This window comes from Humulus lupulus, chromosome 5 (genome assembly GCF_963169125.1).
Source record: "Humulus lupulus chromosome 5, drHumLupu1.1, whole genome shotgun sequence".
NCBI classification, from domain to species: Eukaryota; Viridiplantae; Streptophyta; class Magnoliopsida; order Rosales; family Cannabaceae; genus Humulus; species Humulus lupulus.
This window is the reverse complement of record NC_084797.1, coordinates 130,951,220-131,023,308: the sequence shown is the minus strand read 5'-3', so window position 1 is coordinate 131,023,308 and position 72,089 is coordinate 130,951,220. Positions and strand designations below refer to the sequence as shown.

Sequence of the window (72,089 nt, the reverse complement as noted above, 5' to 3'; positions counted from 1 at the left end):
TGCCACACTAATGACTACAAAGTTGTGCTTCGGTTTTTGAAAGAAAATATATTTTCCCGTTTTGGTTCACCACGCGCTATCATTAGTGATAACGGTACACACTTTTGTAATAAGCCATTTGAACATTTGATGAAACAATATGGTATTACACATAAATTCTAAACACCATATCACCGACAAACTAGTGGCAAGTTGAAGTGTTTAATAGGAAAGCTAAGCACATTTTAGAAAAAACTGTGAATCCAACTAAAAAAGATTGGTCTTTAAGACTCACTGATGCATTATGGGTGTATCGTACCGTGTACAAAATGCTCATCGGCATGGCACTTACCTATTGAGTTAGAACATAGAACCTTTTGGGCTATTAAGCTATTAAATTTTCCTTTAGACAAGACAGGTGAGAAAAGAAAGCTTTTATTGAATGAGCTAGATGAAATTAGGAATGATGCATATGACTATTCAAAATATTATAAGGATCACATGAAATTTTACCATGACAAAAACATTTTGAGAAAATATTTTTCTCCTGGTCAAAAAGTCCTTCTATACAACTCTCGTTTGCATCTAATCCCAGAAAATTTTCATTCTAAGTGGACCTGTCCTTATATTGTTCGAGTTGTTTTCCCACATGGAGCTATTGAAATTGAAAATCCTAACAATGGTGATATTTTTAAAGTTAATGGACATAAATTAAAACAATTTTTAGAATTAAAAACTGATGAAGTGGATGAGATCCTTTTTTTAGGATACTGTTTACAAAGCTCTTTGATTCCAATTGATCTTGATAACTTTTGTTTTATTTGTTTTGTTTGTTTTATGTGTGATTTAATTGTTTTTTGTTCTATCTTTTACTCTCTTGGGGATGCATCGTATTGAGGTATGACCATTCTAAATTCTAACATCTTTTACATTTCAAATTATAATTGTGTTTTAACACATTAAGGACAATGTTTAAATTAAGTTTGGGGGAATTGAGTTTATATGGCTATTATCATTAGGAGAGTATGTGTTTTATTGTGTTTATGTTTTGTGTTGTTTATGTTTAAAGTTAATTTTTGTTTTATTGTGTTTTGTGTGGTATGTTTGAAAAAGAAAATTTTATTATTTTTGTTTAGTTTAAAAAATCTTGTCTTGTTAAAAAAAAAAAATTGGTGATATTTTTAATTTTCAATGATAAAAATCTTGATTGAGTTTGATTTTAGTTCTCTTAAAAATACGAATAATTTTTAAGCTTTGTTTTTAATTATAGGATCAATTTTGCTTATAACAAAAATTACATTTTTCATAACAAGAACACTTTTACTTCCTATAAGTTTAAGTGAAAAATAAATTTTGAAAACATATTTTTTTAAGCAAAATTGACAATTTAATTAATTAGATAAGCTTAATTGTTATTCATAATAATTTTTTAGAATTATTTTCATTGTGCAATTTTTGAGAAAATCCTTTTCATATCACCAACAAAAAAATGTGTATTAATTTTCTTTTGCTTGAGGACTAGCAAAACATTAAGTTTGGGGGTGTGATAACTCTACAAAATAGAGTTATTTCACAACATTTTGTAAGCCAATTGTTGCTTAGTTCTTGAGTTTTTAATTAATTTATTAAGTTTTTTTAAGTAATTTTGAATTTATTAGTATTATTAAGATTTTATAGATTTTTGTGTGTTTTTATAGATATTTTATTATAATATATTATAATTTAATTATTTTACATTACTGTTGGTTAGATTAAAAGTTAAAAATGTGATTTTATTGAGTTTAAATGTCAAAGTAAATTAAGTTTTAATCAGTATTTTCATGGAACATATGTTTTATATTTTATTATTAATAATATTTAGTTTTAATTTAATTTATGTTTATTTTATAGGAATTATGTTGTATTTTCGGGCTTTTGAAAAGCAAGAAAAATGAAGAAAATAAAGTGGCATTTTCAAGGAAAAGAAAGAGAAAAAAAATGATATTTCTGAGAAGCCTCAGCTCAAGGAGTTGAAGCCCACGAGCCCAAGCCTGTGTCCCAGCCGACCCAGCCCGCGCCTCCTGCTGCCCCAAGCGCATTACTAGCACCCACGACCCGCCTGGACCTGAGCTGCACTCATGTACCAGCCTTCAGCCCGCCTGGGCCTGCCCAGCCTTCGGCCCGCCCTCAGCTGCTCCATTCATCCCAACCGCCTTCCAAGGACCGTTTCCTTCTCCTAGCCACACTGTGGGCCCGCTAGAAGGCCAAGCTCGAAGCCTTAACCTACCAGCAGCCACCAGCCCCACCTACCATTTTCCTCTTGAGCCCATATTGTCTCCTTATCCCCTTGTCCTTCAAATGCCATTTTTTACCCAACTTTTCTACACATTTCACTACAAAATTTATCATGAAACCCTAGAATTTACCCCTAATTGTCATATTATTGTTAATTTAATTGATCTAATTTAAATTGATTATTTTAATATTCTCATTTTGGCTATAAATATGTAATTTCAATACCATTTTTTGGGGCTTGAATCATGTGGTTATTATCATCTTTTCTACCATTCTCTCCTCCATTTTAGTGTTTTTCAAAAGCATTTTTCAAGTATGTATTCTCTTTGTTTTGTAATTTCTATTCTAGTTATGAGTTTCTAATCTTTTTAAGATTATTAAGGTGATGATGAAACAATATGTAACTAGACAATATTTATTTTTTATGTTGATTTCCCATTTGTGCAACAAAGTTTATGGATTTTTCTTCTTCAAATATCTTCTTTCATCTTAAATATCATGTAATTTTTATTGTTAGCACATATTTACACTTTGTTTATGGATTAAGGTATGCCATTAAATTGTTCACGTCAAATGCTTAGAACAAAAATATTATGTTTTGCTTTTTAAATAATATTCATTGATTTATTTGTTGTTTCTTTAGAATGATTCACACTAAATACTTTGAAATTATATCTTAAAAAGTGAAGATAAATTCCATATTTCTATAATAACTTGCATAAATGGAATATCTAATTTGAATAAGTGATGGTTTGATTAATTTCTACTATTAATAAAACTTGGGAATCAATGTACTTATAAATCTTATTGAGCTTATATTTTGTGGATTCTATTATCTTAATAATCTTTCTTTTACCATCTTGTTTAAAATAATTATATATCTTGTCTTTAATTTCTTTATTATTGCTTTTATTTGATTTTCTAGTCACAATATCCCATCATCAATCTTTGGAGCTAGGTTAGAGTTTATTAATGTAATTTGCTTAAATTGTTTTCTTTTTTATCTTAGACAACTCCTTCAGGTTTGACATCCTAGCTTACACGAACTCTATACAATATATAAGATTCGTGCGCTTGCAATTTACATATTTAAAACGTACCCATTTTGCGTCCATCAACTCAGAACCAATTATGTAAAATGTTAAGGATCTTGCGATCTGATAGGGGTGGAGAATATTTGGATATGCAGTTCCAAGATCATTTGACTGAACTTGAGATTTTATAACAACTTACTACCTCGGGTACTCCACAACAAAATGTTGTAGCAGAATGCTAGAACAGAACTTTATTGGAAATGGTTAGACACATACTTAGTTACTCAACTCTGCCAACTTCATTCTGGGGACATGCAATTGAAACTACGAACGTCATTCCAAATGTCGTACCGTCCAAATCAATCCCCAAAACACCTTTAGAATGTTGGAATGGTCGTGAACATAGTTTACATCATTATAGAATTTGGGGGTGTCCCGCCCACTTCCTGAGGAAAAAAGAAGGAAAGTTAGAACTGTGAACCAAAGTTTGCATGTTTGTTGGCTATTTTAAAGGTACTCGGGTGGACTTTTCTATAGTCATTCAGAAAAGAAGTGTTTACTTTTACAAATGCTACTTTTTTGGAAAATAACTATGTCCAAAACTTCAAATCGCGCAGCAAAGTAGTTTTAGAGAAGATGGTTGAAAAATTGACTTCAACCAATGTTCCATTGTCATCAACGCAAGTTGATGATGAGATTCCCACTCTTCATGTCCAACTGACGCATTTAAATGAAGAAAGTACCATTGTTCCTAAGCAAACAGTCACAGAGCCTCGTCGTAGTGGGAGGGTTTCTTGGAACCAATTCACTATGGTTTGGAAGGTGAAATTATTAGGAAAACTTATACATGATCTTGTTTATTTTCATTGAAATCTTATATTAAACAAATTCATATAAGGAATCCTAGAACATGTTTCTATAATTGAATTTAAACAGAGATAATAATAAGAACACTTACTTTATAAGAAGCAGAATGTATTAGTCTTTCCTTCAGTTTCTCTAACTCTTGTATTCTTTCTGTTGTAGGGTATCACACAGAAAATTGAACCGCTCTTCAAATTTCTTCACAACCTTCCAAAGTATCCTTAGAATCACCTAGACTAGTAGGCAATTCTCAACACATGAGATAGATATAAAGAAAAGAAGAAGAGAAGATAATTTAGAGGCTTAGAAAAGGACTTTTGTTGTAGAGAGAGTATAAAACCCTAAAGCATATAATAGATCTTCTGATCATCTGTTCTGCTCCAAATCTCCTCAATCATCTTATTTCAACTCTCATTTATCGTTCCTTTTATAGGCTCAATTAGGTCACTTATTTAAATTAAAAAATACATAAAATCATAGGTAATATCAGCAATTAGGTTGAAATTTCCCATTTAATTATAAGCTTTTTGGACTTAAATCAATGCCCATATCATTTTATATTGATTAATTAAGTAAATAATTATTTAAACCCTTTATCAAATTAATTATTAATAATTTGCACCTTGATTTAAACTTCTTTATTAATTTAGAGACCAATTTGTCTTAATTAATAAATCTTCCCTAAAATCTCTTTCCTTCTCCAAATTGTATAACTTTATGAAATTATCGAAAATTGACCTGGTCAACTTTGATAATTAAATCAAATAATTGAGACTATCTATATGATTTTATCCAAGATATAGTAGGGACCATGGGCCTATAAAATCAAGCTACAATAAGTTATCATAAATTTAACAAATAAATTTACTAACTTATTAATTCCTCGTAACTCCACTAAAGACTCGAAATTGCACTCTTGAATTCATAGAACGCTCTAGAACCAATATATATATGTTATTAGTTATCCATTATTAACACCATAATTATCATTCAATCCCAATATACGGAAAATATCGTTTTACCCCTCATTGTATTTTATCCTTAAAACACTTAGTTGCTTGTAAATGATATTTCAGTAAAGTAATATTAATTACTGAATTGAGATCTCTATCATTTAGCGCCTCGAACCAAACTAAAAGGAAACTATCATAATATTAATTACTTCTTCATCAGAAGCAATAGATGTTCATATCTTTGATTAATACTCCCACTTAATTATACTACCGAGTTCCCAAGATGCGAGTATGGGCTAATCCGTAGGGTAAGCTGGTAACGAACAAGTCAAAGAACTCAAATAATACAATCAATAAGAATACTAACTACTCAGAATTGAGATTGAATTGACATATGGTCAACTATATGATATGACTAGAATAGATAATAATGGTATGTTTACTTATCCTATCTACTTTCAATATCGGTCCAGTCCGACGTAACAAATACATCTGATCTTCTCCACTTTGCTAATGTTCTAGAAAGAACATAACACTGCAATATGTAAGTAAATCATATCGTAGATTAGCAAGTCAGTGTAAATCCCGTGTACTGACTAATATTAGTACTAACTTATGTTTGAACATATAATCATATTTATAATCCACTGTGATTACATCACTATAAATATGATTAGCTATATGTTCGGTATTTAATAGAAGTTTATATTAAACAAATAATCATTAAAATAAAATATGTGAGCAAAGTGATTGAGCAAGTCAAAAATTTGATTTCTATTTTTTTATTGATAATAAAATGAGATTACAAAGATAATGGGTTTTAATTAAGGCATAAAACCCCAACAAACTCCCACTTGCACTAATTGAAACTAATGCATTAATTCTACTAATCCCATTTCCTTGATATATTTATAAAATGTAGCTTCTGGTAGTGTCTTTGTAAATGGATATGCAAGATTGTCTTCAGATGTAATCTTCATAAACTTCACATCTCCCCTAGCCACATATTCTCGAATTATGTGATACTTCCTTTCTATATGCTTACTCCTCTAGTGACTTTGAGGTTCTTCTGAATTGGTTATCGCTCCTGTGTTATCACAAAAATACACAAGCAGTTTATCCATATGTGGAATAACACCAAGGTCTGAATAAAAATTTTTTAGCCAGACTATTTCCTTAGTTGCTTCAAACGCAGCTATGTACTCAGCCTCCATGGTGGAATCTGAGATTGCAGATTGCTTTATGCTTCTCCATATCACAACTCCACCCCTAAGAGTAAACACCATTCCAGAAGTAGACCTCCTATCTTCAACATCAGTTTAAAAATCTTCATCGGTGAAGCCTACAGGGCTAAGAACACCACCTTTGTACACTAATATATAATCCTTAGTCCACCTTAAATACTTCAAAATATGCTTAACAACTATCCAATGTTCCTGTCGTGGGTTTGACTAGTACCTGCTCACTACTCCCACTACATAGCAGATATCTAGTCTAGTACACAACATAGCATACATCAGACTTCCAACTGCATATGCGTAAGGAACTTTTCTCATTGCATCCTTTTATTCAGGAGTCTGGGGAGACTGCTTCTTTGAAAGATGAATTCCATGGTGGGACGATCGACGTCCTATCCTTGAATTTGTCATTGAGAAACGTTCAAGCACTTTATCAATGTAAGCTTCTTTAGATAGAGCTAAGAGTTTGTTCTTTCTATCCCTAATGATTTGGATACCTATAACATAACTTGCTTAACCAAAATCCTTCATCTGGAATTGAGTGCTCAACTAATTCTTCACATCTGATAATTTCTTAACATTGTTTCCAATGAGTAAAATATCATCTACACAAAGAACCTGGAATACCACTATTTTATTTGATTTCCCTTGGTAAACACAAGGCTCATCAATCTTTTGTTGAAACCCATAGGTTTTGATTATTTCATTAAACCGAAGGTTCCAGGAATGAAAAGCTTGCTTAAGTCTATAAATGGACCTATTCAACTTGCAAACTTTTCCTTCTTGTCCAGCTACTTTAAATCCTTCTGGCTTATCCATATAAATGACTCTGACAAGCTTCCCATTAAGAAATGTTGTGTAACGACCCAAATTCGCTAATAAGGCTTAAGGGCCTTGATTAGTGTGCCGGGAGGGCATAAATGGGATTAGAATGAATATTATTGACTTAAATGTGTGAATATGTGATTAATGATGATTATATGATAATTAATGATATTATGTGTTAATATGAAATATTTATGTGATATATGTGAGAACCACATTATTATGTGGGCAGGTTCATAGAGCGCAACTCGAGACGATCCTAGGGTCAGATAGCGGGAAAAGTAACAACGGGACTTAAAATATGACTTTGGATGAGTCAGGGGTATTTTAGGTATCGGATAGCGATTTAGACTATCGGGTCATGAAAATAAATATATGGAGATATATTTGAGGTTAGGATGTCTAGGCAGGAATATTGGAGGATTTTACCGTTTTGGCCTCAGGGACGGTTCTGGCACCTCGAGCCTTGGGATTAACTTAACGAGTAAGACAAACCTAGGAAGCCTTTAGAAAGAATTAGACCGACATTATTTTCTACTCAGTTGGTTACTCTCTCTCTCATTCTCAAGGGAAGAAATATTCAAAGGAAAATTGGGAAATTAGAGCTGAAGAATTATTGGAAATTTAGAGGAATTCAGGAGCAACATTGAGGATTAGCTCAGTGGACAATCAAGGGTTAAACCAGGGCTAAGGTAAGCATGAATTTCTTTGATTCTGTGGTTAGAACTTGAGTTTCAGCTGAGTTATTGAGGTGTGTTCAATTGATGGTTAGGCTGGATTTGAGCTTGGAAGATCCTTGGAATCAGTTGGGTTTTGGCTTGAGGAAGGGTTCTATCAAGAAGGTAAGCTTTGTTTCATGAATTGGTGATTGGAGTTTGAGTTTTGAATGATTATAATTGGGTTTCTATGTTCTTAGAGTTTCAGGGATTGAAAGTGGGATTTCTATAGGTTATTCAGCTGAATTTCTGTTGAATGGTGTAGCATAACTTGTGTAATAAGTTGTGGTAAAGTTGGGTGTTTAATTAGGGAGCTTAAGGGTGGTTTTGGCTGATCTTTTGAGCTTTAAAATGGTGGGTTTTCTGGGTTCGAAAGGAAGGGTCGCGGCTCTGTTCTAGAGTGCTGTGGCCCTAGGTTGAAAATGAGCCAAGGAGGCTCGGCCAGGGGTGAGCGCCGCGGCGCCCATGCAAGGGCCGCGGCGCGTGTTTTTGCAAGGGTGACCCTTGGTTCTGTTTCGAGGATAGGGCCATGGCTAAGCTTCAAGGGCCGCTACCCTTGGTTGCCCACTTGATCTTTTGGGGTTTTTAAGGACTTAGATCAAGTCTAGGAAGCTTGGGAACCATTCCACCACCGTGTTTGGTGGGATTTGTTTTCCCGGAAGTTAGTTTTATGACTGGAAATCCTAACTTGAGTTTTAATGAGACCCTATACTTTGGTTGTGACTAGGTGACAAAGGCTTAGGCTCAGGAACGGATCGTGCTTGAGGGGTGTTGCTCATAATTCAAAACCGTGGAGATTAAAGGTAAGAAAACTACACCTGGTTGAATATTTGAACGGGACTAAGGGCTCCCTAATATATATGATTGAAAGAATGGTATTATGCCATGTAAATTATAAACCGATGACCTAAGCGTGCCACGGTTAACTTGTGCAATTGGCACGGCTCGGACACTGGTATCCGAGGATAGCTTATTATGCACTGAGCTCAGTTTATGTGGGCCGGAGTTAGTGGGTTAAACAGAGGGTGCGACCTAAGGTGTCGGCCCTAGTATTTGTGTAAATTGAATATTGTATTTGGCTATAGATGAGATTGTTGAATAATCTAAGTGTGGATGAGACTGTTTGTACCTTGGAGTGTACTTATATGTTATGGATTGGATAATTGAACATGCTTACTATATTACCTGTTTAAGAATTGCTGTATATGTTGTGTATGTTGTTTTCTTACTGGGCCTTGGCTCACGGGTGCTGCGTGGTGCAGGTAAAGACAAAGGCAAGATCGATCAGCCCTGATTGGAGAGCTCTGCAGGGTGAATGTACATGGTAGGCCACTCAGCCGCCACGGTTGAGGAGATTACAGGGACAAGAGGACCAGAACCTTGTATTTTGCCTTAGTATGGCTAATGTTTACTTTTAACTGTTGAGTTTTGCAATTCAGCTTTTAAACTCTGATCTTTTGGGGATCCCTTCTGTAAACTGTTTATTAATTTATAAAATGTATCTTTTGAGACCAAAATTTCTTTTAACCCTAGAACACTTAAACTAATGACATGTTTTTAAATTAATGACTTGATTAACAAGTCTTGCACTTTACAAGTACATACTGTAGCGGTCTTGGCTATCCAGAACGTTACAACTTGGTATCAGAGCATCCTAGGTTTAAGGGTTCCTGAAGACAGGCTGGACATGTACATTCGCTGCTAGAGACAAGCTCATATCAGGGTTCGGTAATGTGTATATGTGTTTATGTGCTTATGTTCTTGTGATGAGCTATGAATGTGTTATTTATTAGATTATTAGGAAGCATGAGATATTGATAGGGCCTGGCCCTTGACTATTGTGTGAGAATATTGGGGCATGTTTATTAGCATGGTCGTGCATGTAAATTAATATATGGATGAATGCTTGCTTTACAGTCATTGTGTTGTGAGATTGAGGGCGTGCTTATTAGCAGCCAGTGCATGAGAATGGATGCTTATATGCTGAATGTTTGTGATTGGTTATGTTCCATTGGTGGATCTTGGAAAAAGCTTTTACTCTGTCATCATGGTTTAACTGTCGAGTCATTATTTGCAGATTGACTTGGATAGCTATGCGTCCAAGAAAATCTACACGGCTAGCCGACACTAGGTCTAGGGCCAGGAATGATGACCAGGGCCAAAACCCTCCACCGGTCCCTGAGAACTGGCAGCAGTTAATGGAAGATATGCAGGCTCGACTATAGAGTCAGGATGAGCATATCCGTATTCTTCGACAGCAGGCTCCATCATGGAGTGCTGCACCTATTGTACCATCTGCAGTGGTACCAGTTGTGCAACCTGGGGAGGTTGTTAACAGGTGGGAACCGTTATATGAGCAGTTCAGGAAGCAGCAACCCCCAATCTTCGAGGGTGGACCGGATCCGTTAAAAGCCGAGCAGTGGCTAACTATGATCACTACAATTCTGGATTTCATGAGGATTGAGGGGCATGATAGAGTGGCATGCGCCACTTATATGTTGAGGGAGGATGCCCGCATCTGGTGGGAAGTGGCATCGCAGACCAGGGATGTTACCACTTTGACTTGGGAAGGTTTCAAAGATTTGTTTAGTCAGAAGTACTACAATGTTGCTATCAGAGCAGCAAAGGTCAACGAGTTTGTGAGTTTGGTGTAGGGCAATATGACTGTTACTGAGTATGCCCTGAAATTTGATAGGCTTGAGAAGTTTGCACCAGATCTTGTGCCTACTGGTTCTGCTAGGCAAGATCGATTCATCAGGGGGCTTAATGCTATGATAGCCCGGGATGTCAGGATCACAACGGTACCTGGAGGAACAACTTATGCCCAGGCTGTTGAGAAGGCTCTTACCGTTGAGGAAGCGGAGAACAAGATATGGAGGGAGAGCGCAGTGAGGCATGAAGGCCGCAGGGCGATGCCTCCTTATTCAGGGACAGGTAGGGGCGGAGGCCCCAGTGACTTCAAGAGGAAGACTCTTGACACTTAGACCGCTACTGGTCCTGATAGGAGGGGTCGGGTTGGTCAGGGTGGTCGTCAGGGGGGCAGCGTGGCATGGCGGACCTATCCAGAGTGCCCGAGGTGTAGAAGACGCCATCTGGGTGAGTGTCGCGCCAAGGCATGCTTTGTGTGCGGGGCAATAGGGCATCTTAGAAAGGACTGCCCAATGGTGAAGAAAGGTGAAGCAAGAAAGGTGGATAGCTTAACTCCAGCACGAGTATTCATCTTGACTCAGGCAGAGGCCGAGGCTAGTCCTTCGGTAGTGACAGGTCAGCTTTCTAGCACTGGCTTTCCTTTTTCAGTGTTGATTGATTCTGGTGCTACACATTCTTTTGTTTCTAGTAGAGTGATTGATAGATTGTGTAGACCTAGTGAGTATCGGACTGCAGGGTTCGGGACTTTATTGCCTACAGGGGAACTGGTAGTCTCTAGGAGATGGATTAGGGCACTGCTAGTGATGGTTGATGGTAGGGAACTTTCGGTGGATTTGATTGAGTTAGATTTGGAGGATTTCGATATGATTCTAGGGATGGACTGGTTGGCTAGATATGGGGCTACAATTGATTGTAGGAAGAAGATGGTTACTTTTGAGCTTAAGGGGAGGGCCCTTTTGTCTTTGTGGGTGCGGTGTCTAGACCCCGCGTACCTATGATTTCAGCATTGAGAGTTAGAGACTTGTTGCAGGGGGGATGCATAGGTTTTCTAGCTAGTGTAGTGGATACTGCTAGAGTTATGCCGGCAGGGCCGGGAGAGACCAGATTGGTGAGTGAATTTTTGGATGTATTCCCTGAGGATCTGCCAAGGTTGCCGCCGCGTAGGGAGATTCAGTTTGAGATCGAGTTGGCACCAGGGACAGAACCAGTATCAAGGACACCATACAGAATGACACCGTCAAAATTGAAAGAGTTGAAGATGCAGTTGCAAGAACTTCTAGATTTGGGATTTATCAGGCCTAGTTACTCTCCATGGGGCGCTCCAATGCTGTTTGTTAAGAAGAAAGATGGGACTTTGAGGATGTGCATAGATTACATAGAATTGAACAAGTTGACTATCAAGAATAAGTACCCTCTACCAAGGATTGATGACTTGTTTGATCAGCTGCAGGGTAAGAAGATGTTCTCAAAGATTGATCTTCGATCTGGTTATCACCAGCTGAGGATCAAAGATGAGGATATACTGAAGACGACCTTCCGGACATGATATGGGCATTATGAATTCTTGGTCATGTCTTTTGGTCTGACCAACGCCCCAGCAACTTTCATGGTCTTAATGAACAGGGTGTTCAAGGACTTCTTGGATCAGATCGTCATTGTCTTCATCGACGACATTTTGGTATACTCCAGTTCAGAGGCAGAGCATGAGCAGCATCTCCGACAGGTTTTACAGAGGTTAAGGGAGCATCGGTTGTATGCCAAGTTTAAGAAGTGTGAATTCTAGCTACCAGAGGTAACCTTTCTTGGACATATTGTTGGGGCAGAAGGGATTAAGGTGGATTCGTCCAAGGTAGAAGCAGTTAGGGATTGGCCGAGGCCGAGGAATTCCTCGGAGATGCGAAGTTTCCTTGGGTTGGTTGGTTATTACAGGCGGTTTGTAGAGGGGTTCTCAAAGATTTCTTCACCGATGACAGAGTTGACAAGGAAGAATCAGAAGTTCGTCTAGTCAGAGAAGTGTGAGAACAGTTTTCAGGAATTGAAGCGACGGCTTATTTCTGCACCTGTGTTGAGTCTTCCTTCGGAGGAAGGGAAGTTTGTGGTCTACTGTGATACGTCGAGGATGGGTTTAGGCTGTGTGCTGATGCAGAATGAGAAAGTTATAGCCTATGCATCGCGACAGCTGAAGGAGTATGAACAGCAGTATCCGACTCATGATTTGGAGTTAGCAGCAGTGGTATTCGCAGTAAAGGTGTGGCGTCATTATCTGTATGGAGACAAGTGCGAGATATACACTGATCATAAGAGTTTGAAATATTTCTTTACTCAGAAGGATCTGAATACAAGGCAGAGACGTTGGTTGGAGTTGGTTAAGGATTATGACTGTGATATCCTTTACCACCCTGGGAAAGCCAACGTGGTGGCAAATGCGTTGAGCCAGAGGGGCCCAGGACAGTTGTATGGTTCCACCCAGATCTCGAGGGAATTGGCTGATGAAATGGTCAGGGCAAAGATAGAACTGGTGGTAGGCCAGTTAGCCAATATCACTTTGCAGTCGACCCTGTTAGAGCGGATCAAGGAGGGTCAGTTAGTGGATGTATAGTTGCAGGAAGTTAGGTAGCATGCCTTAGCGGAGACAGCTAGGGGTTATTCAGTTTCTGAGACAGGTTTGCTCCGATATCAGGGACGAATATGTGTTCCGGCAGATGAGGGGATTAGACGAGAGATATTGGATGAGTTTCACACTACGCCATACTCACTTCATCCGGGTACCACGAAGATGTATCAGGATCTACGGACATTATATTGGTGGCCCGGGATGAAGAAGGATGTAGTTGAGTATGTGTCTAGATGTTTGACATGTCAGCAGGTTAAGGCCGAGCATCAGCGACCAGCGGGATTGCTTCAGCCTATGGGTATTCCAGAGTGGAAATGGGAGGATATTACGATGGATTTCGTGGGAGGATTACCCAGGACAGTTGGACTTCATGACTCGGTGTGGGTGATAGTGGATAGATACACCAAGTCAGCTCATTTTCTACTAGTGAGGTCGACGTATTCAGTGGAACAATATGCAGAGCTGTATGTGAGGGAGATAGTTCGTCTCCATGGGGTTCCAAAGTCTATTGTATCTGATCGAGACCCTATCTTTACTTCCATGTTTTGGGGAGCTCTGCAGAGAGCCATGGGAACTCAGCTGAAGTTTAGCACAACTTTTCATCCTCAGACTGATGGACAGTCTAAGAGGACGATTCAGGTATTGGAGGACATGCTTATAGCATGTGTGATTGACTTCAAGGGTTCGTGGAGTAAGTATCTCCCATTGATCAAGTTTTCATATAACAACAGTTATCAGTCCACGATTGGAGTGGCTCCTTATGAGATGTTATATGGAAGGAAGTGCAGATGGCCCATTCATTGGGATGAGATGGGTGAGAGAAGGTATTTAGGGCCAGACATGGTTCAAAAGACTAATGAGGCTATTGAAAATATTCGAGCTAGAATGCTTGCCTCGCAGAGTAGACAGAAAAGCTACACTGATCCTAAGCGTAGGAACGTGGAGTTCCAGGTTGGGGACCATGTGTTTTTGCAAGTTTCACCATTGAGGGGCGTGAGGAGGTTTAGAGTGAAGGGCAAGTTGAGCCCTCAGTTTGTGGGACCTTTTGAGATCCTAGAGAGGATTGGACAGGTGGCTTATAGGCTGGCCTTGCCACTGTCACTATCAGGAGTTCATAATGTGTTCCATGTCTCCATGTTGCGGAAATATGTTTCTGATATAACACATGTGCTGAAATACGAGGATTTAGAATTGTAGACAGATTTTTCCTATGAGGAGCGACCAGTTCAGATTTTGGATCGGAAGGACAAAGTCTTACGGAATAAGATGATTTCGTTAGTGAAAGTGTTATGGAGAAATAGCAAGGTCGAGGAAGCGACTTGGGAGTTAGAGATGGCGATGCGGGATCAGTATCCCGAGTTATTCAGGTAAATTTCGAGGATGAAATTCTCATTAGGAGGGGATAGTTGTAATGACCCAAATTCGCTAAAAAGGCTTAAGGGCCTTGATTAGTGTGCCGGGAGGGCATAAATGGGATTAGAATGAATATTATTGACTTAAATGTGTGAATATGTGATTAATGATGATTATATGATAATTAATGATATTATGTGTTAATATGAAATATATATGTGATATATGTGAGAACCACATTATTATGTGGGCAGGTTCATAGAGCGCAACTCGAGATGATCCTAGGGTCAGATAGCGGGAAAAGTCACAACGGGACTTAAAATATGACTTTGGACTATCGGGTAGCGATTTAGACTATCGGGTCATGAAAATAAATATATGGAGATATATTTGAGGTTAGGATGTCTAGGCAGGAATATTGGGGGATTTTACCGTTTTGGCCTCGGGGACAGTTCCGGCACCCCGAGCCTTGGGATTAACTTAACGAGTAAGACAAACCTAGGAAGCCTTTAGAAAGAATTAGACCGACATTATTCTCTACTCAGCTAGTTACTCTCTCTCTCTCATTCTCAAGGGAAGAAACATTCAAAGGAAAATTGGGAAATTAGAGCTGAAGAATTGTTGGAAATTTAGAGGAATTCAGGAGCAACTATGAGGATTAGCTCAGTGGACAATCAAGGGTTAAACCAGGGCTAGGTAAGCATGAATTTCTTTCTTTCTGTGGTTAGAACTTGAGTTTCAGCTGAGTTATTGAGGTGTGTTCAATTGATGGTTAGGCTGGATTTGACCTTGGAAGATCCTTGGAATCAGCTGGGTTTTGAATTGAGGAAGGGTTCTATCAAGAAGGTAAGCTTTCTTTCATGAATTGGTGATTGGAGTTTGAGTTTCAACTGATTATAATTGGGTGTCTATGTTCTTAGAGTTTCAAGGATTGAAAGTGGGATTTCTATGGGTTATTGAGCTGAATTTTTGTTGAATGGTGTAGCATAAGTTGTGTAATAAGTTGTGGTAATGTTGGGTGTTGAATTAGGGAGCTTAAGGGTGGTTTTGGCTGAGGTTTTGAGCTTTAAAATGGTGGGTTTTCTGGGTTCGAATGGAAGGGTCGCGGCTCTGTTCTAGAGCGCTGTGGCCCTAGGTTAAAAATAAGCTAAGGAGGCTGGGCCAGGGGTGAGCGCCGTGGCGCCCATGCAAGGGCCACAGCATGTGTTTTTGCCAAGGTGACCCTTGGTTCTGTTTTGAGGCTAGGGCCGCGGCTAAGCTTCATGGGCCGCAGCCCTTGGTTGCCCACTTGATCTTTTTGGGGTTTTTAAGGACTTAGATCAAGTCTAGGAAGCTTGGGAACCATTCCACCACCGTGTTTGGTGGGATTTGTTTTCCCGGAAGTTAGTTTTGTGACCGGAAATCCTAACTTGAGTTTTAATGAGACCCTATACTTTGGTTGTGACTATGTGACAAAGGCTTAGGCTCAGGAATGGATCATGCTTGAGGGGTGTTGCTGGTAATTCAAAATCGTGGAGATTAAAGGTAAGAAAACTACACCCGGTTGAATATTTGAACGGGTCTAAGGGCTCCCTAATATATATGATTGAAAGAATGGTATTATGCCATGTAAATTGTAAACCGATGGCCTAAGCGTGCCATGGTTAACTTGTGCAATTGGCACGGCTCGGACCCTGGCATCCGAGGACAGCTTATTATCCACTGAGCTCGGTTTAAGCGGGCCGAAGTCAGTGGGTTAAACAGAGGGTGCGGCCTAAGGTGTCGACCCTAGTATTTGTGTAAATTAAATATCGTATTTGGCTATAGATGAGATTGTTGAATAATTTAAGTGTGGATGAGACTGTTTGTACCTTGGAGTGTACTTATATGTTATGGATTGGATAATTGAACATGCTTACTAGGTTACCTGTTTGAGAATTGCTGTATATGTTGTGTATGTTGTTTTCTTGCTGGGCCTCGGCTCACGGGTGCTACTTGGTGCAGGTAAAGGCAAAGGCAGGATCGATCAGCCCTGATTGGAGAGCTCTGCAGGGTGAATGTACATGGCAGGCCGCTCAGCCGCCACGGTTGAGGAGATTACAGGGACAAGATGACCAGAACCTTGTATTTTGCCTTAGTATGGCTAATGTTTACTTTTAACTGTTGAGTTTTGCAATTCAACTTTTAAACTATGATGTTTTGGGGATCCCTTCTGTACACTGTTTATTAATTTATAAAATGTATCTTTTGAGACCAAAATGTCTTTTAACCTTAGAACACTTAAACTAATGACACGTTTTTAAATTAATGACTTGATTAACAAGTCTTGCACTTTACAAGTACATAGTGTAGCGGTCTTGGCTATCCAGGACGTTACATGTTGTATTGAGGTCTATTTGCCAGATCTCATAGTCGAGAGCTGCTACAATGGATAGGAGGATGCAAATAGACTTGAGCATGACTACCGGACTAAAAGTTTCCTCATTGTCCACTCCATCTCGCTGGGTATAACCCTTTGCCACTAATCGAGTGTTATAAGTTTCTATATTTCCATCAACACCTCGTTTCTTCTTGTAGATCCACTTACACCCAATGGCCCTAAAGTCACTAGGTGCTTCTACAAGATCCCAGACAGAATTTAAGTACATGGACTTAGTTTCATGTTTCATGGCTTCGAGCCATAAGTTCCTTTTCAAGGCTAGCCATTGCCTATCTGAAAGACAAAGGATCATTGTCACTAGTGTCCCCAACAACCATATTGGTTTCACCATCCAAACCATAGTGAACGTGGTTCCTAGAAACCCTCCCACTACGATGAGGCTCCGTGACTATTTTCTCAAGAACAGCGGTACTTTCTTCATTTAAATCGAATTGCATCAGTTGGACATGAAGAGTGGGAATTTCATCATCAACTTGCGTTGATGATGATTGAAGATTGGTTGGAGCCAACTCTTAAACCATCTCCTCTAAAACTACTTTGCTGCGCGGTTTGAAGTTTTTGACATAGTCATTTTCCAGTAAAGTAGCATTCGTAGAAGTAAACACTTTCTTTTCTGAATGACTATAGAAAATTCCACCCCAAGTGCCTTTAGGATAGCCAACAATCATGCAAACTTCGGTTTGCGGTTCTAGCTTTCCCTCCTTTTTCCAAAGGACATGGGCGTGACACCCCTAGATTCTATAATGACGTAAACTAGGTTCAAGACCATTCCAGCGTTCTAAAGGTGTTTTGGGGGTTGATTTGGATGGTACAACATTTAGAATGTTGTTTGCAGTTTCAATTGCATGTCCTCAAAACGAAGTTGGCAGAGTTGAGTAGCTAAGCACGCTTCTAAACATTTCCAATAAAGTTCTATTCCAGCGTTTTGCTACACCATTTTGTTGCGAAGTAACCAGGGCAGTAAGTTGTGATAATATCCCAAGTTCAGTTAAATGATCTTGGAACTGCATATCCAAATATTCTCCACCTCTATCAGATCGCAAGATCTTTAACGTGTTACCTAATTTTTTCTGATCCATAGCTAGGAACTCCTGAAACTTTGAAAATGTTTCTAATTTCCTATGCAGTAGGTAAAGACATGAGTATCTAGAGTAATCGTAAATGAAAGTGATGAAATACAAAAAACTTCTCTTGGCTTGTACATTCAAAGGTCCACAAACATCTGAATGAACAAGTCCAAGTGGTTCTTTGGCCCTATCATCCATTGCAGAGAATTGACACTTGGTCGGTTTGCCCTCTAGACATGATTCATAGATCGGTAGTTCACCTATGGTGAGTTCCCTCAAAGACCTATCCTTTGTAAGTCTTTGAATTCTATTATTGACAATGTGACCTAGTCTCAAGTGCCATAAATACGTCATGTTATCGTTATCGATCTTTTGACGTTTATTTGTCCTAGGTTTAGCTACTTTGAATAAATCATTATTAAGAGTGAGGGGTTCATTAGGTCGCAGAATATAAAGCTCATTTTCCAAACATGAAATACACAATAGTGATCCATTGAAAGAAATAGATATAATAGAACTTGTGAAAGTCATAACAAATTGTTCTAATTGCAACATGGAAACTGAAATTAAATTTCTACTAAAATCCAGAATAAAAAATACATCTTTCAAAATTAAATATTTATTTCTGAACTTCAGACGACCTCTTCCTCTAGCTTGGACCGTAGTGAATGCTCTGTTCCCAACTCTAAGCTTTAAGCCGCCTTTATCCACTTCCTCCCACGATTCAATTGTCTTTCGCTGCTAGAAACTTGGGGCAATCTTGATTCCAATGCCCCTTCTCTTTGCAGTGAAAGCATTTACCTTTACCTTTCTTATTTTTCTTTTTCTTCTTCTTACATGTCTATGCACTTTGTTGTTCACTTGTCTTTCCAGCCTTTGTAGGCCCGGGGTTGTTGTTTTGTCCATCTTTCCTCTTGTTTCTAGCTTTTGAAGATGAAGCATGGTTAGCTTCAGCCTTGGTCCACCCATGATAGACTCGCAAGTCTGAAGCTCGTTCATCAGATGCATCAGAACATAGGTCCATTTATGGACTTAAGCAAGCTTCTTGTTCCTGGAACCTTAGGCTTCGAACAAAATATTGATGAGCCTTGTGTTTACCAAGTGAAGGAAAATCAAATAGTGGTATTCCTGGTTCTTTATGTAGATGATATCGTACTCATTGGAAACAATGTTAAGAAATTATTAGATGTGAAGAATTGGTTGAGCACTCAACTCCAAATGAAGGATTTAGGTGATGAGAGTTGTGTTCTAGGTATCCAGATCATTAGGGATAGAGAGACCAAACTCTTAGCTCTATCTCATGCAGCTTACATTGATAAAGTGCTTAAACGTTTTTTAATGAAAAATTCCAAGAAAGGACGTCTACCGTCCCTCCATGGAATTCATATTTCAAAGAAGTTAGACTCCTAAAGAGGAAGATGCAATGAGAAAAGCTCCTTGCACATCTGTAGTTGGAAGTCTGATGTTTGCTATGTTGTGTACGAGAACAGATAACTGCTATGCAGAGGTAGAAGTGAGCAGGTATCAGTCAAACCCAGGACTGGAACATTGGATAGCAGTTAAGCATATTCTGAAGGCAGACTAGGGATTATATGTTAGTCTACGATGGTGGTGTTCTAAACCCTGTAGCCTACACCGATTCATACTTTCAGACCAAGGTCGATGACAAGAAGTCTACTTCTGGAATAGTGTTTACTCTTGGGGGTGGAGTTGTGATATGGAGAAGCGTAAAGTAGTCTGCATTCTCAGATTTGACCATAGAGGCTGAGTACATAGTTGTGTCTGAAGTAGCTAAAGAAATAGTCAAGCTAAAGAAGTTTTATTCACATCTTGGTGTTATTCCAGGTATGGATAAACCACTTGTGTTGTTTTGTGACAACACATGAGCGATCGCCAAATCGAAAGAACCTCGAAGTCATAAGAAGAGGAAGTACATAGAAAGGAAGTATCACATAATTCGAGAATATGTGGCCATGGGAGATGTGAAGGTTATGAAGATAGCATCTAAAGACAATCTTATGGATTCGTTTACAAAGACACTGCCAGAAGCTACATTTTATAAGCATATCAAGGAAATAGAATTAGTATAATTAAGGTATTAGTTTCAATTAGTGCAAGTGGGAGTTTGTTGGGGTTTTATGCTCTAATTAAAACCCAATTTCTTTGTAATCTCATTTTAATATCAACAAAAGAATAGAAATCATTTTTGATTTGGTCAATCACTTTGCTCACATATTTTATTTTCATGATTATTTGTTTAATATAAACTTCTATTAAATACTGATCATATAGCTATTCGTATTTATAGTGATATAATCACAGTGGAATATAAATATGATAATATGTTCAAAAATAAGTTAGTCCTAAGATTAGTGAGTGCACAGGATTTACAATGACTTGCCAATCCACGATATAATCTACTTACACATTATATTGTTATGTTCTTTCCAGAACATTAGCAAAGTGGATAAGATCGGATGTATTTGTTACATCGGACTGGACCGATATTGACAGTAGATAGGATAAGTAAACATATAGTTATTATCTATTCTATTCATATCATATAGTTTACCATAGGTCAATTCAATCTCAATTCTAAGTGGTTAGTATTCTAACTGATTGTATTATTTGAGTTCTTTGACTTGTTTGTTATCAGCTTACCCTACGGACTAGCCCATACTTACATCTTGGGAACTCGGTAGTATAATTGAGTGGGAGTGTTAACTAAAGATATGAACATCTATAACATCTGATGAAGAAGTAAAATGATTGTTTCCTTTTAGTTTGGTTCGAGGTTCTAAATGATAGAAATCTCATTTCAGTAATTAATATATCTTTACTAAAATATCATTTACAAGGAACTAAGAGTTTTAAGGATAAAATACAATGAGGGAAAAATGGTATTTTAGTCCCATCTCATTGTAGACCATCTATAGAGGATTGAGTGATAATTATGGTTGTAACAATAGATAACTAATAACGTATCTATATTGGTTATAAAGCATTCTATGAATTCAAGAGTGCAATTCTGAGTCTTTAGTAGAGTCATGAGGAATTAATAAGTTAGTAAATTTATTTGTTAAATTCATGATAACTTTTTGGAGCTTGATTTCATAGGCCCATGGTCCTCACTATACCTTGAATAAAATCATCTAGATAGTCTCAATTATTTGATTTAATTATCAATTAGATTTATCAAAGTTGACGAGATCAACTTTGGATAGTTTCACAAAGTTATGCAATTTAGAGAAGAAAATAGATTTTAGGGCAGATTTATTAATTAAGAAAAATTGATCTCTAAATTAATAAATAATTAATTTGATAAACGATTCACATAATTATTTATTTAATTAATTAATCAATAGAAAATAATACGGGTCTTTATTTTATGTCCAATGAGCTTATAATTAAATGTGAAATTTCACAGGCCTAAAGCCCATGATAATTTCGACCTAATGGCTGATATTACCCATTATTTTATTGATTTTTTAATTAAATAAGTGACATAATTGAGCCTTTAAAAGGAGTTCTAAGTGAGAGTTGGAAACAGATAATTAGAAGATCTTGTTTTGATGCTTTAGGGTTTTAGACTCTCTCTACAACAAAAATCATTTTCTAAGCATCTATATTGTATTCTCTTCTCTCTCTCTGTATCTATCTCATGTGTTGAGAATTGTCTACTCTAGTCTAGGTGATTCTAAGGATATTGTGGAAGGCTGTGAAGAAATTTGAAAATCGGTTAGTTTCTTGGTGATACCCTATGACAGAAAGGATAGAATGGTTAGAGAAATTGAAGGAATGACTTTATTCATTCTGTTGCATATAATGTAAGTTTTCTTATCATTATCTCTATTTAAATTCAATTATAGAAACATGTTCTAAGTTTTCTTATATTAATTTGTTTAATATATGATTTATATGAAAATAAATAAGATCCTTTATAAGTATTCCCAATAGTTGGCACTTGGCCGCACATGTTACTTAGCTTGCGAATGTGTGGGTAAGCATCGAAGTTGGGATTTGTCTTGCAATAATGGGAGCTTATGGACAATGTTAGTATCTTGGCTAGAGAGCCTTGATTCATGAATGTGCTCATAATTTCTTGCCACCATGACTCGATATGAGTTGTTTATATGACGAAAGTATGCATGAGGCACGCAACAAACAAAAAAAGTGTCGTTGTTACTCAAATTGTTGGATTAACCTTTGCTTAGATGAGTAAAGGTGTCGCACAGGCACTCCGCTGTCTGAAAGGTGAACCCATTATACGATGCAACCGTATCAGCATTTTCTCCTAATATTTTCTTCCACAATCAGCATGCCTAAAGGACATGGAATCAATATGGTATCTTCTTCTATCAACGCTTGTTGTCGATTTCTCTCATTTGTATTGGAGTCGATGTCAATCAATGTTGGAGACTAACACAAACAAGAACTTCTCACCCCTCGACTACTCTAAGACACTAGAGAAATCTTAGCAGTCGAAACTAACAAGCAATTTCAACAAAAGAAAGATTAATCTTCAAAAAAATAGAAACTAGATACACCAAGATTCAATATATTATTTGACGCTTAGTGTCCATGATATTAAATAGAGGCACTCCACAATTATTCTCAGTCCTCGATAAGAATGCCCCCAGCAATCGACAAACCACATTGAAAATGTAGTATTAATCGATCCCATTGTCATCCATTAAGATTTACTCAACTCAACTCGACATCTCATGTTAATTGCGAGCCAACTCCTCAAACAACTCATTCAAAGTATTCAACCAAATATCGCAAAAGCTACCAATATCCAACAAGAACAAAAGCGTTAAGATAATCAAGAGGACTCTTAAGATTAAATTGCAGGGTAGGCTTAGTCATAAAGAAATGAGTAAGAATTGTAAGCTCTCTGATTTTGTTCCGATGTTGTAATTTCCTGTGAGGTTGGTTGTTTGTGAACAGGCGGTTGTAATTTGTTTGTTGCAATATAATCTTCCTTTTTCATCAAAAAAAAAAAAAAAACAAGAACATAAGCTCTAGATCGTTTCTTGGGCCAATAACTTAGTTCGAGATATGCATCACCCAGATTGACTTCATGAAACTCTGAATGTGATCCGTGTCAGTTCAGATTAGTCCTACAGCACCCAACTTGAAGATTGTGTTCAGCTCGCGAAAGATTGGTTATGACGCACAATGAAGGATCCCAAAAGGCTCAGAGATTCTTTATACGCCTCATAAAGGCCCAAATTTTATTATGCATTTATTACCCGATATAACAGATACAAACTCGATAGGCAATAATATATTTACATAAATCGGAAGTTACCATATTAATGTATAATTACCCAAAACTATCCATGAGAATCTCCAATAAATACAAGGGTAATGGACAAAAAAAAGGGGGGGACTTTGTTTATGCAAAAACTCTGCTGAAATTGTCATAAAAAATTTCACCAAGAGTCCTAAACAAATTAATAAGGTGACTGGTGGACTAGGTGGATTTCAACCACTGAACCATGTAAAATCGTGTGAGCATTTTCCAGTCTTGATTTTTGTTATTTCTCATACATTCAGTTTACCAAAAACCTAATCTCTCTATTGTCGAATATCTCAATCCTCTATTGCCAAAAAACAACAGTAACATATTGGTTCTTACATTGAGAGCAGATTAGGATTGAATTCTCACACAAGTTTCAATCCAACAATCACTATGGTGGTCACTCGTTCTATGCGCGACAACGAAACAAAGCAACTTGATGACAATGAGGGACACCATGCGGCAATCCGCATTGGAGAAGGTACATTCTCACAACGTCACCCTGGAAAACAGCATGTGGACCTAGATGATGCTGGGAGTTCGAGCTCACGCCCACCAAATCCCCATCTTGGGTACCTAACATCCATCGAGATGAAAAATGCCAAGTTAAGGAACCATATTGCCCAGGCCAACAAGCAGATTGAGGAGATTTTAGCAAAATTACCCACTCCTGCAACTGATGCTAATGTTGAAAGGAGGGAAATAATCGACCTAGTATCAGTCGCTCTATCAGAACTGCAACTCCAAGTTCTGTACCTTCTAAATGTACTCCGTGAAATACTCAACCTACCAATTCCCACATGTAAAGAACGCCCTAAGCTAATACTTATAAAACATTCGCATAACAAAGTTTGTAAAAGATTACCACTCATTATCAAAGTCTCAGTGGGGACTTGCTTAAAACCATGCAAGTTGGCGCCATTAGTTTTAAAAGAAAACATAAATTTTTATGCAAAGTTTAAAAGAAACAAAATAAAATCACTGAGTCCCACTGATAATTTAGGAAAGTCTCTTAAACAAAACATAATTTAAATGGCGTTCTACGATGATCATTTTTCCGTCCATAGGATTACCCCACGCCATACACCCCATGATGAAAGAACTCCTCACGTCACCACGCGTGCCATAAAGAAATCCTATTTGCTACCTGGAAGGAAAGTAAGGGGGTGAGCTAAAAGCCCAGTAAGGAAGTACAAACAAATAAGCAAGTAAGAATACAACAAATACAAACACTAACGTTCATCTAAAACATCATGGTATATCATAACATAATCGTAACATATCATCATATCATAACATAATCGTAACATATCACAATCATACAGCATACATGATGAGCATGGATCTCTAGTTGTCCATGTCACCCTATGAGGTAAACAGGAGATCTCTGGTCCTTGAATAACCTCGGCGCGTCCGCCCTAGGAGTTACGTCTCAATGTCCTTAGTAACTCGTTCGATGTATCTAACATCGTAATCTGCTTGATGTATCTAACATCGTAATCTGTTTGATGTATCTAACATCGTAACTGGTTTGATGTATCTAGCATCCATACACATATCACATTCAACATATCATCACATTACGACATTCATATTTCATAACAATTCATCCATACAACAGTCTTACCATTCATAGCATAAAATCATAGAATCTATCTAACTTCCTTACCTCAGGTCCAAGCTAAGAAATTTCACAATCTTTCAACGAGCCTATATCATAATCAAAACAACATTTCTTAGGTTCATAAAATTACTATTTTTCCCTTCCATACAACTCATGTGTGCATGGGCCATGCACACATAATAACGGTTACACAAAACATGCAATTATTCTTAACTACTCATAAAGCCATAAAAGAATAATGCTCGTTTTACCCATTTTACATGCATGATCGTTTTATAAAAACCACATAGTTGAATAATAAACCTAATTTTGGACGTAAAAGTGGAGTTGCATGTAACATGCATATGTGGGAACATTGCGTAATAGAGACGTTTTCAAAAACGATAATTCTACATTTCTTACTTTTATTATTTTAAAATCAATAGACATATAACATGCTTTATTTTTCTTAAAATTTCTAAGTTGATTAAATTTCTCAAAACATTATTTTATTTTATAAAATTATTTTATTTTAGCTTAAAAATAAAATATGTAGCAATTTCATTCATTAATCTCAAATTACAAGGAATTAACCAAAAAGCTTGGATTTAATTAAAATACCTATTTTTAATATGTTTCTTTAGAAAAATAAATTTTATCATTGTGTTACATAAATGATGTGAAAAATTATATTTTTAAGTGTGGAAAATATATTTTTATTTAAATTATTTAAGACTTAGTTTTATGTAACAAAAATCCATATGTGACAATTAAATAACAATTTTTAACCTTTTAAAACAAACTTTCAGCCACCATTTATTTTCTTCAAACATCACAAATAAATAGAATCTAAATATTTTTCTCAATCAAAATAAAGGAAAATCATAACTTATCAAAATATGCATTCATACCATTTTAAAATACCATTTTTCATTATTACCATAACTTAGGAAAAATAATCTGTTCCAAAAACTCATCAAATTCATCTTAGTGAAACTCACTTCATATTTTCTTACGAAAATTCCAGCAACTATTTTCATCATTAAAAATCACCATATTCAATTTAAAAACTCATATTTTCACAAAAATTCAATAAAAATTATGTAGGTAATTATTTGAGAATAATATTATTTTAATGGGACTTAAAATCCCCTTTTTAATTTCATAAAATTAACATAACATCAAGGACATTACTTATGCATGCAAATCATCTTTTTATCAAACTTTTACCCAATTATTTACAAAAATCAGCAAGCTTAACTCCTCAAGAGATTCATCTTTTATCCCAAAAATTTCACATAAAATCATACATGTCCAAAATCTCATCATACTCTTATTATATACACAATTCTAAGAATATTACTAACATATTCACATGAAATCTTATAAAACAAATTTTTCTATTCCATTGAATCTACACATGAAATCCAACAACAATAACAATGGCAATAACATACATAAATTCATGAACACCATATCTCATAAACATGCCTTATAACAATCCTAACATATTTCTTATCATATTTCTAAAATCATCATTTACCATTTTACATAAATCAAGGATTAAAAAGATAACCATAGCAATATATACATAACATATATCCTCATTATAAACCCTATCAAATCCATTCCCTCAATCATACCCATGAACCCTTTTTAAACAAATCATATTCTCAAAAATATACAAATCATAATCATCAATCCTACAATAATCAACCATTAGCATCACCATCGAAAACCTCAAAGATAAACCCATCAAAACCAATATATAGGCTAAGAAAGACCATTACCTCTCTTGATTGTAAAATCAAGAACACAATATGATCAACACCCAAACTTCACACCCCTTGTTCAAGCCTAGGGTTTTATTTGAAAACCACCATGAGAAGGAGAAAGAATCCAATCACACACAACAAATAAACAAAGTCAATAACATATAATCAAGAAAGAGGTTTGACAAACCAAAAATACAAGAAAACATACTCTAAAATGGGTTCCTCTTCACCTTCTTCTTCTTTCTTTCTTCCTTCTTCTCCCTCTCTCTCTACACGCCACTCTCTCTCTCTCTCTAGGTCACGGCAGCCACAAGGAAGAATGCCCCTCTCTTCCTTTCCTTCCCCTTTATTCAATTCTCTCAATAAAGCCTCACCAACACAAAATGGTAAGTTTCCTTTTTCTATTTTATTTTCTCATAATTCCTTTTTATTTTTCTTTTATTATAAAGGATTGGAGTCAAATGATAGTTTCCCAAAATGTCTATCCTCATCCAATTAAATTTTTATTCTCTTAAAAGAAAAATGGAAAAAAATCAAACAATCCCCTAATATCTTACACTACACGTCCACCCTCTCTCCATATCCTTTATTCTCCTTTTTTTATTTATTTAATTTCCTACTTATTAAAATAAACTACCCAAAAATATCATAAATGGCAATTATAAAATGTGTAGAAAATCCACACATGTGCACCTTATTACCATGTACTAGCACACACTAAAACACTAGAGTGCATCACTATCTACCATGCACCTTAGTGCATTCAACCATAACTCACATAATTACCTCAATTGTCACACTTATTTAAAATGTAACACTAATAGTAAAATAAACATGTTACACAATTGTTCACTTATTAAATTAATTAACCAAACAAACAATTAACAAATTTAAATTCAAAAGATTATACCAAACAATTCTAACAATTAAATAAAATAATAAACAATCAAATAAAACAAACTACAATTAAATAAAACAACAACATTTAAATAAAACAATTCATCACACTTAACATTTAAATAAAATAATTCACAAAAATTTAAATAATCTAAAAAAAAATTTTTTGGTGCACTACAATATACCCTCCTTAAAAGGAATTTCGTCCCGAAATTCTTTCTTACCAAATAACTCAAGGTATTTTGCTTTCATGTCTTCCTCCAACTCCCATGTTGCTTCTCGTTCCGTACTATTCTTCCACAGGACCTTGACTAGTGGAATCCTTTTGGATCTCAATTCCTTGATTCTCTTTTCTATAATGCGCTCAGGCTGTTCATCATAACTCAGGTCCTGCTTTAGCTATAACGGCTCGTAACTCAACACATGAGAGGGGTCTGACACATACTTACGCAGCATCGAGATGTGAAAGACGTTATGCGTTTCATCTAATGCTGGGGGCAGTGCCAAACGGTATGCAACTTACCCTATCCTGTCCAATATCTCAAATGGACCAATATATCTAGGGCTTAACTTCCTTTTCTTTCCAAAACGCATCACACCTTTCATCGGCAAGATTTTCAAGAAGACAAACTCGCCTACAGAAAACTCGATGTCCCTTCTCTTGAGGTCAGCGTAGCACTTTTGCCTACTCTGCGCAGTAAGCATCCTTTGGCGTATCTTCTCAATTGCCTCACTAGCCTCACTAACTGCTTCAGGCCCTAAAATCCGTTTCTCCCCAACTTCATCCCAGTGCAAAGGAGATCTACATTTACGCCCATAAAGCATCTCATAGGGAGCCATCCCTATGGTAGATTGGTAACTGTTATTGTACGAGAACTCCATTAGAGGTAGATATCGATTCCAAGACTCCGAAAAGTCCAAGGCACAGCACCTCAACATGTCTTCTAATATCTATATAGTCCTCTCACACTGGCCATCGGTCTGAGGATGAAAAGCAGTGCTAAACTTCAGTCTTGATCCCATAGCTCTCTGTAGCCCTTTCCAAAAGTTCGATGTGAAAACTAACCCTCGATCAGAAATTATCGACTTTAGCACCCCATGAAGTCTCACTATTTAACTAACATACAAGTCAGCATATTGATTCGCCGAGTATGTGGTCTTAACTAGCAGAAAATGAGCAGACTTAGTGAGTCTATCTACTATCACCCACACTGAGTCGTGCTGCTTGGTGGTTCTAGGCAACCCTACCACAAAATCCATCGTGATATCCTCCCATTTCCATTCAGGAATGTAGAGCGGTTGAAGCAACCCTGCTGGTCTCTGGTGTTCTGCTTTGACTTGCTGGCATGTCAAACATCTAGCAACAAACTCAGCAATGTCCCTCTTCATTCCATGCCACCAATATAGTGCCTTGAGGTCTTGGTACATTTTCGTGGACCCTGGGTGCAAGGAATAAGGCGTTGTGTGTGCTTCTTTCATGATACTTTCCTTAATTTTAGCACTGTCAGGTACACAAATCCTATCCTTGAATCTTAGCAATCCACCATTAGACACCATGAAATCGCTGCTGCCACCTTCTTGTACCAAAGCCTCTTGTTTCACCAAGGCTTCATCCAATTTCTGTCCTTCTCAGATTTGCTCTAGTAAAGAGGATTGCAATGTGAGGTTTGCCAAACTTCCTATCACAATTTCAATCTTAGCATTTATGATCTCTTTCTGAAGAGGCATCTCTGTTGCATGCAGCGCTGAGAAACTCCCATGTCCCCGCCTTCTCAAAGCATCGGCAACTACGTGTGCCTTGCCTGGGTGGTATAGAATCTCACAATCATAATCCTTTACTAATTCCAACCACCTTCGCTGCCTCATGTTCAGTTCCTTTTGTGTGAAAAAGTATTTTAGACTTTTGTGGTCGGTGTATATCTCACACCTATCTCCGTACAGGTGATGTCTCCATATCTTGAGTTCGAATACTACAGCTGCCAATTCAAGGTCATGAGTGGGATACCGCTGCTCATAATCCTTGAGTTGTCTGGAAGCATAAGCTACCACCTTCCCTTCTTGCATCAACACGCATCCCAAGTCGTTCTTTGACGCATCACAGTATACCACAAATTTTCCGCCCTCGGTGGGAACACAAAGGATAGGCGCGGAAATCAACTTATCCTTCATGGTCTGAAAACTCTCTTCACATTTTTCTGTCCATGCGAACTTCTGATGTTTCCGGGTTAAGTTGGTCAACGGGGTAGCGATCTTCGAGAAACCCTCGACAAACTTTCTATAATAACCTTCCAACCCTAAGAAACTCCAAACTTCTGAGGCATTCTTTGGCTGGGGCCAGTCTCTAATGGCCTCGATCTTTGATGGGTCTACTGCAATCCCATCCTTGGAGACTATGTGCCCTAAGAAGGTTACCTGTTCCAGCCAAAACTCGCATTTAGAGAACTTGGCATATAACCGATGTTCCAGTAATCTATTTAGAGTCAATCTCAAATGCTCTTCGTGCTCCTCCTTGGTCTTTGAGTAAATGAGGATATCATCAATGAACACTACTACGAACTTGTCCAAGAAATCCTTAAATACCCTATTCATCATATCCATAAAGGCTGATGGGGCGTTGGTGAGTCCAAAGGACATCACTAAGAATTCGTAGTGTCCATAGCGAGTTCTGAAGGCCGTTTTTGGAATGTCTCCCTCTTTCACTTTCAACTGATGGTACCCAGACCGCAGATCAATCTTCGAGAACACTGAAGCCCCTTGTAGCTGATCAAAAAGGTCGTCTATCCTAGGCAAAGGATACTTATTCTTAATGGTGACCTTATTGAGCTCTCGATAATCAATGCACATCCTCATACTCCCGTCCTTCTTCTTCACAAATAGGACTGGTGCTCCCCATGGAGAATGGCTAGGTCTTATGAACCCTTTGTCCAACAACTCCTATAGTTGGTTCTTAAGTTCCTTTAACTCTACTGGCGCCATTCGATAGGGTGCCTTAGATATTGGTGCAGTTTCACGTGCAAGCTCGATTACAAACTCGATCTCTCTGTCCGGGGGTAGTCCTGGTAACTCCTCGGGAAACACCTCCGGGAACTCACAAACAATATGAACATTTTCTGGCTTTAGTTCTAACTCCTTGGACTTATCCACTACACTGGCAAGGAACGCCGAACATCCATGTTGCATCATATTCCGTGCTTCCAGTGCAGATATTATGGGTGTTCGAAGGCCTGCTACTTCACCTTTAAAGGAGAAAACCTCTCCTTCCTTTGGCCTGAACTCTACGATCTTCTTTCGACAGTCTATCGTAGCCCCATGCTTGGATAACCAATCCATGTCGAGTATAACATCATAATCTAGTATACTCAGATCTATGAGATCTGCTGGGCACTCTCTACCTTATACTGTTACAGGTGTTGACGGTAACCACTTATTTGATGACATCATATCTCCCGATGGTAACAATGTACTAAAGTTATGTGCAAACATCTTACAAGGCATATTCAGTCTATCAATCACATTCATGGAAACATAGGAATGAGTTGCTCCAGAATCAATTAAGACTCTACACATTGTACCAGATATAGGGAGCTAACCTGTAACCACGGTGTTGCTATTGGCCGCTTCGTCCTGAGTTAAGGCGAAGACTCTTGCTGGCACCAGATTGTTATTGTTATTCTGTCCCGCCTTCCATTGTGGGCAATTCTTCCGCAAGTGTCCTGTATGGCCGCACTTGAAGCATTTGTTGGAACCGGCCTGGCACTCTCCTGGGTGTTTCCTTGTGCATTTAGGGCAGGTAGGATGCTCAACTCGGTTGACCTGTTGGTTCCCACGATTCCGGTCATTGAAGCGGTTATTGCGGTTGCTATGGTTCTGAGAGTTGTGGTTGTTGCTGTTCGTGACTGGAGGTCTAGGTCTTTTATCAACCCCACTATTCTGCCCTTCGATAGCCTTTCTTTTGTTGCTCTCATGGAAGTTCTTGTTGCGATGGTTCTCTCTTCTAGCGGCATTATCCTTCCATATTCGATCCTCCAAATATTCAGCCTCAATAGCTCTATCCAATACCTCTGCATAACTGGCCACCTCAGCGCTGGTCATCCTAACATCCCTTGCTATCATCGGTTTGAGTCCCCTTACAAACCTCTGGACTCGCATTGCATCAGTCGGCACCACTTCAGGGGAAAACTTGGCCAATCGATCGAACTTTTGTGCATAGTCGGTGACCGAAAGGCTCCCTTGAACCAGAGTTATAAATTCATCAACCTTAGTTGCTAGCACCGCTGGACTATAATACTTCTTACTGAATGCCTGGACAAACTGCGCCCAAGTCATGGTATTTGGATCATGGGTCTGTTTAGTCACGTCCCACCAAATACGTGCATCCATCTTAAGTAGATAAGCTGCGCAGGAAACCCTTTGGCGATCATCTAACTCCATATGATCAAAAATAGCCTCAACAGACCTTAGCCAATCTTCTGCCACCATTGGATCAGCTTTCCCTTCAAACGTCGGTGGGGCTTGTTTCCTGAAGCTCTCATATACTGGTTCAAGCCCATAGGCTACAGGTTGTGGTGCAGGTGGTGGGACTGGCGGCTGAGGTTGTGCCACTGGAACTTGAGGTATAGGGTGCGTTTGAGATGTCTGTGGTGCTTGTCTAGCTTACGCTAGCTCCTCATCTCTTAGTCTCAACTCTTCTCTTAACCTTGCCACCTCTGCAGCCAGGTCCATAGTTGGCGCTGCTGGAGCTGCAGGTTGAACAGTTGGCACTTCAACATCAGGGATAGTCGTAGTTTCAGACCTTGTGGAGGTACCCTTTCCTCTACCTCTACCTCTTCCCCTTCCTCCTCTTCCTCTGGTTGACATGATGAAGTTCTAAGGCAATCACAGGAAAAATCATAAGGAAGGAACATTGCATATCGATGGATATTTGTAAATCATGCATTCACATCAAACCATTTAAATTTGCAATAAAATATCCATAGTATTCAAAATGTTTAAAATATTCCAAAATTAAACAATCCCAAAAAGTGTTTAATTAACCAAAACATATTTCCTTAAAGTCTTAGAAAATTATTATTGATCCATCTTAATTTATTGGCATCCCCATGCGACGATCACGAAATGGACTCTAGTCCTCGATGGTGGACTCGTCCCCTGAATCATAGTTAAAGATGTCCCCCGGAATGTGGAAATAGTCAGGCGCGCTTGCCATAATCTCCATCCTCGCGGTCAGACACGGTATAGCTCGTAGTACTTCCTCAACTGCCGTTTCTCCTTCCACGTCTGCACCGTCTCTATACGCTCCTCTATTGCGCCATCATCGGTCTTTACTAGCACCAGCTCCAAACGACTAAATTCGTAATTTTCCAGAAAATCGCGAATCGTAAACTCTATGGTGCTAAACTCTAGACCTTCAGGCATAACATCATTCCAAGATCGATTCCACTGTAGAAGAGCCTCTGAATACATCGACAACGCCTGACTCATCACCCAGAATTTCTCTATGGGACAAAGCAAGGCTCCTCTCTTATTCATCATTCTTTTTATACGATCGCAAACCTCCTTCGTCGTCTTTAAGACCGCTATCCTCCAATCGTAAAATTCTTCTTCAAGCCCGACTTTTGGAATCGCACGGATCTCCTTAATCAATTGTTTCTTTGTTGTTCTTAACACAGGAGGCATATTTACTACTACAGTTAACTATAGAAAAATTAAATAAAAATAGAAGCAAGTAATAACACATAAGCAAATACTTACAACGCGCTGAAGTGAGATTTTCCCATCTTTAGCGTGTATGGTGGGGGGGGGGGGGTCCTTGGAAAACATGGACGACCGTCTCTGATATGATTTGTAAAGAACGCCCTAAGCTAATACTTATAAAACATTCGCATAACAAAGTTTGTAAAAGATTACCACTCATTATCAAAGTCTCAGTGGGGACTTGCTTAAAACCATGCAAGTTGGCGCCATTAGTTTTAAAAGAAAACATAAATTTTTATGCAAAGTTTAAAAGAAACAAAATAAAATAACTGAGTCCCACTGATAAATTAGGAAAGTCTCTTAAACAAAACATAATTTAAATGGCGTTCTACGATGATCATTTTTCCGTCCATAGGATTACCCCACGCCATACACCCCATGATGAAAGAACTCCTCACGTCACCATGCGTGCCATAAAGAAATCCTATTTGCTACCTGGAAGGAAAGTAAGGGGGTGAGCTAAAAGCCCAGTAAGAAAGTACAAACAAATAAGCAAGTAAGAATACAACAAATACAAACACTAACGTTCATTTAAAACATCATGGCATATCATAAGATTATCGTAACATATCATCATAGCATATCATAACGTTATCGTAACATATCATCATAGCATATCATAACGTAATCGTAACATATCATCATATCACATTCATACAGCATACATGATGAGCATGGATCGCTAGTTGTCCATGTCACCCTATGAGGTAAACAGGAGATCTCTGGTCCTTGAATAACCTCGGCGCGTCCGCCCTAGGAGTTACGTCTCAATGTCCTTAGTAACTCGTTCGATGTATCTAACATCGTAATCTGCTTGATGTATCTAACATCGTATTCTGTTTGATGTATCTAACATCGTAACTGGTTTGATGTATCTAACATCCATACACATATCACATTCAACATATCATCACGTTATGGCATTCATAATTCATAACAATTCATTCATACAACAGTCTTACCATTCATAGCATAAAATCATAGAATCTATCTAACTTCCTTACCTCAGGTCCAAGCTAAGAAATTTCACAATCTTTCAACGAGCCTATATCATAATCAAAATAACATTTCTTAGGTTCATAAAATTACTATTTTGCCCTTCCATACAACTCATGTGTGCATGGGCCATGCACACATAATAACAGTTACACAAACACATGCAATTATTCTTAACTACTCATAAAGCCATAAAAGAATAATGCTCGTTTTACCCATTTTACATGCATGATCGTTTTATAAAAACCACATAGTTGAATAATAAACATAATTTTGGACGTAAAAGTGGAGTTGCATGTAACATGCACTACAAGAAAAAACAGTATTCATAACACTTAAAAACTGCTAACCGGGACTATTGATAGCACTTCTGAAAATGCTAACATAGCCCCTGTTATTAAAAGTCCAGTCTTTTCTATAACAGTCTTTGAATGTTATGTTCAGTGTTATCTTAAACTATTCAATAACACATTTTTAGGTGCTATAATATTGAAATAATAACATTTAGATAGAGTTTTTGGTTATAAATTTGAAGTTTAATCTTGTACCTTTTTCAAAACACTTTTCAACTGTTACATTTGATTATTTTGATAACATTTTTAATTTGCTATATTATTTAAACCATAACGATTTTTTACGCTTATAATATGTTTCTAAATTATAACATATTAAGGTTTTTTATTGTGATAATGGTACTTATAAGTTTTTTTTTTATTTAAAAGCTTTTCATTATTGTATTTTGATAAAAAAAAAAATCAAAATTAATCATAAAATATAATTCTCAATAGATTGATAAACTATAAGTATTACATTAAACAATAACTAATTCAAACTCTGAATGTGTCTATTTCATGAGATCTTAGTTCTAACTTAAGTTTGAAAGCATAACATAATAAAGTTTTATAATCTTGAACATTTTTTACTTCAAAAATGAAAAACAAAAAATTACAAGATACACAAAAGTAAACCATGCATGAAACTTGCTCCATCCTTCAATTCATCATCCTTTGTGCACTTGTCTTTGTTGTGAGTCCATTTGTTGTGCACTTGTCATATACCTGATTCCCTTTCTTCCACAGGTCCATGTGTAATCCTCTTTGCAATAAAGCCAGTTGTAGTCCACAAAAGGCCTATTGCTGTCAAGCTTATGTTAAGCTCCGTCTTTAGAGCACTGTAAGCTCCAGTCACATCTACACACCTGTAATATTTGAGTGTAATAATGGAATCACACCAGCAATTACTTAAAGTGGTAATTCTAGGGCTTTTATAAAAAAAAAAAACATAACCAAATTGCCTTGTATTAATTAAAAATGCATGAAAGTTGTAATTCTAGGTTTCTATGTTGGAAGTAATGAAATTATAAGATTTTATCAGTCAATCCAAGTATAGGTGTCAGTGTGTGCCTATGCATGTGTGTAATCGGTCATTTGATATATTATGTCACTGCACAATATAGTATCTGATAAAACTGGAAGATTAGAACTTATTAAAGTGGCAGCTATAGTCATCCATGTTGCATTAATGAAATTATTAACTCTTATTAAATATATCTGTATTATACTTTCAAAAGCATCAATCAAGCAATCAAAGAATATGTACTATTATTTGATAGAAGTGTCAAACGTAAGCATGAAAAATTATAGACAACCTATGACTTCAATACAGTAATGTGTATAAAAAGGAAGAATGAAAAGGCCAATAAAAGCAGACATTACATTCTATGATATCCCTTTGGGTTTGGTTGACAAGTCCTGGAAGTGATCTGAACCTAAAACAACACATAAGGATTGATCTAATGCATCTAGTGCCATCTAACACTTTCTTAAAGATCATAAATTTTCACCTAAAATATTATAGATATATATATAAAAACATATATCCTACTAAACAAACAGTAAGTTACATGATTTACCTAAGAATTTAAAGAGGAAAGAATATTGAAGTCGCTGTACTGGCCAGACGATTCCCTCAATAACTTTTTCACACCAGTAGAAACCTCCTGTCAAGATAAACTAAAGCTTAATATACTTAAACAATTAAACTCTATAAGAATGCTGCAAGAAAATCCCAAACAAAAATACTAGTTTCTAGTTACCAAATAGAGATTAACAATTTTCAAATAAATATGAATTACAATATAGAGAGCAAACCTTATTTACATTCAATCCTAATGCCTTGTTTCCTTCATCCAAGTCTTCCAACTTTTTTAATCTTTCATGCTCCAACTTTAGTGCAGCTTCTGCAGCTTTAGTAATGTCACCTACCACCAATATCCCCTTTCACGCATCAGATAACAGAAAAATTCTTAAAAGAGTACAGAGAACATGAATAAACTGAAAAAAACAGAGGAGAATACAGTGTAGTGTCAAAAATGAACTATTGCCAAAACCTAGCTGATCTTTGTGAAAACTAGGGCTAAACTAGATTTTTAGATAAAAGGGCAAATGATTATATTTATAGATCAGTACAAGGTTGCTATATTTGCCTGGTAGCCAAATTACCTGCTGATGCTGAATTTATTGGTTTTTCAAATTCAGATTCCTTGGTTTTGGCTTTAGTTTGCAATCCTAAAGCTTCCTTCTGAACAGCAGCCTGGCTTGACGCTTCATTGGCCTCCCTTTCAGCAGCCTCTTTTGCTTCTCTTCTCTCAGCTTCCATTGCAGCCCTATTTTCTTGTTTAAAAAAAGAAAAAAGGAAAAGTTACAATATGATAAGTAATTTTTCACATATAAGCTGAAGGAACCCATTAAAAATGAAAACAGAAAACTGAAAGGGACAGATCTAAAAAATTCCATTTGACTGTCAGCTTACCAGTTGGAGTGACCACCTATTTTTCTGTAAATGGCAGATGTCCCAGACCATGCTCAACGACCTGGTAATAATTTCAAGATCATTACTCATTGACTAATCCCATTCTCAAAATGCAAAACCATAAATAAACCATTCTCAAAATATATGATTCCCTCTATGCACATAACAAGGTTTTGCAATCTATCACATAAATTAAAAATCAAAGCAAGGAACAAAGACAGATATAGAAGTTTGTCATGTATTCTCATTAGTTATACCAATTAAGTAATGAACATCAAAAGCTAAAATGGCTTGCTGTTTGTTAATTTATTCCAACAAAAACTGAGAAATTACCTTATAAATCATTGAGTTTGTGAGCGTTTTTCTTGCTCAAATTTGACTCTTTCTGTCCATTTCCAGGCATAGCTAATTCTTTCGCAAAAATAAGTGCCTAGCAAAGAACCAACATCAAAAACTCCCATGAAAACAAAATAAAGCTGAGAGCACATTAAATTACCCTATACAAGTTATTCATGTTCTATTTTATTTGGAATTCAGTAAAAAGATTTGTAGAACATAATATTGTGTTTTTCAATACGATTTTGATTTCAGTTTGAACAAAACAAATGCATGTCACTTGAATCAGCATCCAAAGAAGATCTGAAACTGGTTTTTTAGAATTACAACTAGAGAATGAGATAGCGAAACCATTTTTCAAAATCCCAAAACCTAAATTCTCAATCTAAACAAGTCATAACAAAACATAAATAGAACCAAGGAAAGCTTAAAAACAACCCTGAATTTTTATCAACAACTCCATTAAACACCTGATTGCCATCCCAATTTTTAAACTTACAACCATAATGAAAAAAAAATACACTCTGAATCTTTAAACAAGAGGGAAAGTTTTTTTCTGATGCTTGTGTCTTCAATTCGTCATATATACAAGTCTGAAAGGAATATTTAAATCACAAAAAGTGGTATACATTTTCAAATATTCTAAATAAATAACCAGCCTAAACTGACCTTCAAAATTAAGACCCTAATACATGATACATGATAAAAACTTACAAACATAACAAAGGAATACTTAGAAGTTCATCATTTATAATTTGTATGTTCATCCCAAATCATAAATCTACCATGTTCATTACCAATCCTACAGTGGACTATGGTATTTTTAGCCCTTTTCTTTGTTTTTTCTGTTCTGCATCACAAAGAAATCTATGGCTCATGGCATAGAAGTTTACCTAAAAGAAAGAAATGCTACTATATATATGTATATGTGTTGTATGCACACAGGTTTTGTTATTTCTCTAGCTTTGAATATAATATAAAAAAAATGAAATCAGATTATAAATCACCCTAGAAGTTCACCCTATATTTATATATTGATTATATGAAATTTGTATAAAAAAAAAACTCACCTCACAATGATGTTCTTGCTTCCAGCAGGGGAGAATCATTATGTGAGACAGAGATAGACGAGACAACCAGAAAAATGACCTCCGTTGTGTACTCCGGAAGCTCTCACCGACGTCGTGTGCTCCAGAGACTCGCGTGAGGCAGAGAATGACGAGACGAAACCATAAATTAGTGAGTGAGTGGTTGTGTAGATGAGAGTGAGTGGAGGAGAATAACGTGGTTGTGTAGACGAAAAAAAAAGAGAAAGAAAGAGAAGCTGAGAAGCAAGAAAGAGAAGCTGAGAAGCAAAGAAAGAGACTAGGAAACCAGAAAGAAAGAGAAGCAAAGAGAAGCAAAGAGAGGCAAAGAGACGAAAGAAAGAAAGAAAGAGAGGCAAAGAGATGAAACTAGAAATTAGGGATTCAATGGAGGCTTAGGGGTTCGGAGGCTGAGACTAGTTTACTGTGTTCTTCCGTGTCTCTTATTTTCATTTGGCGCCTAGTTATATATTTCATATGGCGCCAAATGAAATTTCACATATGGGGTTGTGTGTTTTTTTAATTGCTTATTAATAGCACTTTTAAATAAGTGTTATTTTTTAATGTAATATATAATTCAATCATCCAAATCACATCAATGGGCAATAATTAAAACATAATGAAGAAAATACCCTATAAACACCACTCATTGCACCCAGCATGGAGATACAAGAATAAATAATTGAAAGATCTTTTGCACGTAAATATTTGTCATACACCTCCACAAACAAACCGTACAATAGAAGATAAAGTGGAACTCAGTGTAATATGGTTTTCCTTCTATCAACCAGAAACTAAGAATGTAGAGAACAAAACTTTAACAATGAATACCACTAGCATGTCAACACTATAATGTTCAATGACAATTGCAACAACAAAAAAAATGGAGCCTTCTGCCCACAAATAATGGAAACTATTTATGCAAGCCACCAAATAATAGTTCATTAACTCTAGCACAATCCATGATAATCTTTTAAAGGAAATAAATCAGAGAGCACAGGGAAAAAAATCATCAGCATAAAAATTCATTTTCATTTCTACATAACAAAATCATGTAAATACTCGTTGTAAATCATGATTTTTTCTTAAGAAAATTGATGATTAGCAAAGAATAGCCATCATCTTTAAACAAATTAAGAAATAACATGGACAACATAAATGAAAATCAAACCCATAAATTAATCTTTAAGGAATTACCCCATGCATTTAGCTTTCAAATCTTTCTAGAGCATATCGTAATATATTGATTGTTAAGTGTTGCCAATTAATATTTCAAATGAATTTACCTACTGTTCAGCTCACACAAGAAAAGGGAGTGTTGTGTCGGAGTATAGACTTAACTTTGCTCACTTTATAATAGATTACGCTTCTGAGACAACTACTAATCACTATGCATATTACCCACCTTTAGCTAAAGAAATAAATAAGATGCCCAGAGATTGCAAACAGACAAAAATGCAAGTACGATTCAGTCATTTGGTAAGCAATTTAAACTTTTACTTGAACCATCAAATTCCTCGCGAAGTTTTGACATAAAATTCTCATTCATTTGGCCTCTTTACCTCACTCATTTGTTTAATAAAGCAAATGACTCAAAATTAACATTGTTATGCACATGTGCAAATACTAATGTGAACTCAAAAGCATAATTGACTATTTATGCTTATTTCAAATTTCCTTAAATAACACCCCTTAAAAAATAAAATTAAATTAAAATTAAAAAACATCAAAATACACTTAATATAGGATTCTAAAGAGCTGCCAAAATGGGAACCAAAATATAACACAAACAAACCTGAGTGGATGAAACAATAGTAAGCAAGCATGGGAACAAAATAGGTACTAATGTGGGCATCACTTTATCGTCCAAGTCATCAGAGAGAAGAGCCAAGCACCTCAAAGCTCCATGAACTACAACATTTAGAAGCAAATCATGCATCTTTCAGATGTAAAAACCATAAAACTCTTAAATATGAAACAAATAACAAACAATAATTTGCAACACTTGAGCAAGTTAAAATCCCTAATAGCCTAGATTAAAAATTGTCATAATATAGTACACACTTAGAGGTTATTGTTGTCAATCTAGCATAAGTGGTAATAATAGAAAAACAACAAACAAGACAGCTCAGCACCAGCTGCTACTGGACAAGCCTAATAGATGATGTGTATGTTAAAAACAGAAATTAAAATCACAGCATATGACATGTGATGCATTTTTGAGCTTCCTGATTCAAGCCAAAGCTTATATTGACGCAATAATTGAGGCCATCAAATACTTTGACTTGGCCAAATCATGTAACTAAGGAACCTTATCAATTTCTTTCAAAATGATTTTAAGGAGAATGTGACAACAACCTCATAGTAAAACTTGAAATCCTGAGAGATTAATATATGTTCGCAAAGCAAATATTTAAAATTGAAAAAGCATTCACATAGACCAAGTAGTAGAAAATTATTGTATTTAAAACCACACAAACAAAGGCTAGTAAGAATAATGACGGAATACTTACCTCCATCCCTATTTGTCTGGTCATTAATTAACTTCAGGAGATATGGCAACAAGTCAGGCCAATATTGAAGTGCAATCGTTGCAATAGCCATACTAATTGCAGTGCACATTTTTCTATAAGAGTCATCCGGTGACAACAATAGAAGTCTGTGTATCCTTTCCTGAGTGTGTAAACATGGCCTAATTAGCCTTGGAACTCTTAAGATATAATATACAGAAATTATGACCTAATTTTTTTTTATGAATTACAAACTCTCTCACAACTAAAATTATTGCTCTGAAATATTTTGAATCTCTTTTTTTTCCTTTTCTTTTTTCAAGGGAGGGGCTAAGTAATTAGATTTTGGGAACATGTTTGAGTTGGGATGGAACCCTTCACAGCTGCATTGCCACTGATAAATCCACACGATTTATCAATGATTCAATCAACTGTCGAAATCCATCAAACCCATTTCAGAAATTTCCCAGAAACCATCATCCAAATTGAACAAAAACCCAATTTTTTTCTAAAAAAAAAATCATCTCGTACCTCATTGAAGGATGATTTTGGTGGGCTTGGATTCTTAAGAAAAATGGGCAGATCACTAACCACCGAGCTAGCTCCATCTGTCAATCTTCTTCGGCTTCCATGGAAGATATACCTAGATTCAAGAACAAACATTTGATGTGGTAAACAACATATGAAAATTAAACACTGTAAAAAAATTAATACCCTCATACGAAGACTGCGTCCACCACGAATGGCAAGGTCAGCCACCAAAAGAGCACATATATATTACTCGGAGATCGTGAGCTCAAGCACCGCCGCACCCACGCCGTAGACCCACCGCCGCAAGCCCCGTCGCACCCACGAGCGAGCCACGCCGTAGACCCACGAGTCAAGCCTCCCTGTCACACGACCCAAGCCGCGGACCCCATCACCTTGTTACACACCTGCAACAAACAGAGAGAAAGAAAGAAAGATTGAACGAGAGAGTTGTTGAGAGAGAAAGATAGAGCATGAGAGAGAAACAGAGGAGGCGTAGGGTTATTAGGGATTCTTTTGCTTTTGTCTTTCATTTGGCGCCTAAGTGTATAATTTACCGCCTAAAATTTTTAGTCTTGTCAAACAATAGCGTTTTTTAAAATATGTTATATTTTAATGTAATATGTGGGCATAATTGTTGTAGTGATGCATACGTGGGAACATTGCGTAATAGAGACGTTTTCAAAATCGATAATTCTACATTTCTTACTTTTATTATTTTAAAATCAATAGACATATAACATGCTTTATTTTTCTTAAAATTTCTAAGTTGATTAAATTTCACAAAACATTATTTTATTTTAGCTTAAAAATAAAATATGTGACATTTTCATTTATTAATCTCAAATTACAAAGAATTAACCAAAAAGCTTGGATTTAATTAAAATACCTATTTTTAATATGTTTCTTTAGAAAAATAAATTTTATCATTGTGTTACATAAATGATGTAAAAAAATATATATATTTTTTAAGTGTGGAAAATATATTTTTATTTAAATTATTTAAGACTTAGTTTTATGTAACAAAAATCCATATGTGACATTAAATAACAATTTTTAACCCTTTTTAAAACAAACTTTCAGCCACCATTTATTTTCTTCAAAAATCACAAATAAATAGAATCTAAATATTTTTCTCAATCAAAACAAAGGAAAAATCATAACTTATCAAAATATGCATTCATACCATTAAAAATACCATTTTTCAATATTACCATAACTTAGGAAAATAATTTGTTCCAAGAACTCATCAAATTCATTTTAGTGAAACTCACTTCATATTTTCTTACAAAAATTCCAGCAACTATTTTTATCATTAAAAATCACCATATTCAATTTAAAAGCTCATATTTTCTCAAAAATTCAATAAAAATTCTGTAGGTAATTATTTGAGTCAAATATCATTTTAATGGGACTTAAAATCCCCTTTTTAATTTCATAAAATTAACATAACATCAAGGACATTACTTATGCATGCAAATCATCTTTTTATCAAACTTTTACCCAATTATTTACAAAATCAGCAAGCTTAATTTCTCATGAGATTTATCTTTTATCCCAAAAATTTCACATAAAATCATACATGTCCAAAATCTCATCATACTTTTATTATATACATGATTCTAAGAATATTACTAACATATTCACATGAAATCTTATAAAACCAATTTTTCTATTCCATTGAATCTACACATGAAATCGAACAACAATAACAATGGCAATAACATACATAAATTCATAACACCATATCTCATGAACATGCCTTATAACAATCCTAACATATTTCTTATCATATTTCTAAAATCATCATTTACCATTTTACATAAATCAATGATTAAAAAGATAACCATAGCAATATAAACATAACATATATCCTCATTATAAACCCTATCAAATCAATTCCCTCAATCATACCCATGAACCCCTTTTAAACAATTCATATTCTAAAAAGTATACAAATCATAATCATCAATCCTACAATAATCAACCATTAGCATCACCATCAAAAACCTCAAAGACAAACCCATCAAAACCAATATATAGGCTAAGAAAGACCATTACCTCTCTTGATTGTTGAATCAAGAACACTCTAGCAAGAAAACCTTGTCACCTATAGAGGATTTTCAAACACCATACATCCAAAATAACAAAGCTTAGAATCAAAATGAAGAAAGAAAAAGTCTTAAAGAAATCATGAACAAATGTTACCTCTAGTTCTTTACACAATTGAACAACCCTTGTTCTTGTCCTCCTTCCCCACGTTACTCTCCCTATACAACTATATGGGCTAGTGGCTTGGTGTGATGAAAAGGAATAACAACTTTTCTTTCTTTTCTACTTATAATGGGTTGGCCGAATACTCTAGGGTGGAATGATCTATAGTTTCCTATTCTCTTCTTTTATAATTGTCTTGATAAATTCCTATATCATTTCATAAATAATAATAAATAAAAAAAATGGGTCTTTTCCTTATTTCTTTTCACACCTCATAAAGGAAACTTCTTACAATACCTATTTGACCACAACACCACACATACACGGCAAAGGCAAATCAAAATGAAAGAAAAGATTTCAAGTAATTCCTAATATTTCACATAATAATTATACCAAATAAAATAACATCCAATCAATCAAATGTAATTTTCATACAACTATCAATCAATCAAATATAAATTACACAATTGATATTAATAAATCAAATATAAACCAAACCCATTTAGGAAAAGAGAAATTATTGCCTTCCCATTTGCCTTACACGCCCACCATCTTTCCTTTTCTTTTATTTATTTTATTTTATTTTTCCATCATGTTAATTAATTAAAATAAATATAATAAAGGAATAAAAGTGCGTAGAAAATCTACACATGTGCATCTTATTACCATAAACTTGCACACACTAAATCACTAGAGTGCATCACTATCTACCATGCACCTTAGTGCATTCAACCAAATCCCACATAATCACATCAATTGTCACACTTATATAAAATATAACACTAATAGTAAAATAAACATGTTACATAATTATTCACTTATTAAATTAATTAACCAAACAAACAATTAACAAATTTAAATTCAAAAGATTATACCAAACAATTCTAACAATTAAACAAACAATCAAATAAAACAAACAACAACTAAATAAAATAAACAACATTTAAATAAAATAATTCATCACACTTAGCATTTAAATAAAATAAATCACAAAATTTAAATAATATAAAAAAAAAATTTGGTGCACTACATATGTATTGAAACTTCTGTTTTGATAATAATAATATACCGTATATACATTTTTATAATTGTAGATTAATTTTATATATCTTTCATATTTTGTTTTACTTTTTTTGGTTTAAATCTTTCTGTTATTTTTATGTTTAGTGCACCTGCATTTTATTGAATTATATCCAAATGTAGTACTTCCTCTTTTATAATTTGGAATTAGGAAGAAATCTTGGATTAATCCTCTTTTATCTTCAAGTTTTCTGAAGACAACTCTGCTCTCATAATATACTTTTAGGTGGTCAAAATCTTGATGATACAATTCGAAAATGGCACCAAAAATACCAATGAAGAAATGGCGCAAAGGATCCCAGGTATCAATTTTCTTTTACGACTCAGTTTGAAACAATTATTTTAGTTTCTGGATTCATTTTTAACATTTTGAATATGTGGAGAAATAGAACAATATAGAGATTTTGATATTTAGTGTTTTAGTTTGTTAAGTAAAACTTGTATTGATTTTTGTTTTGGTGTTGGGGTATTATCAGTGGGTATAAGTCTTGGTTTCTCCCCTTGTTGCTGATCTGGTTCTTCGATCCCCTATTTCACAATCAGGTAAGTCAAACTTCCATTTACATATTATTGATGAATAACGAAATTTATATATATATATATAGTACATATTATACAAAGATAAATAATAGGTGCTTGCCATCCTTTTTTTTTTTGTCTATGTACATAAAGAAATGTTAAGAAAGTGGGTTATATTCTCTGTTTGTCAAAATGTGAATATTATATATAGATAAGATAAATGAAATTAAATATGATTTTATGACAGCTAATTAGATAACTCATGATACTATATTCTTATGATCCCTTTTTTGTATCTTGAAGTGATTTGGGTGATGTCTCTAGAAAGATTTTTATCGCAAATCTAAGGCTCAAATCATAGAGATTGAGTTGTTTGTTTGCGTCAGCTGTTTCACCTCAAAACAAACCAAACAGTTTGGCATTTCTAGAAAATTGCATTTATTATTTTATTGTATTGAGAAGAAACCAATAAATTTGCACAGTAAAAACACCCTCCAAGTATTTGCCATACAAGAGAAAATTGATTTGTTTAGTAGATTTTACATTTAATTTCACAAATGGTTCTACCATTTGGGAATGTCAAATGACTCATAATTCTTTATTCAAACTTTATCTAAAACTGGTTTTGGTGCTTGATTATCATTGTGATATTTAGTGACTGAGGTTGAGCTGGAGATATTGACCAAGAGAATTAAGGTGTTCTTTCTGAGATATTAATAATTGTATACAGTTTTAACGAATAGCATATAAGAAGTTATTGCTCCTATATGTGTCTTCCTCTGCTTATACTTCCAAAATGGAATATTCTCCGCTAACAAGGAGACTGAAGGAGGAGCCAGCTGCTTCAACTAACAGAAACCAAAGAATCAACTTGTGTATCCTATTCAGCTTTTGTGTTTCACTCTCATAATAAATAATTTTTTAAAAACTTATACTTTTATGTGCACTGGTGCCAGCATATTAATGGGATGGCACAAATGAAGCAAGCTAAGTTTGGATCCGTTGACATGGACTTTGTTCTTGGAGTGGGAGGTTATGATCTTGATAGGTTGTTAGCTTGTCTCTATGTTTCTGTGCCGTTCCGTTCCATTCCAATCTTTCTTTCCACTTCATTCCAATCTTCTTTTTATTACTTGTCTTCATGGATATAATGCGAACATGTGTTAATTAGCAGGATTGATTCTGAAGTTCAGGTAGATAATTCCTGTTTTACAACTCACCAACATGAAACTGGAAAAAGTATTATTTTCTTTCTCTGATTTTTCCTTTCCAATCTTTTTTCTCTGTTTTTTTTCCTTTAAATTTATTTGATTTATAAAGAGTATGGCTTCAAATCAGAAAAAATAATTTATTTGGAGTGAATAGAATCTATATATAACAAATAAGGTTTACTTGGCTTTGTTGATGATATGGATTTTATGTTGTAAAGAGTTCTTTCTTTATCTAGTGTACCTTTATGGTTGACATGTTTTTTGTAGTGTGGTAGACACAAGTATTTGGTTAGGTGGAATTTCTTTGTCTCTTATTTTGTGTTATGAATAGATTAGTGTTAATCTAAATATTTTAATTTTCAATTATTAAAAAGAAATGCTATACTGACTCTTAACCTAAGCACTTTGTAGAGGCAAACTAATGCTAACATGGAATAGTACAAGATCCAAAATTCCCCAGGCTTCTCATCTTGACAAAGTGCATGATCAGCAACTGGACTTTCACTCATGCATGTGAATTTGTTTTGAATTGCATTTACTTCAGGAGTCTAATCTTATGCCTATAACCATATTACCTTTACAGTGTCGTTGGCTTTTAGTTCAGCCAATAGCTATCAAGGCAGTGAATCTTTTGAATTATTCCTTATTTATTATCCACTAGGTATTTTTTTCTTTAGGTGCATACATAAATACTTGGATGCCTATGTTTAAGACATACATTTCAACATATCATATTGGTCGAAATTCAACGAAAGTTTTCTACGCTGGTTTTTTCTTTTGAAACAAAAATTTGTTGTAATAATATAATCTGTCGATACAAGAAGTCTTGTGTTGTGATTCATATCTTGTTAGATGCACTTATGTCTGTTCTTGACTATTTGAATTCAGGGCATAACACTAAATATTTTGATACTTTTTGTATTTAAATATAATACATAGTGCTTTTAAATATCCTACAATTGGTAGACACATACTTTATAAGTTTACATACTCAGTTCTAGAATAACATATTAATAAGGGAAAGAAAAAAAAGTCACTCTTTGGTTATTACTCTTGGTAAATAGATTTTCCATTCTGTGATTGTCTATCTATTCTTTTCCTGAATTTTCATTTGTTTGTCTTTTCTCTTATAGTACCTTGCGTATTTAATTCTAGTTCCTATACAATATTATTTGGTTCAGTAGTATATTTTCTTGGCTATGCAACCTGTAAAGTCAAAATCTTTCATAGATGCATTCTAAGATTTTGTGATAGGTTGTAGTTTCCTCTACAAAGGCTTATATAAAATTTCTTTATGATGGATTTGTGTTTACCAATTGTATCAGGTGACTGGACAATAACACTTTGAGTAGAACAATTCCTGCATCTTTGGCTAACATGACACAACTTGCCTTCCTGTAATTCTTTTCAACTTTTAGCATTTTAATACTACTTGTTATCAAGGCTCCATCACAAGTTGAATAGTTTATAAAAAGGTTTTATGGGATTTTTTTTAATGGTCTAGGGACCTGTCATACAACAATCTAAGTGGTCCAGTACCAAAGTTGCCTGCCAAGACCTTAAAGTAAGTCATTTTCTATATTGTAATTGTTGTTGTTGTTATTAAGATTGATTATTTGAGAGATTATCATTAAATAACATGTTACAACTGCTCTAATTTTCTTCAAGCCTGGGCTGCATTTGTCTACTAATTCTTGGGTTTGGTTTCCTTCTTTGGTGGAGGTACAGACACAACCAGCAAATTTTCTTTGACGTCAACGGTTGGTAAAACTAACTCATTTTTTAAGCAATATCATTAAAAAAGAAACAGAAGAAGAATAGATTAACAGTTGTAGGCTTTAAAAAATTTCAGAGCAACATCATGAGGAGGCTTGCCTTGGAATCCTGAGGAGATTTCAATTTAGAGAGCTTCAGATGGCAACAAACAACTTCAGCAGCAAGTACTACTTGGTTGGAAAAGGTGGTTTTGGAAATGTCTACAAAGGCTTTCTCAGAGATGGTACAGTAGTACAGTTAAAAGGCTTAAAGATGGTAATGCCATTGGTGGTGAGATTCAATTCCAAACTGAAGTTGAGATGATCAGGCTGGCAGTTCACATGAACCTTCTTCAGCTTTTTAGGTTTTGTATGACGGCCTCTGAGAGGCTCTTAGTTTACCTCTATATGGTAATGCCATGGAGCAAGTTTCATGCATGATTTACTTTTGTGTGTCTTGTAATGTTTCTGTTTTTTATTTTTGAAGTAAAAAATGTTCAAGATTATAAAACTTTATTATGTTATGCTTTCAAACTTAAGTTAGAACTAAGATCTCATCAAGTAGACACATTCATGGTTTGAATTAGTTATTGTTTAATGTAATACTTATAGTTTATCAATCTATTGAGAATTGCATTTTATGATTAATTTTGATTTTTTTTTTATCAAAAAACAATAATGAAAATCTTTTAATTAAAAAAAATACCTTATAAGTATACTTATCAAAATAAAATTTAAAATATATTATCCACACTAAAGTAACAAAATTTTATTACTAGACTTTTAATATGTTATGATTTAGAAACATATTATAAGCATAACAAATCGTTATGATTTATATAATATAACAAACTAAAAATGTTATCAAAATAATCAAATGTAACAGTAGAAAAGTGTTATGCAAAAAATATAAGAATAAACGTCAAATTTATAACTAAATACTCTAACTAAATGTTATTATTTGAATATTATAGCAACTAAAAATGTGTTATTGAATAGTTTAAGATAACATCGAACATAACATTCGAATACTGTTATAGAAAAGATAGGACTTTTAATAACAGGGGCTATGTTAGCATTTTCAGAAGCGTTATCAATACTCCCGGTTAGCAGTTTTTAAGTGTTATGAATACTATTTTTTCTTGTAGTGAATGGCGAATTAATTCCTCTATACTGGAATGGACAATACCTACACAAGTATTATTAATAAACACTACTTTTTAAAGAGTGGCTTGTATTTAGTTTTTATTTACGAGTTTTGAACAAGGACCAGTTACTTTTAACTTGTCGCTTATTAGTGTAACAAAATTTTTTGGTCACTCATATAGACATGATTAGTCCATTTTTTACGAGATCATAAAAGGAATTGAGCACAGACAGTTATTTCTTTCCAATTATTGTATTAATTGTAAAGTATTTGTTCATTAGTGTGTTATTTTGCTATATTTTTTATTCAATGATCCAAACAAGAGAAAGTCCTTCACAATCGACCAAGAAACTTTTCTCCTCGATCACTAGGGGGAATACCCGTTATAAGTAAAAGCAAAGCATACGAAATATATGCAAACCCGCGAGCAAAAATAAGGTAAAGCATGAACAAACACTTCGAATATTTTTCAATTTTTTTAGATAATATAAAGTGTTATGCTAAGTTACGATATTAACATGTGAATATTAGTAGACTAGAGCTAATATAAGCGACCCACAGATCGCATAAAAGTAAGACTACTTAAAAATCAATATGTTGTCTACACATTAGGAATAGAATACTCGTATGTTGCAAAATATAAGTGTTATGCTAAGTCACAATATTAATATGTGAAAATTAGTATAATAGAGCTACTATAAGTGATCCACAGATTGCATAAAAGTAAGATTGCTTAAAAAGAAGTATATTGTCTCAACATTATGAATAGAATACTCATATGTTGCAAAATATATAGATACAAACAAACAAAAAAGACTAGGAGGTAGAAGGATGGTCGACTCTAGAAGTTTTCCCAGCAACTTTGACTTCAGGATTCTTGTCTGGTTGGAGTCCATCGTCTAGAGAAACCTCTTCGAGAGGAGAGGAGGGATTGCTCTCCACCCGCCTTATTTGTTCAGGAAGATAATCAAATTTTTCGTTTTGATTATTATTCCAAAACATATAAAAACAGGTGAAGGTGGCCCCCTTAAAATGCTCCAGATTGACTGTGTTTTCTTACTTAAGCTGGTTAACCTTATTTCAAGATTATTGCCCTCCTCGTGGCTTTCGGCAAGGTCACCTTCAAGCTTGATGGCCTCATCCTTGTTCTCCTTAGGCAAAGCCTTGTACTTCTCCACTGACGCCTGAGCTGCCTTTAAATCATCTGATAGCTTGTTCTTCTCGCTATCAAATGTCTCCTTCTCCTCCAACAACTTTTTGTTCTCCTCATCCAGCCTAGCATTGTCATCAAGCATCTGCTTTATCCCTCCCATAGACTCTTCCACTCGTTTTGAACTATGATTAAGAGTAAGGAGGGTCTAAGCACACAACTGAACAAGAATAAATAGATGTACTATGGAAACAACATCAACAGACAGTAGTGAAGGAAAACTTACGCTGAAGAACTCGTTAAACCTTCGACTAAGAACCTAGTCAACACCAAGACCACGCAAGGTCATAAAAGCTTGCCTACTCAGACGATGTCAGGCCACCTTCGTAACCTTGTTGAGTGTGGAGTTGTAAGCGTGTTCAGGATTTCCTGTAGATCTCATTTATTATAAATAAAAGAATAGAAATCACTTTTTCACATGGTCAATCACTTTGCTCACATGTGTTTATTTTCATGATTATTTGTTTACTATAAAATTCTAATAAATCCTGAGCATATAGCTAATCGTATTTATAGTTACGTAATCATAGTGGAATATAACTATGATTATATGTTCAAAATAAGTTAGTGCTATGATAAGTCAATGCATGGGATTTACACTGACTTGCCAATCTACGATATGATCTACTTAAACATGGTAGTGTTATGTTCTTTCCAGAGCATTAGCAAAGTAGATAAGATCAGATGTTATTGTTACACCGGACTGGAATCGATATTGACAATAGATAGGATAAGTAAACATACTGTGGAAGCCAAAAATCCGCCAAGGAAAAAAGGTCCAGTCCCTTATTGAAATAAATGGTTAAGGGTCACTGAAGGCATCAAGTATATGTTGGAGGCAAAAGGCTACTTTGTGCAACCAAGAGGTTGTTGATGTAAAAGTTCCACACCAAGTATGAATATAGGAAAATTTCCAGAAGTGCATAGCCTAGAGTCCCAAGGTGTCACACTCCAAAGGTGGTCCCGAACATGTCTGTGTCTCACTCCTAGTGAGACCCTCATCTCAAGCCCTAGGTTATGCCTTGAGTCTCGGTGGTGCCTCACCTCCAGTTGAAGAGCCTATCGCCTATTAAGCGTCTCGCATCCATCAGGGCCTCATGCCCATAAGGCGCCTCATGCCAAGCAAAAGGGCCTCGCGCCCAGCAGGGGTCATGCACCCATCAGGCGCCTCATGCCCAGACGAAGGGCCCCACGCCCAGCAAGGGTCTCACACCCATCAGGGCCTCGCGTCCGACCGAGGGGCCTCATGCCCAGCAGGCACTTACCCAGTCTCACACCTTGCATCAAAGGTCTCTCAAAACACAGCCTCGCCTACGGAGCCTCGCTTCGCACCAAGATTCTCGCAAGGTCATCCTTCGTACCTGGTGCACATCTCGTGCCGATTAAATCACAAGGCACATGCCTCGTCTATGATGTTGTACCTTGCTCTAAAGATATCGAGCTGAAGGTCCGAGAGGCCCCTTCACGTCTCATTTTCATAGGGCCATCTCGTGAGGTCCTTCCCCCACAGGCATCTTGGAATCGCATCATCTATGATAACATATAAGGGTTTCAATACTTGAAGCTCGTAGTAATATGGTACCTTGTGAGGGTAAGAACCTACGAATCACTCGAAGTGCTCATAAAGGTATGAAATGCACTTACCAACCAAGAGGAGTTAGAGTACAGACACGATGTCCACGTCGGACAAGTAGTGGCAGTACAAGAATGGTACATGGTAAGGAGTCCCTTAGCATGCTTATGAGGTCCATAACCGAAAAGTAGTGGAGGCATAATCTGGTACCAAGACCGGAGTACTTTTGCAGACCCCTGACACATACTAAAGCCAACCGCAACTCCTCCAATACCACTACCACCTGTGCTACTACCCTGGCAGTGTATTCGTGTACTATTTTGTACCCAGGGACCACCATGTATAAGGGGCCATTAAAGCCCAACTATAAATAGACCTTCACCCCTCAGAATAAGGGATTGGAAAATTCATTGTATACTCAGGCTATTAATCAATATACGAATTTTTACTCCATTTTTTATCTGCACTTATCTTTCCTCAAGTCTATTATAATTTCTTACTTACTTATCCTCTTACTAAGCTTTGAGTTTTCCAACCTAATATAGTTGACAAGTTCTCAGCATCAACAGTTTGGCGCCGTCTGTGGGATGAACAACTAACAAACAGTAGTTCTTCCATTAATTTCAGTAAGAAAACATGCCAAGGCGTTTAAAACGCCTACAAGACCACCAAGAAGCAGAGGTTGACCTAGACGGAACCCAGCTAAGGGCATCCAAGAGGGATCCTCCCCCGCCGATGAATGGAGGTGCGACAGATCTGCCCAGAGAAAATGGCAAAAAGGAAGAAGATTATCCACTACCATTCATCTTACACCGAACCTTGTAGCACATACCATTGCTACAACGAAGGGTTGTACAACTCACCCTCCTCCACTGCCACCGTTGGCCCCAAGTCTGAACCATCAGGACCTGGGTCCCTCCAAACAAAGACATGGCAAATGCCAACGAGTACACGCAGTGAGTGCAAGTTCCTGATCTCGTCGCTATGAAGAGGAAATATATGACCAGCACATGAAAAACCAAAGTTTGCAGGCTGCTGTGGAGAACATGCAAGAGGTACTGAATGGCCTGTTACACAAAAACTCTAATGATCCCTTCTCTAAACATAAAGAGAGGGAACATGTACGTGGAGAAACCACCATTCTCGTGGACGATGGAAAAACACAACTCTCCACTAGTCATACCCCTCGCTCAGGACGGAAGGAAGATTCGACACCAATGGAGCAACCTAGCGCGAACCCCACCTACGAGAGGTGCGAACCCAAGACAGCCTCCAAAAGAGCCTCACCTGGCCTGAGGGATAAGCTTACCCAGAGAGGGTACGAAGTGAAAATCACACCCCCTGCAGCTCCCCTGATGGACACAACCAAAGCAAGGGTTCACCCTAAGAACCCACGAGACTCCTTCAACAAAAAGATGAAGGAATTAAACACCACAATGCAAAGCCCTCGAAGTAAGATTATCACTGCACCTGGGGGGCACAGAGATGATGAAGAATTTGACAGTGAGTCGCCCTTCACAAGGGAAATCCAGGTTGAGCAACTCCCCACCAGCTTCAAAGAGCCTCGCATGACTCCGTACGAGGGCACTACGGACCCAAATATCACTCAGACACCCTCAATAACCTAATGAAGTTAAGGGGGGTCAACAGCAGAGTAAGGTTCCATTGCTTCATCGTCACACTCAAAGGGGTGGCGTACAAGTTGTTCAAGAGGTTAAGGCTAGGAACAATTAGGTCATGGCAACAGTTCTCTAGTGAATTTCTTCAGCAACACCACACGATCTGTGATTATGTTATGCTGAGTACCAGCCTCACTAATATAAAACAAGGCAAGAGTGAAAGCCTGAAGAGATATATCCACAGATTCAATATGGAAGAAAATAAGATGGGAAGTACGACTAAAGAAAAGCTCAAGATGACAATCACATCCGGAGTTCGTCCTGGAAGCAAGTTATGGGATAACATGCTCAAGAGGGATATTACAAACTTAGATGACTACTTCGAAAGAGCCCAAAAGTATATACGTGGGGAAGAGGGCCATAAGAACTTGCATGTTGAGGGAAGCAAACCTTCCTCCAATCACCCTTCTACCAATACGTCTGAAGATTCTGCATAGATTAGATCGTTGTTATAGAGGAGTCACTAATCAAGTTGAAGAATGGAAGAGGTCTACAAGAAGGCTTCAAGGAAGAAGCTAGCGAGATGCATCAAGGATAACCTCTGAAAAGACTCCCTTTATCTGAGCCGCTTAGGAACTAAATTAGTCATCACAATCGGCCCCCATAAAGATTAAAAGAGGTTGCCAAGCAGACTCCAGATATGTAATAGGACGATGACATTATGCTACCCTTGTATGTTGTCTATTATTATAATGTCAAGCACCTATCTTATATACTACATCTCTCGTTTCAAAGGACACTTATATTACACGCATATTACCATTGTTAGCTGAAATTGTCAAAGCATACCGGAGAGAACAAAAAACAAAGTGCCTAGCACGATAGACCCCATAAACCACTTAGGAGCCTCAACAGGCACCTAGCCATGTGCAAAATAGGTGTCCAGCCTCGCGAGCCTCAACAGGCACCTAGCCATGTGAAAAATAGGTGCTTAGCCTCGCGAGCCTCAACAGGTACCTAGCTATGTGCAAAATAGGTGCCTAGGATCGCGAGCCTCAACAGGTACCTAGCCATGTGCAAAATAGGTGCCTAGTGTGGCGTGCTGCCCCTTTGGCACACCCACATGGGGCCATTTTGTAAGTGAGCATGCCTTGGTGCTTGATCATTAGTCAAGTCTTCCACCAAGCAACCTCATGGGATAGGGTAGTGGCATTTTGTAATTATGCATATGTCTCCCTGACAAAAATCATATATGTTCCTGGGAATACCTTATTTCCCTAGAAGGCTCCTTAGGGGGAGGTGACCTGGTGACTTAGGGAAGCACCATGGCCATCAGCAGATAGGGGCCAAAGTTGTGTACTCTCTTGCCCTATCAAGGCTATATATATTAATGTTATACCCAAAAATTGGAGAATGCATCCTAGGAGGCTAAGGAGAATGCATTCTAGGAGAGCTAAGGGGAGTGGTCTTAGGAGGCCCCAAGGAGGATGTGGTCCTAAGAGACCCCAAGGGTGTGTAGGAGGCAAGCCTCCCAAGGTTTCCTAAGTGTTGGCTCGAACGTGTCCAAGGTAAGTAGCTAAGGAGGAAGAGTCTCATGCAGGAGGATGGAGACTTAGATTTTGATAAGGAGAGCCTATACAATGTTCGATCGGGCATGTTTGGGAGATGCTAAAGGAGAATGCCTTGAACTTGTCCAAGGTGAGATGTCATGGAGGAGGTTGCCTCAATGTTGTCCAAGGTGAGGTGCCAAGGAGGTTGCCTCAATGTTGTCCAAGGTGAGGTGTCAAGGAGGTTGCCTCGGACCACCTTGGTCCGAGGAGAAGCCAAGGAGATTGGTTCAAGGAGGAACATGGCATGCTAGAGGAGAGTGCCATGTTAGAGGAGAGAAGTGCATGTCCTACCACCATGCACGTTCAACCCACGAAAACATGTCCTACCACCATGCATGTCCTACCACCATGCACGTCCGACCAAAACTTGCATGAGTGGTCAGTAGGAGGTGGATCAACTAGCTAGAGGAGACTAAGTCAAGATTCCCAGAGACAGCTTCAACAACATATGCGGGAATCTCTCATTCTTCCCGCAAATGGGGGGTTTGTTACATTTCGAATTTTGAATGTTTCTTTGTAATTTAAATGTAATAAATATAATAAAATATCCCTATCGTAAGGGGATATTAGTTGAGAATCCCAGGCCTATAAATAGAGAGCTTATGGGATGAGAGAGGGGCTTCTTCTGCTTCTTCTTTCTAGAGAGAGAAAATTGAGTCTGTGTATTCTAGAGAGAGAAAGTGCTGAAATTAGAGAGAATTCTTGTATTTTCACAATCTGCACTGAAGAAACTCAGTTGGCTCAGTCCATCTGATCTTGAGTACAGATCTATAAATCACAACTCTAAGTGGATTAGGCTATTACCGACAATCGGGGCTGAACCACTATAAAATCTTGTGTGTTCTTTATTTTCTTTATATAAACTGTTTGTGTATTTATATTCTCTTGAAGGCTTGTCGTTATTGACGTTCTCACGTCGTTGGCTAAAAACACAGTCAACAATTAATAAAACAATATTTATCCATACTTACCCCTGTGTGCTTCCTTATTGCCTATGTGTTACTTGTTTTTTATCTTCGTTGGGCCATTGCGTGCCCCTTGCCTTGTTGTGTGCTTTGTGTTCTGTGGACGTTCCTAGGAATGACTTGCTTTGTGCTTGCTCATACTTCGTTATTGCCTGTTGCATGTTCGAGATGTGTATGTGGCTAACCACTGAGTTTGTTTGCTTGTAGGTGTATGTTGTAGGCTGACTTGCTAGCTTGAATAGTCTGCAAGTGTCACACGTTCCGTCTAGTTGGAGTACCCAAATAGCTGGCCCGTGACAGTTGGTATCAGAGCCAAGTTAGAAAGAGCTTGGAAAAACACACTATGGTGAGCAACACTCAGAGGATCGAAGCACTTGAGAAGCGGTTGGGGGAATTAGATGGCCTGGACGAAAGGGTCAGGGATCTTTCCTCTGCAAGTCATAACTTGGGATCGTCTGATGCAGAAAATCGCATAGCTGTGCTAGAAAAGGAAAATGATGTTCTCTTATCCAGAATAATCGTGTTGGAGAAAAGAAACACTCCAACAAGTACTTCTGTTTCCCCTCGGTGGTAAGAGCGCATCATGGCAGTGGAGCGCATGCTGAAGGAACAAGAAGTTTCCATAAATGACACTACGGAAGACTGTAGGGAGGCAGTTGGTGTGCTCAGAGAAGAAATGGCTGAGCTAACTGCCAAGGTAAACCTGACCATGCGAGCGGTTGGGAATGCCCCTGCAACAGGGCCGATAGGTATGGAATATGGCCGAGCTAAAGTACCCGAGCCGAGGCCCTATAACGGGGCCAGAGACGCAAAGGATTTGGAGAATTTCCTCTTCAACATGGAACATTATTTTAGAGTCGTGCGGGCCGATTTGGAAGACGGAAAGGTTGCCATGGCTACCATGTACTTTTCTGGGGATGCCAAGGTGTGGTGGAGGACCAAGTTTGATGATATAGAGAATGGCAGGTGCACCATCACATCTTGGACAGACCTGAAGAGAGAATTAAAGATGCAATTTCTGTCAGAAAATGTCACTTATATGGCTCGACGCCAGTTGAGAGAGCTTAAACAAGTTAGGACAGTCCGAGAATATGTGAAGAAGTTTTCAGGACTAATGCTCGACATAAAGGACATGTCCAAAGTAGACAGGCTCTTCTGCTTCCTCGAGGGATTGAAACCGTGGGCCAAGCAAGAACTTCAGAGACAGCGTGTGTCTGGCCTAGCCACCACTCAAGCAGTTGTTGAATGCTTAATAGACTACACTCCGGAGAGCAGCCTGTCGAAAAGGGCTACCCCTCCAACCAGCTCAAGTAGCGCTGGGAGTAAGAAGTCTGGGAAGTCATGGCAGGGCAAGAGTGGGGAAGAGAAGAGGACAGCTGAGTCCAATTCTTCTAGCGGTACAGATGCCGCTACTGGGAGGAAGCCACTAGCTTGTTGGCTCTGCAAAGGCCCACATAAGTTAGCATTTTTTCCTTACCGGGGCAAGTTGAATGCCCTCATTGGCCAAGAACAACATGGCCAAGGAAAGAGGAAGACAAAGAGTATGCGCACATTGGCGCTGTCCGCCTATCGAATGCTCTCAAGAAACACAACGAAAAAGGGAAGAAGACCCTGGGAAAGGGGCTAATGTTCGTAGATTCCACCATCAATGGCAAGCCCACCAAAAGCGTGATGATCAATACGGGTGCCACCCACAACTTCATCTCTGAACTCGAAGCAAAGCGACTGGAACTAAATCTGGAGAAAGATGTCGGCTGCATGAAAGCGGTCAACTCCAAGGCCTTGGCCACAACTAGCATGGCTAAAGGGGTAAAAGTTAGAATCGACACATGGGAGGGGCAGACTGACTTAGTGGTGGTCCATATGGACAACTTCGATGTAGTCTTGGGAATGGACTTTCTAACCGATAAAGGTGTCATTCCAATCCCTGCCACTGGGAGCTTGCTCATAATGAGAGAGACTCCTGCAATGGTGCCTGCAAAGGTGAAACCACCCGTTAGTGTGAAGCTTCTATCAGCTTTACAGTTCAAGAAGGGTGTGAAGAAGCAGGAGCCCGCTTATGTAGCGGTACCCATCGTGTTCGAAGAAGCAGTGGAAGAGATTGTTCCACTAGAAATTACAAGGTTCTTAAAGATGTATGGGGATGTGATGCCAGATAAACTCCCCAAAGCCTTGCCACCAAAGAGGGGGATTGATCACCAGATAGAGCTGGTGTCAGGAGCAAAACCTCCAACTAAAGTTCCTTACAGAATGGCACCCCCTGAGCTAGAAGAGTTGAGGAGACAACTAAAAGAGTTATTGGAGGCACGCTTCATCAGACTGTCGAAGGCGCCATTTAGCGCAGTGGTGCTATTCTAGAAGAAGCACGATGGGAGCTTGAGACTGTGCATCGACTATAAGGCTCTGAACAAGGTGATAGTTCGCAACACCTACCCCATCCCTCTTATCGCTGATTTGTTCGACCAGCTAAGTGGAGCCAAATACTTCACAAAGTTGGACTTGAGATCGGGCTACTATTAGGTGAGGATTGCAGATGGGGATGAACCAAAGACAACGTGTGTTACTCGATACGGAGCATTTGAGTCTCGATTAATGCCGTTTGGGTTGACAAATGCACTTGCTACTTTTTGTACACTGATGAACCAAGTAATCCACGAGTGTCTAGAAAAGTTTGTGGTGGTGTACTTGGATGATATCGTGGTTTATAGCGCCATGATTGAAGAGCATCAAGAACACTTGGCTCAAGTGTTTCAGAAGGTTAGAGAGAACCAGCTATATCTGAAGCACGAGAAATGCTCATTTGCACAGGAGAGCATCAAGTTCTTAGGCCACGTTGTGGAACGTGGCCGAATTCGTATGGATCTAGAGAAGGTGAGGGAAATCCAAGAATGGAAAGTCCCAAAAAATGTGAAAGAACTCCACTCCTTCTTGGGACTAGCCAGCTACTATAGACGATTTGTGGACGGCTACTCAAGAAGGGCGACACCCTTGACCGAGCTTCTGAAAAAGGGTGTGACTTGGGCGTGGACTGACAAGTGTGTTGAAGCATTCAGGAGTTTGAAGGAAGCCATGATGAAGGATCCTTTTCTTGCCTTGCCAAATGTTAGCAAGTCCTTCGAAGTACAGACAGATGCCTCAGATTATACCCTGGGAGGGTTACTAGTACGAGAAGACCACCCGGTAGCATATGAGAGTCACAAGATGTCTGAAGCTGAGAGGCGGTATACTACCCAGGAGAAGTAACTCTTCGCAGTTATCCATTGCTTGCGAGTGTTGAGACATTACGTGATGGGGTCCAAGTTTGTGGTGAAGACGGATAATGCAGCGGTTAGTCATTTTCTTACTCAGCCGAAACTGACCCCTAAGCAGGCTCGATGGCAGGAGTTCGTGGCTGAATTCGACTTCCGTTTTGAGCACAGGGCAGGACGCTTGAACCAAGCAGCTAACACCTTGAGTCGCAAAGCAGAATTGGCGACTCTAATGATCTTGGCTAGTTTTTCGGCTAGCGTGGTGAACACTCCACTCAAGGAGCGCATCAAAGAAAACCTGGAGAAAGACCGGTTGTCAGAACCATCCTGAAGGTCGTAAAAGAAGGCAAGACTCGCCAGTTCTGGGTGGAGAATGATCTTCTGTGGGAAAAAGGGGGTCGCTTGTATGTTCCGAAAGCTGAAGATTTGCAGAAGACATTACTAAGCGAGTGTCATGACACCTTGTGGGCTGGTCATCCAGGGTGGTAGAGAACACATGCCCTTTTGAAGCAGGGATACTACTGGCCACAAATGCGAGATGATGTAGTGGAGTACACCAAGACCTGTCTCGTTTTTCAGAAAGACAAGGTCGATCGGAACAAGACACCTGGGTGGTTGGAGCCCTTGCGAGTCCCAAGCCGACCATGGGAGAGTGTGTTGCTTGACTTTATCACCAGTTTTTTGAAGACGGGGGATTTAAGTGCTATCTTGGTGGTTGTGGACAGAGTCTTGAAGTACGCAACATTCATCCCAGTGTCGAAGTACTGTTCGGCAGAAGAAACAGCCCGACAATTTTTCAAGCATATTGTCAAATATTGGGGAGTTCCCCAGAACATTGTTAGTGACCAAGATGGAAGATTCACTGGGACCTTTTAGTCCAAACTATTCCGTCTCTTGGGGTCACAACTGAACATATCCTCGAGCTACCATCCACAGACAGATGGGCAGACAGAAAGATTCAACGAGATGTTGGAGGAGTACTTACGCCACTTTGCCAATGCCAATCAGAAGAATTGGCCGCAACTACTCGATGTAGCTCAATTTTGCTTCAACTCTCAAAAGAGTTCTTCATCGAATAAGAGCCCTTTTGAAGTTGTTAATGGACAGCAACCACTATTGCCCCACATAGTGGACGAATATGGTGGTCGGAACCCGCGAGCCTTTCACTTCACAAAAGACTAGAAGAAAACGACAGAAATTGCCCGAGCTTATTTAGAAAAAGAATCAAGAAGAATGAAGAAGTGGGTAAATCAGAAGCGCAGACCACTGGAGTTCAAAGCAGGTGACTTAGTGTTAATCAAGCTGAGGCCCGAACAGTTAAGATTCCGAGGGGACAAAGACATCAGATTCATTTGCAAGTACGAGGGTCCGGTCTCAATCATCTCAAAAGTTGGCCTAACTTCCTACAAAGTCGACCTACCAACATGGATGAAGATAAACCTGGTCTTTCACGTCAGTAACTTGAAGCCGTATCATGAAGATCCAGCAAATCCAGAGCGCAACCAGTCAACCAGAGGAGGAGTCATCGTTTAGCCAAGGAGCAAGCGTCAACCTAAAGAAATCCTGGCGGAAAGGATGGTCACCACTGACCGTAAAAAGCATAAAGAGTATCTGGTAAAATGGAAGGGGTCACAGATGACGAGATCAGCTGGGAGAGGGCGAAAGACTTGTAGAAGCTCACGCAGAAGATTGAAGATCTACAAGCTACTTCTTCGAGGACACCGAAGGATTGAGTGGGGGAGAGTATGGCGTGCTGCCCCTTTGGCACACCCACATGGGACCATTTTGTAAGTGAGCATGCCTTGGTGCTTAATCATTAGTCAAGTCTTGCACCAAGCAACCTCATGGGATAGGGTAGTGGCAGTTTTGTAATTATGTGTATGTCTCCTAGACAAAAATCATATATGTTCATGGGAAGCACTTATTTCCCTAGAAGGCTCCTTAGGGGGAGGTGACCTGGTGACTTAGGGAAACACCATGGCCATCAGCAGATAGGGGCCAAAGCTGTGTACTCCCTTGCCCTATCAAGGCTATATATTAATAAAACAATATTTATCCATACTTGCCTCTGTGTGCTTCCTTGTTGCCTATGTGTTACTTGTTTGTTATCTTCATTGGGCCATTGCGTGCCCCTTGCTTTGTTGTGTGTTTTGTGTTGTGTGGACGTTCCTAGGAATGACTTGCTTTGTGCTTGCTCATACTTCGTTATTGCCCGTTGCATGTCCGAGATGTGTATGTGGCTAACCACTGAGTTTGTGTGCCTGTAGGTGTGTGTTGTAGGCTGACTTGCTAGCTTGAAGAGTCTGCAAGTGCCGCACGTTCCGTCTAGTTGGAGTACCCAAATAGCCGGCCGATGACACCTAGCCTCACGAGCCTCAATAGGCACCACACCTAGCATGTGCAAAATAGGTGCCTAGCCTCGCTAGCCTCAACATGCACCCAGCCTTGTGCAAAATAAGCGTCCAATCTCGCGAGCCTCAACAGACACTTAGCCATGTACAAAATAGGTGCCTAGCTTCACGAGCCTCAACAAGTACCTAGCCATGTGCAAAATAGGTGCCTAGCCTCGCGAGCCTCAACAGATTCCTAGTCATGTGCAAAATAGGTTTCTAGCCTCAATAGGCACCTATCGATGTGCATAATAGGCGCCTAGCCTCGTAAGCCTCAACAGGCACCCAGCCTTGTGCAAAATAGGCGTCCGACCTCACGAGCCTCAACAGGCACTTAGCCATGTGCAAAATATGTGCCTAGCCTCACAAGCCTAAATAAGTGCCTGGCCAAGTGCAAAATAGGTGTCTGGCCTTGGAAATAAATATGAAAGTACTTATAATGTATATATATGTGAGCGGTGAACCTTATAAGACAACATTTGAATCTATAAGGACTAGTTACCCTTATAGAATCTAAGAAAGTCAAAAGGTCCCTCAAAAGTGACCTCTTCACAAACACACCCACCTTACAAAGGGACCGCGTCGCAAAAGACAAAAGGGGAGCCCAAAGAGATTCCTAAGTCTAGATCGACTGAGTCGCCTTACCAAGAGAAAAAGGGCCTTGAAAATAGGCACTTGCAAGGTTTCACAAGTACCATCTCCCTATAAGGGTCCCAACCCAATGGGAGATCACCTCAAAGACCAAAAAGGATCCTCATTATAATCCTAGGTCGGCCAAGGTCACCTAGCCCAAAAAGGGTCTCAAAGAAGACGCTTGTGAAAAGGGTCTCAAGAGGACACTTGCAAAAAGGGTCTCGAAGAAGACGCTTGAAAAAATAGTACTATGCATAATGACCATAAGGACGCTTCTCGCAAAAAATAAAAGCACGCACAAAAATATATAAAAGGATAGCGAGAACCCAAAGGGTCAACATATCCTTACAAGTAGTCAAGGTGCACCAACAAACACGAATCACATGCAGTAGAGAGGACCCAAAGGGAACCCTTTCAAAATAAAGCTATTGGCACTATGACCATGAGGACTTGAAGAAGGTCCTCACAAAAAAAAAAAAAAAAAAAAGAATGGCTTCTCAGAATCTCAGACCAAGGAAAACAAGGGATTCTCATAGTCTCATACTAAACAAAAGATTGAGCTTCTCAAAGTCTCACACCAATGAGTGAAAGAGAAAGGGATTTACACTTCCCTTATACTTGTGTGAGCATATAAAATTATCTTGTCAACTGGTACATTTGAAAAATTTGCGAGATAAGAGGTCCTTGTGTAATAAGCTCTTGGAAAAATGCGCCCGGAATGCGAGATACCCTCGCTACCCGAGGCCACAATTTAGTAGCTTTCAAATGGAACGCGCCCGCAATGCAAGATGCCCTTGCTATGTGAAATGCTCCTGCAATGTGATGCCGCAATACGATGCCCTTGTGTATTCACCTCCTAGCTCAGATGCGCCCGCATCGCGAGGACACAATGTAAGTCAACTTATGGATATCTCGATGCTCCCACAATTCCCGAAATGTGATGCCCTTGTGTATACACCTCCTAGCTTAGATGCGCCCGCATTGCAAGGTCACAATGAAAGTCAAGTTATGAATATCTCTTTAGTAATATCCATCTAACAAAACGAGAGGCAAATCAACTCATACTTTACGAAGTGTGAACAATGGAAATCCTTTCTTGACCTTGGCTCCCAATCAAGTTCGCTTCCTACCTTAGACATTCCTTATAGAATCACCAAGTAAAGATGTCCAAAATGAGTAGCTCATGTCGACAAAGGGACGAGACACCTCACACCTTGCAAGAGGGTCTCTCATAGCAAGGGCACCCTCCATCAGCAAGGTTGCCCTCGGCCTTCTAACTCAATCGGGCTCCACTCCTTAATTGGACATCTATCTAAATGCCACCTTGAAGACATAAATGAAAGAATGAAGTCACGGAGACACAAAATGAGGCTAAGAGGCTTCGCACAGCGAGAGGGCCCTCGCATAGCGAGACTAACTATAGCCTAGTGCTTCAAAACATTCTTTTCTAAGTGTTTAACGTGCCCCTAAGCCTCATATAAGCCTTATCCTTGAAAGGAAGGTCGATGAAGGTCCCAGGATTTCAACAGATGAAGCACGCGGAGAAGGAGGCAAGCCTCACCGTGTGAGAGGGTCTCTCTGTGCGAGACCATCTTGCATAGCAAGGTCTTCATCACCCATTAGTGCTTAATGACATCCTTCACTGCCGTATATGCCACCAAGCTTAATGCAAGCATCGCATTCATGAAAAAGGTGACAAGAAAAGGCCTTCACGTGATGACAGATGAAGGTTGAAGACTTAGAGGCATGAAAGAAGGTCACTCTTGGCATGATGCTCCCAAATTACTATGTTTGTGCCCTCGCATGTCCATGCTTAGTTCTTTTCATCCAGTACGTGATCATACCCTCCAAAGCGTGTTCTCGAGTGTCATACGCATCACCTATGCCTAGTCATCCTGTGAGGTCTCACGAGATAATAACACCACGCCATGATGGTCGACAACTCCCTCGTGGAGGTAATGCTCGCCTGAATATTGATTAGCTATTGTGAATGCTAAAAATTTGATACTTGTGGGAGACCCAAATCAAGTGCCGAAAGCCCCTCACGTGCCACCAAGGACCCGCGCGATGCCCCTGCTTCGCGCGCGCGCACCGCGCACACCCCAGCTCCCCACACGCGCCCCTAGCGACGGCCCTGCTCCCCGCGCGCGCACCTCGCGACGCCCCTGCTCCCCGCGCGCTAGTCGCGCGACACCACCTGATCCGCGCGCAGGCTGACCTCACCCTCAAGGGCCACACCCAAGTAACATGCAAGCATAGGGTGGCCTCGCCCAAGGATTAAGCACGCCCAGTGGCCTCACCCCAAAGGGCCTCGTCCCAAGGGCCACGCGTGCCTAGTGGCCTCGCCCCGAAGGGCCTCGCCCAAGGACTAAGCACACCCAGTGGCCTCGCCCCAAAGGGCCTCGACCCAAGGGCCACGTGTGCCTATTGACCTCGCCCCAAAGGGCCTCACCCAAGGACTAAGCACGCCCAGTGGCCTCGCCCCAAAGGGCCTCGACCCAAGGGCCACGTGTGCCTAGTGGCCTCGCCCCAAAGGGCCTCACCCAAGGACGAAGCACGCACAGGGGCCTTGCCCCAAAGGGCCACGTGTGCCTAGTGGCCTCGCCCCAAAGGGCCTCACCCAAGGACTAAGCACGCTCAGTGGCCTTGCCCCAAAGGGCCACGCGTGCATGGTGCCAGTGTTCAAGGTGGCCCACAAGAGACAAAAGGATTACGAACAAGGTACCTCTAAAGGGGTACGTACATGCCTACAACGATCATGGGACAAGCCTGACACCCGTACGAGACAAGTAGTGGAGTCAGGTCCGAGTACAAAAGCTGAGGTGCACCCATGGACCCTGACGGTGTACCAGAGCCGACACCACTACGCCTGATACCACTCTCATGATAGAGTACTTATGTACCACTTGGTCTCCTGGACCACCATGTATCCCAGGCCATCAGAGCCTACTATAAAAAGGACCCCTCTCCCACATGGGAGGGGGTTGGAAAATTTACTGTAGCAAGTGCTTGAGAGTGAATGAAAGATTGATTTCTCCATTGTTGTTCTGTCATTGTTCTTGAGTTAGTACTTAAATTTCTACAGCTTGTTTAATGACGGTCTTTACTTGATTGTTTTTTCCAACACAACTTAGTTGACGAGTTCCGACCGTCAACAGTTTGGCGCCGTCTGTGGGAACGTTAGTTTCAAGCTACTGTTCCACCATTGTTTCCGACAAGAAGAAATGCCAAGACGTTCAAAGCGACTCAAGGAGCCACGAGAGGTAGAGGTTCACCTAAACGGAGTCCAGCTGAAGGCCTCCATGAAGGACGCTCCTCCACCCAGAGAAGTGGAGCCCCCGAAGGACCCGGAGGTTCACGGAGGTGATAGAGTGGCCTCATCACCAGCCGCTCCACCTGGAGAAAGTCCTCCAAGAGCACCACCGGGAAATGCTAATGAGTTCCCTCTCCCAAAACCACCGCAGGTACCGAACTCTGGCTGGCAGGACCCGGGCCCCTCTACCCGTAGGCATGATAAGCATCCTCGAGTCCATTACGTGAGCTCGAGTTCGAGATCTCAGTTTTATGAAGAGGAAATACGTGAGCTCCACCGTAAGAACCAAAGGTTGGAAACCACCTTGGAGAACATGCAAGGGGTCCTGAATGGCCTGTTGTAGGGTAAATTGAGCGTGACCTTGCCTAAGAGGAAGGAGAAAGGCCAGGATGGGGTGGAGACCACCGTACCAGTAGATGATGGGAGAACCCGACACTCTACCAGTAACACCCCCCGAGCAAAGCAACGCAGGCACCCTAAACCACCTAAGCAGGCCCAGAAACCAGCGCCAAGGACCAACGCTGCCCTTCGCAATGAGGACGAGGTCACCTCTAAAAGAGCACCTTCGGATTTACGGGAGGAGCTTAATAAATAGAGGGCGGGTAAAGGGACCATGCTCCCTATGGCGCCTCGAGAGGGTAAGGGAAAGGCGAATCTTAGCCCGTCCGCTTTGAGGGACACTCTAAGCAAGAGGAGGAAGGACCTGGACATGGAGATGAGAAGCCTGCGAAGCAAGATCGTCACCGCATCAGGCGGCCAGGTCTTTGAGGAAGAATTCGACCATGAGTCACCCTTCATTAGGGAGATCCATGCCATCAGGCTCCCTGCCAACTTTAAAGAGCCCCACATGACCCCCTACGAAGGAAACACGGATCCAAAATATCATCTAGATACATTTAATGACCTGATGAAGCTGAGGGGAATTGGCTGCGGGGCGCGATGTCATTGCTTCACTGTCACCTTAAGAGGACCTCCCTAGAAATGGTTCAGGAGGCTTAGACCGGGGTCCATCCGATCTTGGTAGCAACTTTCTAATGAATTCCTCCAGCAGCACCACGCCGTGCGAGATTACACAATGCCAGGCACCAGCCTCGCCAATGTGAAACAAGGAGAAAATGAGAGTTTGAAGAGCTATATCCACCAGTTCAATATGGAGGCGGCTAAGGTAGGGAGCCTGACTTGCCGAGAGCTAAAAATGGCCATCACTACTGGAGTACGCCCAGGGAGCAAGTTATGGGATAACATGCTCAAGAGAGAGGTCACGGACTTGGATGATTTCTATGAGCGGGCACAAAAGTACATTCGCGTGGAGGATGGTCACGAAAACCTTAAAGCTGGAAAAGGCCCATCGCCCCCGAAACCTTCTGCCCAGGAAAACCAAAGCAGTGCCAAGAAGAAGGGTGTATACGAGGGAACGAGGGACGATCGACCCCGGAAGCACCAACGCTCTGGCGAGCGCATACAGAGCCCCTACACCTTTTACACAGACCTCACCCATGCGAGAGAGGATATTTTCATTACGAACGAAAACCGGGTCCCTTTTAAAAGGCCCCCGCCAATAAAAAAGGATCGGTCTAAAAGAGACCCGGGCAAGTATTGCCAATTTCACAAGGATATCGGCCACACCACTGCGAAGTGCAACCATTTGAAGGTGGAAATCGAGGAGCTCATCCGCCGGGGACATTTGGGCAGATATGTGCGTAAGGAGAACCAAAGGCCAGAAGAAGGAGAGTCCCCTCCGCGGGCACGAGGGGTGGCCCCAGAAGTGCAGGGAGAGGTCAGGACCATCTTTGGAGGACCAGGAGTCGGAGGCTATTCAAGGAAAGGGCGAGACAAGTACGCCAAGGAGGCCAGACGAAGTCCACCACCTTGCGTTTTAAGTTTGGAGCAGCGCCCCCCGAAGAGCTTCAAAGGCGAGAATGACTCAATAACTTTCACTGAAGAAGATGCACAGGGGGTGTGTTTCCCTCATAATGACCCCCTGGTGATAACCGCCCAGCTTGCTAACATGAGGGTACATCGGGTCATGGTGGATAACGGGAGCTCTGTGGACATTTTGTATCGACCAGCGCTGGAAAAGATGGGATTGAGCCTCCGTCACCTAAAGCCTTGCACTACGACTTCGTATGGGTTTACGGGAGATTCGATGCAACCCCTAGGGACAATCGAATTAGCCATCACCATGGGGGAGCAACCCAAGCAAACCACCGTAATGGATAACTTTGTCGTGGTGGAGTGCACCTCAGCCTTCAATGCGGTATTAGGGAGACCCTCTCTGAGAGAATTGAAGGCGATAACTTCTATGTATCACCTGGCTATGAAATTCCCAACCCCTGGGGGAGTAGCATGCGTGAAAGGGGAGCAGAAGGAAGCTAGGGAATGCTATAACATGTCCCTCCGCACAGCCACCAAACCATCTATACCAATGACAATGGCGGTGTATGAAGGAGCGACCCACACGAGTTAGATCCGCACAAGATTGGACCCACGAGTTACGGAGTCTCTTGAGAAGTGCTACCAGCAAGGCTTTGGCTCTCAGTGCCAAAAGAACCTATGTTTAGTTTGTTCTTCATTGTTTTAGTTTAAGTAAGTAAGATTCAAAGAGGCTACCTAGGTAACCTCCTAGTTAGATGTAACCCCCTTTTTATTTACAAAGTTGGCTGTAAACTGCGTGTTATGAATGAAACTGTTTGCAACTTCATATGTACTTTTATTCGCTACGCGGGCATCAGCCAAAGTGCCTGCCGAAATAAATTTCGCCAAGCACTTGGGGGGCAGGACAGGAGGCAAAAACATGCAGCCCGCAAGGGGAACCTAAAAAGGGCTCCTAAAAAGGACCCTCTGACGGAGGATCCTAAAAAGGATCCCTTGCCCTCCTAAGGAGGAGACTCCTAAAAGAGATCCTCTACCAGGAGCAACCCGCAAGGGGAACCCAAAAAGGGCTCCTATAAAGGACCCTCTGACGGGGGATCCTAAAAAGGACCCCTTGCCCTCCTATGAAGTAGACTCCTAAAAGGGACCCTCTACCAGGAGGATCCTAAAAACAACCCTCCATCAGGAGGACCCAAAAGGGACCATGACCCTCAAAAAGGACCCTTTAGTAGAGATCCCAGAGGGACCCCCTATGTCAGGGCCTTAAGCAGAGTCCTTACAAGGCATCTCCTGGGATCACAAGGATTAGCTACCTTTGTGAACAACAAGGAGGCCATAAGGACTTAAAAAATATATATATATGGTAACGACAATAATAAGTCTAGAGCGGCCACCAAGCCGTCTAGCCAATATATGGTAACGACAATAATAAGTCTAGAGCGGTCGCCAAGCCGTCTAGCCAAAAAGGGTCCCAAAAGAGACCCTTGCAAAAATTGTACTATGAATAACGACGAGAAGGACGCTTCTCGCAATAAACAATAAGCGCGCGCAAGAATATATAAAAGGATAGTTAGGACCCAAGGGGTCAAAATATCCTTATAAAAGTAATCAAGAGGCACCAAAAGAGGTCCCAGTGAACCCTTTCACATGGGCTCCAAAGGACCTCCAGCCTGGTAAATAAAAGAGGGGAACCAACCAAACCCCATCATACAGGCTTAAAAGGGCCTCAAATGCAGTAGAACAAAAAATAAACAGCAGCACATGTATTTATACATTGAAAAAGAAAGTTTCGAAGATAGTACAAGAGTTACGCTAGAAAAATAGTAATGACAGTCATATTACAAAGGCCCGAAGTACAAAAAAAGGAAGAGAGCATACACCCATGGAGGGCTAGCCGGCAAATGTTATGAAGTAACTACTTCAGGGCCTCCTAACATGGCCACTCCACATGGCCGCTCGAGCAACGACGTGCTCACCAAAAGAAGAGAAATCGAAATTAGGATCCTGCCTCCACACGTTGTAAAGGGCACGGTCTATGGACCTGCGCTCGGTGGTAGCCTTCTCCGCCTCCAAGGAAGCATTTCTCTCCTGCTACGACTGAAGTTCTGCCCTGAGGGCCTCGACTTCGGCCTCAAACTGGGTAACTCTCTGTTGCAAAGAGGCCGCGATGGCCTTGGCCTCCTGGAGTGCACGCTCCAAGCTGGTAACCTTTTCCTGTAGCCCCTTGGTCTTGGCCTTTACTTCCTTCCTCTTTAGTGACAAGTTGGAAAATTTGGTTAAGACCTTTGACAACTTAGCCTTAGTTTCATTAAGCTCTTTCTCGAGCTCCTGGACCTGGGCTGTAACGCAATCCCTCTCAGCAGTAGACGCGGAAAGGTTGTTGAACGAGTCAGAAAACCGTAGAGCCACGGTATAGGCCTGCACAAGAAAGTTAACGGTGTCAACAATAAGTAACAAAAAGAAAAATGCATGTACATCTATACATAATAATGCCGACGCAAGGTGCAGGAACTCACCCAGGCCGTGGCTCGCCGTAGGGTTTCCCCAAGGTCTGTTTGGGCAACGTTCCCAAGACCATTCCAGTCGAATACAGGGAGGCTCGAGGCAAGTTGAGTGTATTGCTGTCCGTAAGACGTTGCCATCCGAGTCACCCAAGGCTCCCCATCCGTACTAGGGGCACCTGGCTGGATGAGCACAGACGACCCGCTTGCCGAAGCGGGAGGGGGCGCGGTGAAAGTGGAAAACGGAGGCTCTGGTAGATTAGAGGGAGGCTCCGCAAGGTCGGCGTAATAAGTCCCCGATGGTTCAGGGTCGAGAGGAGCCTGAGTGAAGGTGTCGTGGCCCTCAGGGTCAGGGCGAATACAACACCCCGAAATGTCCTGCTGGTCTTGTGAGTGAGGGGCTATGTCCGGATCATAGGAAGCACATGGAGGGCACCCCCCAGGAGATGGAGGCAGTTGGTGGGATCCCCCGCGGTCAAGGGGGGCTTCCTCTGGCCCCTCCTCGTCCTCATCGTCATCCGGGCAAGGCTCAGCCAAGGTCTCCTTCATCTTCGTGGACCCAGAGATGGTCCACAGTAACTTGGGGTCAAAGACGTGAGATAGCTTGTGTTGGTTCAGATTTTTTATGGTGAAAAGGCGCACCGCCTCTTTCGTGGTAGGATCAACGTTGAGGAACTTTCTCATGTCTTTCTCTTCCAACCCGACGATGATGGGTTAGGCGAATTGCTCTGCACAATACGCGCCATAATCGATGTGAGTGTAAGGCATGAAACCATAAGTTGCAAAAACAAAAAAAAAGGAGAGGAAGTGATGCTCAGAGTACTTACTGGGAGTAGCCCGGAAATCCTCACAGACAGAGAGTGGACCTTCCACGAAGAAAAAGTCCCGCTTCCAAGCCCCCGGGTTAGACACCGAACCCTCTATCAAAGAGGCCCCGTTGTTGGCTTTTTGTAAGTAGTAAAAGCCTTTTGAATTGTGAAGGGGCATGAGGTTGTAGAGGAAATGTACCTCGGTTGTCATAGGGGCGCGCTTCAACAGTTTCATATATGCAATGAAAAGGCAGCTCAAAGTCAGCCAGCCACTGGGTGCCAGCTGAAGCGGGGCAAGGTCAAAGTACTTGAGGACTGCAACAAAGAACAGGTGCAACGGAACGGTACCACCCGCTTTCAAAATGTGCTCACTGAGGGCCACGAAGCTGAGCCTAGGGCGGTCAGCCCGACATGCCTGTCGCCTTGCTCTCGGCGTATCTGCAAAATCAGTTCGGACGCTAGTAAAGGGGCGTCGTCCTACTTTTGGGTAGATACCTGTCGCCTTGCTCTCGGCATATCTGCAAAATCAAAAGAAAAATGTGAGGAAGAGACAGAACACTTGACCCTCCATTTTTTCTTCCTAGCAAGAGTCTTCCATCGACGGAGCGACTGCGGAAGTGCTAAGCTAGGAAAAACTGAGACTAGGGGCTGAGGAGAAGCAGAAGCAGCCCCTTGACAGTCATCAGGCGAGGATGGGCTGGAAGGCTCAGGCGGAAGGTGTCCCTCCATAAACTCTAACTCCCGCTGCAATTCAAAAAGGGTCATCCTAAGGCTCGCTACATGGTCACTAAGGTCTGGGGGGGAAGGTCCTCCGTCTCCTCTCGACACCGAGTCAA

The 72,089-nt window shown here is 39.3% G+C and overlaps 1 protein-coding gene across 3 annotated transcripts; it reads right to left on the bottom strand.

Annotated features, from left to right (window-relative positions):
- Positions 1-35,126: 35,126 nt before the first annotated feature.
- LOC133777661 (mRNA export factor GLE1-like) lies at positions 35,127-44,103 on the bottom strand. Of its 3 annotated transcripts, none has more exons than XR_009868750.1 (12): positions 43,794-44,103; positions 43,647-43,695; positions 41,839-41,992; positions 41,589-41,700; positions 41,061-41,220; positions 38,533-40,458; positions 37,460-37,556; positions 37,127-37,187; positions 36,817-36,987; positions 36,466-36,591; positions 36,228-36,314; positions 35,127-35,513 (listed from the first exon to the last, which is right to left on the bottom strand). XR_009868750.1 is itself a non-coding variant. In XM_062217354.1 (5 exons), exons 2-4 carry the CDS (start codon positions 36,971-36,973, stop codon positions 36,228-36,230), a joined length of 354 nt encoding a protein of 117 aa, XP_062073338.1. In that variant the 5' UTR covers positions 36,974-36,987; positions 37,127-37,294; the 3' UTR covers positions 35,127-35,513. The 3 variants fall into 3 exon arrangements, 1 of the variants encoding a protein (XP_062073338.1); XR_009868749.1 differs by having other exon boundaries at positions 36,466-36,575; XM_062217354.1 differs by lacking the exons at positions 37,460-37,556; positions 38,533-40,458; positions 41,061-41,220; ... (2 more) ...; positions 43,647-43,695; positions 43,794-44,103 and having other exon boundaries at positions 36,466-36,575; positions 37,127-37,294.
- Positions 44,104-72,089: the final 27,986 nt, after the last annotated feature.

What these genes read in the sequence shown, in the direction of transcription:
- LOC133777661 (XM_062217354.1), bottom strand. Translation starts at nt 36,973, where the DNA reads ATGGAAGCTGAGAGAAGAGAAGCAAAAGAGGCTGCTGAAAGGGAGGCC. An exon ending in AATAAATTCAGCATCAGCAG is followed by an intron (nt 36,576 to 36,816) that starts GTAATTTGGCTA and finishes TATTGGTGGTAG; the next exon opens with GTGACATTACTAAAGCTGCA. An exon ending in TAGGATTGAATGTAAATAAG is followed by an intron (nt 36,315 to 36,465) that starts GTTTGCTCTCTA and finishes TTATCTTGACAG; the next exon opens with GAGGTTTCTACTGGTGTGAA.